Genomic DNA, 50,494 nt, shown 5'->3' with positions numbered 1-50,494 from the left:
CTAATTAAGTTAACATGGATTCTTCCACTATTATCATCATTAACAGAAGAAGCAGTATCAGTAGCCAGAAACCACCATAAACAGTAATAAACCACCAAGTCACACCACTCTTATGTAGGACACTGTGCTAGATGCTGAAGATACAAGGAGCATAACAGGGTTCCTGTCTTCATAGTGCTATTGATGGAGTTGGAGGAAAAGGAAATAAACCAAAAAAGTAGCTGACAAAGTTGACTTTCTCCTGAGCCAGGGGGCCAGTTTGCATATGGTTGGGCAGCTCACTTCCTCTCCTTTCATGTAAGTGGAGGTTCCCTAGCTCTCTTTCAGGGCCATTCCAAGCAAATCATTTCCCCTTTCATGTTTTTTTTTTCAAACCTCAATATTCAAATGTATTCATAAATACATAATATAATGCATAATATATATGTAGCATGTATATATAAAAATATAAATATGCATATATTTTTGGCACAGTTTGGGGTGCTAGCAATCTCAAAATGCAAGGGTATGGGCCAGTCTGCCTGGAAAGAATCCAATCACTCAAGCATTCTTTCAGTTAGAATAGTGAAGCTTATTATATACAGATTGGGCAGGCCAGATTTCTAATTCATCTGTGGCGTTTGTGACACCAATACAAGTGGGGGAGAGTCTAAGAATCTATGCAACTTAATAGGGGTAAGATTGGTACTTTTACACAGAAGAAGACTGTGAGAAAATTTGGTTGGGATTAAAGAATGGCGAATAGCCAGGGCGATCAGGAGATAATAGAGAAAGGGTCTAGATGGGATTAAGGAGTGTCAGTAAGCTAATTAAGTAATCAAGGTGGGCTGGGTGAACCAGATGCCTTGGCTGAAGACACTAGTGATCTGGGCTACTGACATGTATGAGAAAATTCAGGGACTGGGTTACCTTCAAAGATATGATCTTTTCCTTTTAGGGGTTCAAATCCCATGACCACATCATTTTTACATATATGAAAGTAAAAATCATCTATATTTAGCTTCCTTTGCAACTCAAATAGCTTACCAGCTTTAAATTTTATGTGTAGATGTCAAGGTTCTGGACTGTTTGCCAACTTGTCACAATCTAATACCAGCCCCCTCCCCATTTGCCATAAAAACTCTAAAGAATGAGTTCCAAGGCCCCAGCCAAGCTCAGTTCCATAAGACATCTTTAGTTTTTGGGAAAGGCATATCCATATTCTCTCTCTCTCTCTCTCTGTCTCTCTCTTCCCCCACCCCCACCCCCACACACTCTGAATCTGTAGACATTAACAGAAGTCAAAAGTACAACACAAACCTTTGGATTTCTGTCTTTCAATTGTTTTATACATTTATATATTTGCTGACTTAAGAGATGAAGTAAATATTTAGAACAAAAGTTCATACTCCCCAATGCCAAGGGGAAGCAAGAAATTTTCAATGAGAAAGGAAAAGGGAGTGGTTGGGGGATTTTCATTGATCTTTCTCCCTAGCATGAACTGAAGAAGCAATGGAGGTTTCTCCCAGGACATACTTTGCATTTGAATCATCCTTAGTATCCTGGATCAAGACTCATTACAACTAGAGGTGACTTCTACCAAATACTCTCCGTGGCTCCAGACTCCCATTTTAATCTCACAGTGGCATATAACTCCTTTTTCCTAATTGCTTTGCCCACACACAAACTATTCACAAACTCCTTCCACAGGGACAGGTTCAGTGGTAATTTGGAGAGACTACTCCCAAGGCATATCCAAAACTTCCCTGGTGCTTAGGGACTGCTGAAAAGAAAACTATCTGCCAGCAGCCAAGACCACATCTCCATATTCTCTTAGTGCGTGTGGTGCACTAAGACTTTTGGTGTGGTTCAGAAGGTGAGTAACAAAATAATTAAACATAACTCATGCTAAATGCCAGATGAATCACATAGATAATATTTTCTCTGGGAGTTCAGAGAAAGTTCAGTGTAGATGGGATATTTGAGGAAATGTTCAAGGAGCTGGACTGTGAATAAAAGGGAGAGGACTTACACTAAAGAAGAGAGATCACCTCAGGAGGTGGTATGATAATGAAAAAATGACTAACCAACTGACTGACTATCCAACTGGTTGAATGACTGACTGACTGAGTGAATGAATGAATGAATAAATAAGTATTTATGAAGCCAGAGACAATTCTAAGTCCAGGGAATACAAATACAAAAAGTAACAGTCCCTTTTCACAAGGGAGCTTACAATCTAAAAGGGGTGATGACACATATGGGGGAGTGATGGCTAGAGAAGGGGTTTTTGGTCTGGAAAGTCAGAGGAATGATGAGTGGAGCCATATGGCAATTGATTGATGCCCTTTCCAAGAAAGGTGATGCTGACTGGTGTTCCCATAGCATGACCAATCTGTTGTATTGGAAGTAATGACTGACCCTCTGTCCGTAAAGCAATGCTTTCTTCATACCTGTGGTTTGATTAAGTCAAACTCATAGGACAGCAAATTGATATCCCATTGCCTGACATTTTTATTCAATTTAAATTGAGCCCAAAGACTGTCTAGTAGGATTTTGCTGACCTGCCTTTTCTTCCAGTCTCTTTCTTCTTACACCATTTTCACTTTCTCTTTGTACCGCATTCATTCTCATCCTTGTCAGGGGTGTGTGTGGAGTGTTTGGTCAGGTGCATCTCTTGTTGCTCTGGTATGCAGCTATCTGCAAGGGAAGTCAACACAAAGAAAGTTGGAGAGAAATTCAGACATTTTTGAAAAGAAATATTGCAAGAGAAGATAGGCGTAAATGATATAAAAACAGCAAATACTAACCACACTTTCTTCGTTCCACAAAAGACTCTGAAATCTTCTGGGTAAGGTTCATGACTTGCTCCTCCATATCTCTGCCCCATTACTCTTTTCACTCCTTAATGAGATTTGGATGGCTCTCTGCCCTTGAGGATCACAAATCCTAGTAAGACCTGGGATATATTTCCTAAGTGGAGAAAAGGACAAAGTCAGGTGTGGTTCTTTGCTCTGAAGTCACCCCAAACCACATATCCTTTCATGCTTGGGCTTCTGGCTCCCTCCTTAATCACAGAAGAGCTGGGAAACAGCAGCAGAAAAATATGCCCAATATTAATGTTTGGGAGTCCCATCACTTGAATTTCTGGATCAAATCCCAGGTCCATGTCATTCTTCCCTAAGGTCTTTCCTAGGAAAAGGTGTCCAAGATCAAATGGCTAAGTCATTTGATCTTTCCATATTTAAATGGAAAGATCTGATTCTGAAACTTGTCTCTATCCTACACCCTGGTTCACACTTAGGGAACTTGACCCCCTAACACTGTCTACAATGTTTATAATGGGAAGAAACACTGACATGGCTTCCATTCAGTAGAAATGCCTCCCATATCCTTTGTAAGCCTCTGTACCTGATATAGTACTATCCTGTTTGGACTTGACTGGGGGAACTTTAGCACAAGCTAAATATTTCTCCCTTCCTTTATCTCTCAACTTGGCTATTTTGGATTCTCTGTCTAGTTGAGACAACAAATCTATGCCTTTTGAAAAAGTAGACGCTTTGGGATATGAAGTTTCATATCTCTTGTTCTAGAGAACTTGAGAGGATCTGATATTATCTAGGGAGACCTTTGGTGGTTTCTATGAGAATTCCCTACTTTCCTGATTTTCTGGGTTACAAGAAGTTGATAAGGGTTTCCAAAAACTCAAAATCTAGCTCTTACTGAGATGCCCCACTCCAAAAATGTCAATTGAACTTCCTTAATCTCCCTTAATTCCTGGCTCAGACTTACCTTTCTGGGGAGTTTGGTTCTATTTTTTTGATTGAGAGATTTCCAACTGTTCCAATCCACCGTGGGGATAGTAGTTGTATTGAGGGAGACCAGGCAAGAGAATTATATATAATACCCTCTGAAGGGGTGAGACAAAATGGCTAGGGATTGGGTTCACACCATTCAACCTAAGATTCCCACTTAATGTTCTAGGTCTTGCAACAGGTAAACATATGAATGCAGGATCTTTTTTCCACCTAGACAAAAAGCAGGCATTTGTGTGGGGAAAAACAAACAAACAAACAAACAAACAAAAAAAACCCATGATAGACCATGTGGCCAGGACCAGGGGATTATATAGCTAGTATATAGTTTCATGACCAGTCCTAGGAGTTCACACCTGTCCTAGGAATTCACAACCTGTACCAAGAGTTCACATCTTGCTGAGGAATTTATACTTGTCCTACAAATTTACCTGTTTTTCCTTAGGTCAAAAATTTGTCAGATGTAAGAACTGAGAGATGCTTAGTCACTTTCTAGAACCACAGAATGCCTGAAGTGGAAGAGGCCCCTGGGGCTACCTTGTCCAGCTGATGCCTGGAGAAGACCTCTACCACAGCATATCTCCTGAGTGGTTCTCCAGGCTTTGCTTGTTAAACTCCAGTGAGGGAACCTGATATCTACTAATTTCTAACTCTAATTGCTAAATTCTACTTGGTCTCCCTGCCTCCATTTTCTTTCCACTCCACACCATCCTACAACTGGCTTCCAAAGTAATTTTCTTAAACCATAGCTCTGAACGTTTGTATTACTATACCTACTAAATGAATTCCAGGGGCTTCCTGATGCTTCTAGGATCAAAAGAATTTCAAGTTCTTCATAACTTGGACTTCTCATACTTTACTTACCTCCCTACAATCTGTGATTGAGGCTTCAATGGTAGGCTAAGATTGCCTACTTCCTGTTCCTCACTCACAACCTTCTATCCCTTATCTCTGTGCTTTTGCACTGCCTCCCCCCCATGCTCCCTCACCTCTTCCTCTCGACTTCTTTGGCTTCCCTCAAGATTATCTTGAAAAAGGAAAATATTTAAGATGAAAGTAAGCTCATTGCCTATGGAGTGGGCATCACAGAGGGTACAGTGGAAGGGGAGAGTAGCATTTGATGGGGACTTTGGGGGGTGTTGAGGGGAATGGGAATAGGAATTAGTAGAGGAAGAGGAATGGGTTTTTGGATGATGACCTACAAGGGGTTCAGAATCACTGGGATGTGGAGGACATTACCAGTTGAGAGTTTGTTAATTATCGAGTGAAAAATTTAGAGAAATTTTCAAAGTCATTAGTCTTTTGATTGTTAACAAGATTTTTTTTTTAACTGAGCTAGTCTCTAACCTGAGAATGAAGAAACAGCAGGCCAGAGATAAAATGCCAGTAATCAGGTAGTCGTTTAATGAATTAGTTTTATTAGGAACATATTTGCAAATTGGGAATTCTCCTGATCAGAATTCCACCTTGCTGAAGTGAAGGCAGAGATTATATACATATATCACAAACGGGAAGCGAGGGGGAAAGTAGACTACAAACAATTGGTTAGTGGTTTCCCACGAGAAATCCCAAATCCTACAATACAACAATTCTGGAATCCAGTCTTTGGGGGTTGTGACCACCTGTCCTAGGGCACAGAACCAGAGTTCTACAGCCTGATTTGCTTCACTTCAGATACACAGGCACAAAGGTGTGATTGTGAGATTGTGAGAGTTGTCAAAATTTGATTGATTGTTTCAAGATGCATCATATGCTTCTGACTCACAAGCCAAAAGGCAATTCTGAAAAATCGAATCTATTAGTATATTCATGACACACATCATATCAATGAACATAAAAATCATAATTCCACATGATCTAAGGGCTGAATCATTTCAGAACTCTGGGGAATTCTAAGGGAGCAAAAACTTGGAGCAAGAGTGGTGATACTTTCTTTCCCCATGGCAGGAGACCAGCTTGGAATTTGATGGAATAGCACCTTCTTCCAACACCCCAGCAGCAGGAGAGTGATATGAGGGAATGACAGTTTCCCTCTTCCCACAGGAGTTTCACTATACAGGAGCCATGTGGGACATGATAGTAAAAAGCCTACGTCTCCACTTCCTCCTCCCATGAGAGGCTGGAAATCAAGCAGGATGTAGGGATAGATGGAAGGTGCCCACCTCTCCCCTTTCTTATCTTCTTTCCTCTTCTCTTTGGAGGCCAGAGATCAAGCAGGAGATAAAAGCAACAAGATGGAAAGTGCAGCTCTCTTCTCTTCCATTCTGGAAGTCACCTCTCTTCCCTCCAGAAGCTGGAGATCAGGCAGACAGGAGACTTGTTAGTTATCTAATTCTGCTCTGCTTTTTTTCTTTCAGTTAGTTAAATAAAATCTCCCTTCCTTTCCCGCTTCAACTTCTTTTGTTTGCTAAATTTTTTTTCCATTTTCTGTGCTTTTCCAAAAAAAAAAAATTTCCCTTGTTCTCTTTTTTAATTGGTTTTTATTTCTGTCTATTCCAAAATTGTATCCTTTGATTTATATTCTTTATGCTCATTTATTCCTTCTTTACCCTTTGTGCTCTTCATGGAATTGAAACTTCTAAAGTTTCTATTTTGGGAGAAGCTAGATGGTGCCATGCATAGAGCACCAGGCCTGGAGTCAAGAAGACTCATCTTCCTGAGTTCAGATCTGGCCTCAGACACTTAACTAGCTATGTGACTCTGGAAAAGTCACTTAACCCTGATTATCTCAGTGATCTCATCTGTAAAATGAGCTGGAGAAGGAAATGGTAGACCACTTTGATCTCTTTGCCAAAAAACCCCAAATGGGATCACAAAGAGCCAGACACAATTGAAAAATGACTGGATAGATCTTTAATCCTCCCCCTTTTTTTCTGGTTGTATCTCACTGTTAGAAAGTATCAGTTCCCTGTGGGAGATAGAGAAGACAGAAGAATTGTGTTGTAATAGAAATTTGTCTGTTTGTGCTTATGTGATCCATTTCTATTCCTTGCCCTTCTCATGATTGACTCTTCATGACACCATCTGGGTTTGTTTGTTTGTTTGTTTGTTTTTTGGATTTTTTTTGGCAAAGATACTACTGGATGGTTTGCCATTTGAACTCAGGAAATTGAGTCTTCCTGACTCTAGGCCTGGCACTCTACACACAGTGCCACCTAGCTGCCCATTTCCCTCCTAATTCCCTTCTACTGTGTCTTCCAATTTTTTAGCTTAATTCTGCAGAAAACATTGACTGATCTGTAGGTGGGTGAGGTGCTGTGCGGTAAGATGCAGTATGGTTCAGTCCTTGATATTTCAGGTTTGTTTTTTCACCATCACTTCTATTTAATTTCTACTTTCATCATTGTCACCTTGTGTGCTTCGAGAAAAATCTCAATGATTCCACTGTTGTCATTTTGTTATTCTTATTGTAAAGTGGATTTCTAACCTCACAGGTGTATTTCTCTTTCTGTTTTTTTTCCCTTTTTTTCTTTTTTTATTAATTTATTTTGATTTAGCAATAATCACTTCCATATGCTTTTGAGTTTAAAATTTTTCTCCCCCTTCCTCCCCATCACCCTCCCCAAAATGGTGCACAATCTGATATAGGCTATACGTTTACATTGACATTAAACATTTTCACATTAGTGATGTAAGTAAAAATTAAAACCAATGGGAGGAACCATCAGAAAGAGGAAACAAAACTCAACAGAAGAGAAAAAAATAGCAATTCAACTTCCATAGTTCTTTCTTTGGATGTGGATACAATTTTCCATCACAGGGCCTCTGGAGATGTCTTAGATCCTTGTATTATTTGCAAGGGTTGAGTTTTATCAATATTAGTCATCACACAATGTGGCTGTTATTGTGTACAACGTTCTCTTTGTTCTGCTCACTTCACTCAACATCAGACCATACAAGTCTTTCCAGGTTTTTCTGAAGTCAGCCTGTTCATCATTTCTTATAGCACAATAGTATTCCATCACATTCATATACCACAACTTGCTCAGCCATTCCCCAACTGATGGGCATTTTCTCAATTTCCAATTCTTTGCCACCACAAAAAGCGCTGCTATGAATATTTTTGTACATGTGGGTCCTTTTCCCATTTGCATGATCTCTTTGGGATAGAGCCCTAGAAGTGCTATTGTTGGGTCAAAGGGTATACACATTTTTATAGCCCTTTGGGCATAGTTCCAAATTGCTCTCCAAAATGGTCGGATCATTTCACAACTCCACCAACAATGCATTAGTGTTACAAGTTTCCCACATCTTCTCCAACATTTATCACTTTCCTGTTTTGTCATGTTGGCCAATCTGATAGGTGTGATGTGGTACCTCAGACTTGTTTTGATTTGTGTTTCTCTAATCAATAGTGATTTAGATCATTTTTTCATATGGCTATAGATGGTTTTAATTTCATCTGAAAACTGTTTGTTCATATCCTTTGACCATTTATCAATTGGGGAATGACTTATATTCTTATAAATTTGACTTAATTCTCTCTGTATTTTAGAAATGAGGACCTTATCAGAGAGACTGGTTGTAAAAATTCTTTCCCAATTTTCTACCTTCCTTCTAATCTTAGTTGCATTGGCTTTGTTTGTGCAAAAACTTTTCAATTTAATGTAATCAAAATTATCCATTTTGCTTTTTGAAATGTTCTCTATCTCCTGTTTGGTCATGAATTCTTCTGTTCTCCATAGATCTGACAGGTAAACTATTCCTTGTTCTCCCAGTTTGCTTATAGTATCAGCCTCTGTATCTAAATCATGTACCCATTTTGACTTTATTTTGGTATATGGTGTGAGATTTTGGTCTATGCCTAGTTTCTGCCATACTCTCTTCCAGTTTTCCCAGCATTTTTTTTCAAAGAGTGGGTTCTTATCCCAGAAGCTGGAGTCTTTGGGTTTATCAAATAATAGATTACTATAGTCATTGACTTCTGTATCTTGCATATTTAACCTATTCCACTGATCCACCACTCTATTTCTTAGCCAGTACCAAGCAGTTTTGATGATTGCTGCTTTATAATACAATTTAAGATCTGGAATGGCTAGGCCACCTTCCCCTGCATTTCTTTTCATTAGTTTCCTTGATATTCTGGACCTTTTGTTCTTCCAAATGAATCTTGTTATTTTTTCTAACTCTATAAAGTAATTTTTTGGTAGTTTGATTGGTATGGCACTGACTAGGTAAATTAGCTTAGGTAGAATTGTCATTTTTATTCTATTAGCTCAGCCTACCCATGAGCAACTGATGTTTTTCCAATTACTTAGATCTGACTTTATTTGCGTGAAAAGCATTTTATAATTGTGTTCGTAGAGTTCCTGGGTTTGTTTCAGCAGGTAGACTCCTACATATTTGATGTCTACAGTAAGTTTAAATGAAATTTCTCTTTCTGTCTCTTGCTGTTGGGCTTTGTTGGTAATATATAGAAATGCTGATGATTTATGTGGGTTTATTTTCTAGCCTGCAACTTTGCTAAAGTTGTTTATTGTTTCAAGTAGTTTTTTACTTGATTCTCTAGGATTCTCTAAGTATAACATCATGTCATCTGCAAAGAGTGATAGCTTTGTTTCTTCTTTGTCTATTCTAGTGCCTTCAATTTCTTTTTCTTCTTATTGCTAAAGCTAAGGTTTCCAGTATGATATTGAATAACAGTGGTGATAATGGACATCCTTGTTTCACCCCCGATCTTATTGGAAATGCTTCTAGCTTGTCCCCATTACATATTATGCTTGCTGAAGGTTTTAGATAGATGCTATTTATTATTTTAAGGAAGAGTCCATTTATACCTATGCTCTCTGGTGTTTTTAATAGGAATGGGTGTTGTATTTTGTCAAAAGCTTTTTCTCCATCTATTGAGATGATCATGTGGTTTCTGTTAGTTTTGGTGTTGATATGATGGATTATGCTGATAGCTTTCCTTATAATGAACCAGCCCTGCATTCCTGGTATAAATCCTACCTGGTCATAGTGTATTGTTTATGTGATAAGTCGCTGTAATCTATTTGCTAATATTTTCTTTAAAATTTTTGCATCTATATTCATTAGAGAAATTGGTCTATAATTTTCTTTCTCTGTTTTGACTCTTCCTGGTTTAGGTATCAGCACCATATTTGTATCATAAAAAGAATTTGGTAAGATTCCTTCTTCACCTATTTTACCAAATAGTCTATATAGTATTGGAATCAATTGTTCTTTAAATGTTTGATAGAATTCACACGTAAATCCATCTGGCCCTGGAGATTTTTTCCTAGGAGTTCATCAATGGCTTGTTCAATTTCTTTTTCTGAGATGGGGTTATTTAAGTATTTTACTTCCTCTTCTGTTAATCTGGGCAATTTATATTTTTAGAAGTATGTATCCATGTCACTAAGATTGTCAAATTTGTTGGCATATAGTTGGGCAAAATAATGCCTAATTGTTGTTTTAATTTCCTCTTCCTTGGTGGTAGTTTCACCCTTTTCATTCTTGATACTAGTAATTTGGTTTTCTTCTTTTTTAAAAATTAGATTAACCAAAGGTTTATCTATTTTATTGGTTTTTTCATAAAACCAGTTCTTAGTTTTATTAGTTCAATAGTTTTCTTAATTTCAATTTTATTAATTTTTTCCTTTGGTTTTCAATATTTCTAATTTGGTGTTTAATTGAGGATTTTTAATTTGTTCTCTTTCTAGTTTTTTTTAGTTGTATGCCCAATGCATTGATCTCCTCTTTTTCTATTTTATTTATGTAAGCATTTAGAGATATAATACTTTCCCTTAGAACTGCTTTTGCTGCATCCCGTAAGTTTTGTTATGTTGTCTCATTATTGTCATTCTCTTGAATGAAACTATTCAGTGTTTCTATGATTTGTTCTTTGACCCAATCATTTTTTAGGATTAGATTATTTAGTTTCCAATTATTTTTTAGTCTATCTTTCTATGGCCCTTTATTACATATAACTTTTATTGCATCATGGTCTGAAAAGGATGCAGTTAATATTTCTGCCTTTCTGCATTGGGTTGTGAGGTTTTTATGCCCTAGTACATGGTCAATTTTTGTGTATGTGACATGTACTGCTGAGAAAAAAGTATATTCCTTTCTATCCCCATTCAGTTTTCTCCAGAGATCTATCATACCTAACTTTTCTAATGTTCTATTCACCTCCTTAACTTCTTTCTTGTTTATTTTGTGGTTAGATTTATCTAGTTCAGAGAGTGGGAGGTTGAGCTCCCACACTAGGATAGTTTTGCTGTCTATTTCTTCCTGTAACTCCCTGAACTTCTCCTCTAAGCATTCAGATGCTATACCATTTGGTGCATATATGTTTAGTAATGATATTACTTCATTTTCTGTGGTGCCTTTTAGCAGGATGCGGCTTCCTTTCTTATCTCTTTTGATAAGATCTGTTTTTGCTTTTCCTTTGTCTGAGATCAGGATTGCTACCCCTGCTTTTTTTACTTCAGCTGAAGCATAATATATTCTGCTCCAATCTTTTACCTTTACCCTGTATGTCTCACTCTTTTTCAAATGTGTTTCCTATAAACATATTGTAGAATTATGGTTTTTAATCCATTCTGCTATCCACTTCCATTTTATGGGAGAGTTCATTCCATTCACATTCACAGTTATGATTACTATCTGTGTCTTTTTCTCCATCCTTTTCCCCTAATTTATGCTTTTCTTTCTCCTTTGTCCTTTTCATCCCCTCACTAGTGTTTTGCTTTTGACCACTGCCTCTTTCAGTCCCACCTCCCTTCTATTATCCCTTTCCCTTTTCTTTCCCCTTTTCCCTCCTACTGCCTACAAGGCGTGTTAGATTTCCATACCTAACTGATTATGTTATTCCCTTCTTGAGCCAAATCTGATGAGAGTAAGGTTCAAACAATGCTCATCCCCCTCCCTTCTTTACCTCTGCTCTAATAGGTTTTTGTGTCTTTTCCTGTAATGTAATTTACCCTTGTCTGCCTCCTCCTTTCTCAGTACATTTTCTTAGATCAGACTAATCCACTTACTTGGATCCATTTAACCCACTTGATTAGATTTTTTTTTTATCATTACATCAAAGTCAACTTATATCCACCCCCTTTATGTATACTCCTTTAACATGGTGTAATAACAATACAGTTCTCAAGAGTTGCAAGTGCCATCTTCCCTTGTAGGGATGTAAACAGTTTGCCCTTATTAACAACATATTGTATCTTTCTGTCCCATTTACCTTTTTATGTCTCTCTTGAATCTTGTACTTGAAGATTAAATTTTTTGTTGAGCTCTGGTCTTTTTATCAGGAAGGTTTGGAATTCCCCTATTTTGTTAAACATCCATCTCCTCCCTTGAAAAATCACGCTCATTTTCTCTGGGTAGTTAATCCTTGGCTGCATTCCATTCTCCTTTGCCTTATGGAATATCATGTTCCTCTCCCTACGGTCTTTTAATGTAGAAGCTGCAAGGTCCTGTGTAATCCTGACTGTGGTTCCATGATATTTAAATTGTTTCTTTCTTGCCGCTTGCAGTATTTTCTCTTTAATCTGGTAATTTTGGAATTTAGCTATTATGTTCCTTGGCATTTTCAATTTGGGATCTCTTTCAGGTGGGGAGCGGTGGATTCTTTCTATAGTTATTTTGTCTTCTGTTTCTAGGACTTCTGGGCAGTTTACCTTTATGATTTCCTGAAAGATACTGTCCAGGCTCTTTTTTTCATCATGATTTTCAGGTAGGCCAGTAATTTTTAAATTGTCTCTCCTGGATCAATTTTCCAGGTCAGTTGTTTTACCCATGAAGTATTTTACGTTTTCATCTATTTTTTCATTTTTTTGTTTCTGTTTCACTTATTCTTGCTCTCTCATAGAGTCATTAGTTTCCATTTGTCCAATTCTAGTTTTTAACATATTGTTTTCTTCTGTTAGATTTTGTATTTTCTTCTCCAATTGGCCAATTGTATTTTTAAGGGATTTTTTTTCTTCAGTGTACTTTTTTTCCAGTTGGTCAATTATGTTTTTTAGGGACTTGTTTTCTTCAGTGTACTTTTTTTCCAATTGGCCAATTGTATTTTTGAAGGACTCCTCTACCTCTCTCATTTGACTTTTAAAATCCTTCTTGAGCTCTTCTAAGAAGGCTTTTTGGGCTTCAGGCCAGTTCATATTCCCTTTTGATGTTGCCCGTGTGGGTTTGTTGACAATGTTGTCCTCTTCAGAATTTCTGTCTTGATCTTCACTCTTCTCATAATATGAATCTATTGTACTTTTCTTTTTACTCATTGTGTTTCTTTATTCCCTGGCCTTTAAAGAGATTAAGCTCTCCTGCTGGGGAGCAGAGGGCACTGACCCAAGCTTCTTGTGTTGGGAGCCTAGGTCTTGGTCACTGGCTTTGTGTGCTGGGGTCTCTTATGTTGGCAATTGGAGGCTGTAGGGTTCTGGCAGCTTAACCTGGTGTTGGGCTGGAATCAAGAAGGCTGGGACTTTCAGACAAATCTAGGTTACCTGCTTTTCCTTTCCTTTAGCTTTCTTCAGCTCCTTTTAGATGGTTGCTGCCGGATGTTTATCTGCCTGGGGCCTCTTGCAGTGCTGCCTCCCTTAGTTCTGTTGAGGCACTGGGAAACTCCTTTGCTGTAGAATGCTGAGGCACCTGGTGGTTTTCTGAGCTGGTTTCCACCAGTTCCCCTGCCCTCACTGAGGCACTCGGAGGTCCAGCTGTTGGTGTTTGCCTGCTCGACCACCTGGGCTTTAGGATCTCCTCCTGCTTGGCAGTTGAAGGCTGTAGGGTTCTGATAGCTTACCTGGTGTTGGGCTGGAATCAGCAAGGCTGGAACTTTCAGGGAACTCTAGGTTGTTTTCTTCAGCTCCTTTCAGATGAATGCTGCAGGGTGCTTATCCTCCTGGGGCCATTTGTAGTGCTACTTCCCTTATTTTTGCTGAGGCACTGAGACCCGTTTGCTGTAGAATGCCGAGGCACTGGGATCTCCTCCTGGTGTGCTAAAGTGGGTCTTTCCACTTTCTGGCTGGGTGTCTCCCGTTCTGTACTTCTCCCCTTCTCCCAGGATAAGAGGGCCCTTTCCCGTTAATACCTCTAGCTACCTGAGCTACTGCATTTCTGCTACCCATCTTTCTTCTGGTTCAGCTGTTCCAGGGTTTTTTTCTGGGGTGATATTTTCTGGGTTTTCAGAGGTTGATAGGGGAGGGTGAGAGTGACTACCTTTTTACTCCGCCATCTTGGCTCCCAGAAGCATGTCCCCTCTTTTTTTCTAGGAGCTGGAATTAAAATTTTTTAATTTTATTACTTGTGTAATCCTTGATAGCTATGTTTAGTTCTTTCCTGTGTTTCTGTTGCCTGTAGTATTTGCAAAGCAAAAAGAGAAAAAACAGAAACAAAAAAACAAACTCTAGAAATTGGAGAAATGTTTCAAATGCCTCTGACTCTTACTGAATGTTTGTTTTCCATTGGTAAGTGGGATTAGGCTTACAGGGTTTGTTGAGCTGGATTGCATCATGAGCTACTTTCCTCTTCAGGACACGATTCCAATCCCTTCTGAGGTTTCGGGTGAGTAGAGAATAATCTTGCTATTTGAGCTTCTTTTCCTTTATAGCTGAACTTATTTCCCCAGTCATTTGCAGAACTTTTTATGTTTGCCATTGGAATTGTTAAATTTAACCACTATGTGTCTTGGAGATTGTAGCACAGGACTTTTTTCCGGAGGTGATTTGTGAATTCTTTCAATTGACACTTTGTTTTCTATGTTCCTCTACTATTTCTTTCATTATGGTGTTCAAGAACCATTGACTTCTCATCCTTAAGTTGTCTCTATACATCCTATCTTTGAGACCAATAGGTTTTCCTTTCATGGAAATCATATTCTTTGAATGTCATTATTTTTTATCTTCTCATCTTCTAGATTATCTTTCCTTTCTGTGTATTCGTATTCCTGATCAGTTCTCTTTTTTGTTTCTTTGTAGAAACTCATCACTGTGGAGTCAGACTTTTTTCTTTTCTGCCAAGTTTCTGTTATGCAGGCTAAAAATTCTGCTTTTACAATTCACCCTCCTGTAATGACTCTTGGAGTGGTCCTATCCTGTCTGAACCCAACTGAATCTCTTAGATGGGTAATTTTTAAGCTTTTTCTGTTTTATTCCCCTACTATGTGCCAGGTACAATGCACAGATGAAGATACAAGGAAAGGCAAGACAGTCCAACATGTTAACAACTATTTACAAACAAGCTACAAATAGGATACATTGGAAGTAATCAATAAAGGGAAGACACTAGATCTCAGGGAGATCAGGAAAGGATGCTTGTGGGATTCTTGTGGGAATACAGAGGACTTGTGAATGGCACATTCACAACGACTTGTGGTGGCACCCAGTCAGAGCCTTGTAACTTGTCACATTCACCACCACACCGGCCACAGGTGTCCAGAAGGGTGGATGCAGTCCATTCCTGAGCCCAATTTGTTTCTGTGAATGTGTGCAAGGCGCTCTGCATTCCAGTGGCACTGGCCGCATTGCTGTTTATTCCACAAAATCAGAGACTGTCCACGCTTCAAATACTCTCCTTTCTCATCTCTCCCTTCTGGCTTCTCTGATTTCCTTCAAGTCACAACTGAAATCTGATCTTGTATAAGAAGCCTTTCACCGGCTCTTAGCACTGTGGTGTAAAAAAGTGAAGAAAAAAGAAGAAAAGAAAGAGAAGGCAAAAGAAACAGGAAAGGAGGAGAAAAGGAAGAAGAAAACATATATTTAAAAAATAAAATACACAGAAGAGAGCTGAAAGAAATTTAGAAGAGGACAGAGACAAGCAGGGCAGCTTTCTTAATATTTTGTTCAATTTAATACTCATTAAAACTTCATAATAAAAGTTCATATTTCATTTAGGATCTTTTTTCTCTCCTTTGCATATTAAAATATTCACATGGTTGATGTTGGTCAAGTTTGATAATAAAGAAAATAAAAAATAAAGCAATTACAGGTTTCTTCAATATGGAAGAAAAGATTTGTAGAGTTCAGAATGCTCTCAATCTACAAAGCTGAGTGGGGTTTGGATAAATTAAGTCTGAACTTACTCCCCTAACTCCCTTACTTACATAATCGTAAACTGCTGGTCTTGTGCCTCAACATGGCAGGATAAGGAGCTTGTTCCTACTGGATCCATTAGGACTGACTTGATCTATTTTGTCATTTCCCAGTTTGGAGATAGAATTTGTCAGACATGGAAATTCTAAAAATTTCTTTGTTCTCTGCAGATATGGATGACTGTGTGATGGGCTCGGATCATTATCCTGATGAAGACAGAGATCATTGCTTCCCCAAAGTAATGTCCTTCCTCCACTTTGAAGACATTTTGGGATTCACTCTGACCTACATAGCTTTTTCCTTTTCACTGCTCGCAACCCTAATTCTCATAGTCTTGGCACAGAATTGAGATACTCCTACTGTCAAAGCCAATAGTCGAGCTCTCAGCTACACTCTCCTTATTCCCCTTACACTCTGCTTCCTCTACTCTTTGATCTTCATTGATCATCCACCCTCAGCAACCTGGGCTATTTCTTCCAATTTGATTAAACCATCACTGTGGTTCTGGCCTTCAAGGCCACAAGACCAGGCGGCAGGATCAGGAGGTGGATGGGTCCTAAAGGGTCCACTTCTGTTATTCTCTTTCACTTTGGGATCCAAGCGATTCCCTGTGACATCTGTTTGGTGACCTTTCCTCCATTTCCAGAAACAGAAGTTCATTCTGAACCCAGTCATATCATCATCGAGTGTAATGTGGGCTCCATCATTGCCCTCTGCTGTGTCCTGGGCTACGTGGGGTTCCTGGCCTCGGGGAGCTTCATAGTGGCTTTTCTTTCCAGGAAACTTCCTGAGCCCTTCAAGGAAGCCAAATTCACCACCGTCAGTATGCTGGTGTTCTTCAGCGTCTGGGAGTTTCCCCATCTGTTAGAGCGTCGAAGGGAAAGTAGTGGTGGTTGTGGGAATTTTCTCCATCTTGGCTTCCAGGGCCAGTTTATTAGTCTGCATCATTAGTCCTCCAGTGCCCTGTGATCTGCTGAGGCCAGAAAGGAACATGTGGGAATAGGTAAAGAACAATGGAAGCCAGAAGATTAACAAGAGAAATGCAAGTCAAACAACTCTGACAGTGTACAAAGATGGAACTATATTGGAAGGTTTATGGGAAGAAAGACAGACCTATACACCATCAGTGGAGTTGAGAATTGGTCCACCCATCTTGGAAAAAGATTATAATTATGCAGGAAAAGTAAAGGAATTGTTCATGTCTTTTTATCTGATTATTTCTGGGCCCATGTCAAAAGGAGGAAGAAAATACAGGGAGAGAGTATATAAAGTCCTGTTTGACTTTTAAAGAAAGTCCTTTAAAGCCTGTCCCCTTCCTGTCTTCCCACTCTTTTCACCCCTTCTCTACTCCAGTTGCATTCTGCAACTCAGTATGTGGATCTGACCTGCGTGCTGTTCTTTTCACAAGACACTGCATCTCATGACTATGCATTTTCACTGACCGTTCTCTATGCCTGGAACTCTATCTCCTTGTCTTTATGTGCTGGATTCCCTGGCATCCTTCGAGTCTCAGCTAAACTCCTACCTTTTGAAAGAAACCATTCCCAATCCCCCTTAATGCAAATGCCTGCCCCCTGAGATTATCCCCAATAAATCCTGGTACTTGTTTGCACATAATTGTTTACATGTTGTCTCCCCTATTAGACTGTGAGCTCCTTGAGGACAAGGACTGTTTTTGCCTTTTTCTTTTTTTTTTTGTATCTCCAGCACTTAGCACAGTGCTTGGCATATAGTGTATGCATAAGAAATGCTTGTTGACTGACTTGACAGCAACACTTTTTGTGGTTAGCAAAATCTGGAAATAAAACAAACGCCCATTGATTGGGGAATGACAAAACATGTGAAATATGAATGGATGTTTATTGTGCTATTAGAAATGACTAACATCAAGAAATGAGAGATATATGGAATGACTGTATGAATTGATGCCATGAAACAATGCAAATCAGCCCAACAATGTGTGTGTGTGTGTGTGTGTGTGTGTGTGTGTGTGTGTGTGTATGAGATACAGATTGTCATAGTGGTCAAGCATGTTCAGGAGCCCAAATCTGGGGGAAAAATTGATCCATGAATGTCTGGACACTCTGTTGCATTTCACAGTGTCCTTTCCCCCCACATTTTTTGTTCCATAAATAGTCTTTCTTACTCCCCCAAAACCATGTTTCCCTGGAATATGACTTGATTCACTGAATCTCTTCATCGTAGTTCCTGCAGTGCAACAGTCACAGACTAGGAAGTTATCTTGGCTGTCCTGTGAAGGGACTTGAGCGTATAATCATATGTCATTTTGGACAATTAAAAAATGAACTAGGCACAAACCAGAAATAGATAAATTGCCCTTGATTAGATTCAGCTCTCCTGGGAGTGAAGCACATCTAAGCGATCAAAGAGTCTTGGGAGAAGAACAGGCCAATGTGGATCTCAAGCAGTGTCACTTTTCTTTATTCCATTCCCAAGGAAGGGTACAATAACAACACACATGACTCGTCATCCTAGTCGCCAGTTCCCTCCAAACTTAGCTGTTTTTTTAGTCCTACCCAGAGAAGCTGAGCTCCACATCGCAATGGTGTTTATCCAAGGGACAGTTTTTCCCAACTTCTATTCAAAAGGTGGTGTCTCTTTCAAGGGCTTGTAGATGTTGACCTAAAAAGAACAAGGAAAATATATTACTATTTCCTCTTTTCAGATTAGGATGTTAGGGTTACAAAAGGGTTAGGACTATAGGTCCCATTATGCATATGGAGAGTTTTCATCATCATCGTCATCATCATTGTCATCATCATCGTCAAAAGTGACAATAACAACAGCTAGCTTTTATATAGTACTTTAAAGTTTGCAAAGTCCTTTAAGCGAAGTTTAAAGCAAAGTGGAAGAAGACTGGAAAGGTTGAAAGGCCCAAGTCATTAAGAGCTTTAAATATTTGACTTTATATCTGACCCTGGAGGTAATACTTCCCTATTATCGGAGTTTATGAAATATGTTGTTGTTGTTATTGTTGTTGTTCAGTCATTTCAGTCATGTCCATCTCTTTGTGACCCCGTTTGGGGTTCTCTTGGCATTGATACTAGACTGGTTTGCCATTTCCTTCTCCAGTTCATTTTACAGATGAGGAAACTCAGGCAAATAGGATTAAGTGACTTGCCTAGGGTTACACAGCTTATAAGCATTTGAGGCTGGATTTGAACTCGGGAAAATGAGGCCTGGAGATCTATCTACTGTGCCAACTAGCCCAACCTCATGAAATATATAGGCTCCAAATGTAAATGTCATACCATAACCACAACCACCACAACCACAACAAAAATAGACAGGAATGAAGGTGGAACCATAGGAGAGGAGGTTTTTTTTTTTTAATGCAGGGAATAAAGAAGGTTACAAAAGGCAAAATAAAAATTTAAAATCTCATGCAGGAACAAAATCAATGCAATTATAATAAAAAGAGAAACTGCCATTAGGAACAAATTTTCACCTAAACATCCGCATAAAATTTAGATATTCAAGATATATAGAAACTATGCTGAATGAGCAAATATTAATTAAGCACCTACTATGTACCAGGCACTGGAGATACAAATACAAAAGTAATCAACAGTCCTTGTTCTCAAGAATCTTAGATTCTAATGGACCCAAATAGGTCATTCTAAGTCTAACCCTAGGCATGACCCTAACCCTGATGTAATGGTGTTATGATTAGAGTGGGTTCAAGCCCTGCCTCTAGCACATAGTGGCTACATGACTATGGACAAGTCATTTAAGCTTTTGGTGTTGGAGGCAACACTCTAACACTCTAAATTGCAGAACAGAGGCCAGTTGCACTCATAGGGGGCATTTTCTCACCAGGAGTGCCTTACAACAATGAACTGACAAGCTGAGACTGAAGAAGATAAAGAAGTCTTTCCTAAAAGGTTAGAGGAACAAACATGCACATAATGAACACCTGTATGGTCAATAGCCTGTGTTGTAGATCTTGAGTAACTCACATTGTAGAGCTGCAGGCTCTGTTATCACACCAAAGTTTTCCTTCTAGATATATTTAGGAAATGATAAAACCTCATGTCTTCCAACTCCAGCTGTGCTTCTCCAGTTGGTCTGGGTAGTACTAGAAAAGGGACTAACTGTTTCTCCAAAGACGTGGACCTGAAAGCCCAGCCAAGTACAGTCTGGACATGAAGCACTTTGTATCTTGTATCTCTATACCAAACTCAGCCCTGACATGGGCTTCCCAATGCCCAGGCATAAACTCTCAGCATGCTTCTCAACCCCTTGACTAGAGCAGCTCTGTAATCTCCCATGCTTGCTCCTGATCACAGAGGTGTCATGGAGCTTTCAAACTGACTCCTAAAGCTACACACAGAACATGAACATTTGCTGCCCACTCACTTGTAGAATTTCTGTTCCTGTTCCTCTCTTCTGGGGTTGCCAAGGCATCCCCTTTGTTAATCCAGAAAATGGGACATGGTTCAGGCTCAGAGACTTCTTCAGCAACTTCAGAACCAGATCCCGGAGCACCACTTAAGCCATTAGGAGTCTCTGAAAGGATTAAAATGTTTAATAAGAATGATGAAAAGCCTCCTTCCCTCCCTGTAGAGTGAATGAACAACTTAGAACAACTAAGGAAATCTCCTATTATAGATCTAATGAGGCTCTGATCCTGTAGACAAAGGTGAATGCAAGGAGGCTCAGTGGTGGGGCTGGGAGAAGTTGGAGTCAGATTATAGAGAGGTGTCTTTAATTAAAAACTTTTCCAAAGACCTGAAAAGGTGCTTGGCAGCTTCATCATCAGTGGCTCCTCAAAGATCTCTATCAAAAATGACATCCTCATTTCCCCCATTTGCATCTTATCTTAGACTAGCCGGCCCAGTTGACTGTGCAATCTCCTCACAGTAGCCTCAGGGATACTCAGGTCATTGCTGAATGTGCAGCCCTGCTCAGGAAGACCAAATTACAGGGTGAAAACAGTAGGCAGGATACTTGGAGAACATGGGGTCAGTTTGATGTCCCAGGTGTGGTGGTAGGTGAAGAAAGAAGAAAACCATTGCCCACTTGGAGGGGAGACCCAGAGAAAAAGGGATGTGAGGGGCTCCTCTCAAGCTTTGCTTGCTGCATAATTCTGAAAAGGACTTTAGATATCATGGGTACAGGAATGTCTATGCTATTAGTTTGGAGAATTTAAATTTTCCTTAGCTCAAAATTCAGCTTTCCAGTTTCCATAAGAAATAGGAAAAACAGGAGGGTGGAGCCAAGATGGTGGAGAGAAGGTGGGACTCACCGGAGGTCTCCCCCAAATCCCTCTAAACAATTTTAAATAATGCCTCAAAACAAATTCTGGAGTGGCAGAACACACAAAAGGATGGAGTGAAAAATTTTCTAGACTAAGATAATTTAGAAGGTTGGCAGGAAAGTTCTGTTGCACCAAGGTGAGAGTGGAGCACAGTCCAGTACAAGCCATACCCCAGCACACTGACCAATAGCCTTTGGGATAACTGAATCAATAGTGGTAGTGGTGGTTTCCACACCTCTCAGCCTGCAGACAATTGGTCAAAAGGAGATTAGCAGCAGGGGCAAGATGCTGTTGCATTGCTCGTATTTGAATCTGGGTCACAGTCCTGGGTCTCAGTCCCAGGGCAAGGAGGAGCACTAGCACACTAGAGCTTGTGTCCACAAGGGAGTGGGGACCATGATCACAGTCCCAGAGTAGAAGAGTGCTTGTGGTCACTCACAGACAAGAGCACAGTCCAGGAGAGTAGTGAACACACTTCTCCCTAGATCATACTACCTTAGAAGAATCAAGAACTTACAGGTGCCCACAATTATCTCTGGAAACAGCTAAAACCTGAAACTTGAAACAGTGTCCACACCACTCCAGAAGTAGAGCCTCACATAAGAATAGAGTTAAAGCAAAGAAGTAGGCTAGAAAATGTCCAAAGGGCTATGAAACTGTGTATACCCTTGATCCAGCAATACCACATTAGGTCTGTATCTCAAAGAGATCATTAAAAAGAGGAAAGAAGGGGGCAGATACGTGGTACAGTGGATAGAGCACCTGCCCTGAAGTCAGGAGGACCTGAGTTCCAATCTGGCCTCAGACTAAACACTTGACACTTACTAGCTGTGTGACCCTGGGCAAGTCACTTAACCCCAATTGCCTAAATAAAAAAAAAAAGACAAACAAAAAAGAAGGGGAAAGGACCCACATGTACAAAAATATTTCTAGCAGTTCTTTTTGTGGTGGCAAAGAATTTGCAATTGAGGGGATGCCCATCAATTGGGGAATGGCTGAACAAGTTGTGGTATATGAATGTAATGGAATATTATTGTGCTATAAGAAATAATGAGAAGGTGAATTTCAGAAAAAAACTTAAGATTTACATGAACTGATGCAGAGTGAAGTGATCAGAACCAGGAGAACACTGTACACAGTAACAGCAACACTGTGTGATGATCACCTACGATAGACTTAGTTCTCAGCAATATAGTGATCCAAGACAATTTCGAAAGACTCAAGATGGAAAATGCTTTCCATATCCAATGAAGGAACTATAGAGTCTGAATGCAGATTGATATAAGTGATATATCACTAAGATTCAGTGAAGAAGAGTGGGAGATATTCTTGAGTGATCTCAAGATCCTTTATAAGGCAAACTTCTCAGCTGAGAAGACAGGGGCAGGAGTTAGGAGGAGCCAGGGAAGGGCTAAGAAGGGATGAAATAACTGACATTTCTCTAACACTTTAAGATGGGCAAAGTGCTTTGCCTACACTGTCATGTGATATATGAATGAGATATTGTATGTAAAGGACTTTGTGAACCTCAAAGCACTATACAAGTATTCCAGCATAGTACAGAAGATAGGACCCTGGGCTTGGAGTAAAAAGACCTGGGTTCAAATCCCACTCTAGACACCTACAAGCTGTGTTACTGTAGGCAAGTCACTTAACCTGTCTGAGCTTCAGTATATTCATTTGTAAAATTCAGGAGTTGGATCTGAGGGTTTTTAAGATCCTTTTAAGCTCTAAATCTATGATACCATGATCCTATAAAGATCAGTTATTAGAAGGAACAAAGGGAGTTTAATTCTATGGCTTCCTATGAGGTCATTGGAGCTTCATCAAAGTCAGAATATGGGGCCAGATGAACTGTGGGCCAGCCCCAGGATGGTTGTTCTTGGGTATGAGTCATTTCAAGTAGATCTTTTCAGGGATTTACTCCTTCCTGTAGATATAGTTTATTCTCTATTGGGCATTTAGAGGCCAATCTCATCATGGGAGGCCCCTCCAACTGAGCAAAAGGCCCCTGAGCCTCACAGACCTGGGTGGTTGAATAGATGTAGGTCTTCATCCTCCTTCTGGTGAACATTCATCTTCTTGTAAATAGCTTCCTGAAGAAGATTTCCTACTTGGGAAAAGCATGAGAACAGAGAGGTCTCAGGCTAAGGGGTCACATCTTGACATCCCAACTCTTGCCATCCTCATCACTACTTCCCCAGATGGATCAATATCCCTCTCATTAAATGAAGACTCCCATTTTCTTAGCTTGACATGTATTCACAACCCTAAGGGTATTTCTTCATCTTCCCCATGGTCTATCTACTTTCCAGATTCTTTTCCCAGATATGATACTTCTTTGGAATTCCACATTTGTTTACAAGACTTCCAGTTGTGTCTTATGTCCTCCTTCTCTTGTATGTCAGCCCTTGGCCACCTGTCCTTCATTAGCCTATCTTAGGATACTCAGGAGAGGTCAACAGGTCATATATTCACGCCAAACCCTGCCAATTATGTATACTGAAACAATTGAGCTGACACATTGGCTCCATCAGGTGCCCTTCCTCAAGTTCTGGGGTAGGGATCCCTTAAAGAGATCAATTCACTCTGTCCTGGTAGGTTTCACCACACTGGAAACTCTCACCCCAAACCTGAGGCCCCACCCTTAGGCCCTGATCATCTGAAGATGAGTGTCCTGTCCTAGAGAACCCAGTGCCACTAGGCCTCCTGAGCCACAGGCTAATGGGGTTCACACCTCTGACTTGGTAAGTCCATCTTCTAGCCTTGGACCGCAGGAAGAGAACAAGCAGGAACAGTACTATCAGGATGACCCCAAGGATCCAGAACAACCTGAAGGCTTTGTGACCTATGAAAGAGATACGCAATGACTTGGTTTCCTGCTGAAATGCCATGGGCTCTCTGTCCCTGATCCTCTTATGATGTCCAATGAGCTAAAGGCCAGTCAATACATCCAGATAAAGACATTGGGATCCTCATGGAATTCCAAATGCACTTGTTGGCTCATTATCGACTACTATCTGGCACCTAAATCCCCTGTCTCTTCAATGCATTAGGTCCTTCAGTAATGTCCAAGCACAGGTGAGGGATTGGAAATGGGTCTATTTCAGGGAAAGCACCAATAGCCTAGTGGTGGGGAATAGAGAGGTCCTGTGCTTCTCCTTACAGAAAGGTTGTCAGAAGAACTAAAGCTGCTCAAACAGTGAGAAGCAGGTCATTGGGGCCATTTCCAGATGGGTGTGTATCTGAGGGATATTCTTGCATCCCCAATACCTGAATAGGATTTATCAGAGATTGGTCTAGGAGAGTGGAACAGTCTCAGAAGATGGCGGGGTGTGTGGGGGGGAGTCACACAGAGGCAGACCTGGCTTGCTCTTCACTGAGCTGCCCCCATACAAGTTATTGGAGCCCCCTCCCTCCTGTTAACTTCATCATAGTGACCTCATGGATAGGGGAGTTGTACCTGAGGATTCCTGAGGTTCTGCAGTCATGGGAACACCTGGAGGAGGAAGGAGGAGGCCAGTTGTATTCTGGGCGCAGGAAACAAGGTTCTAGGCCACTTCCTGCCTGGCTCAGTCCCACTGTCACCTTCCCAAGTCCCCCTTTCTGCACGTATCAGAATCTCCTCATCTCCCTCCATCAGGACTGGGAGGTATTAAGATAATAGGATCGAAGTCAGAGTGTGATCACAGACTTCGGCAGCAGTAACCAATGCCTTTCATTCCTTCTACCAGTTTGTCTCCCCACTACCCCAAGCCATTATGACATAGTCTCCAGTGGCCAGGTTGCTAGCCTCAGCCTAGGTTCTCAGACCCTTACCTGAGCACCTCACACCAGCATCTTCTTTGTGCCCACAATCTGTCTGCCCCCAGGGATCAGCAATACAGTTCCAAAGAGAGGACTCATTTCCTTTGCAATGAATATTATTCAGCCAGATGGGCCCAATTCCTCGGCCGAATGCAGCCTCTCCTGGGGCACCCAAGGCTGAGCCACAGCCCAGTTGTTGACAGGCCACCTCAGCATCAGCCAGATCCCAGGAGTCATCACATACTGTGCCCCAGGAGCCTTCATGCCAGACCTCCACACGTCCTGAGCACTTGTCTCCTCCTTGGACTCTTATCTTGCCTAGAAATGCAAAAGCATTGCTTGTTCCACATTCGACAGGAAAAGAAGTCCCCTAACCCACAAATCCCAAGTGAGAGGAGAAGCCATGGGCTGTCATTGTGACAAAAGACACAATCATCGCCTATGCCTCCTGGCTTTGGACATTTGGAATAAGAATACACGTCAAAGACAAAACCTGTTTTCTTCTTTGGCAGTATATTGGATAAAAAGGAAGGTAGGGATATGTGCCTTCACCACCCAGAAGCTGCTTGGCATCTGAGAGGAATCCTATCCACCGCTGGTGTCTGATGCAGGTTCTCTCCGCCTGGTGGGCTTAAGTAGTGATAGAACATTCTTTCTCTCTGTAGCATCTACAGATCCAAACACCTCTTGGCCTCACTCATCTATGACGGAATTAGACAGTTTCTAGAGATTAAGTAGTACTACTTTGGCCAGGAGAAAGCAACCTACACCCTAATTGGGTGGTTTGATTCTCTATGGAGGCAACCACAAAGTAACCTCCAGATTATTATTCCTCTCTGAGCCTCAGTTTCCTCATATGCAAAATGAGGGAGTTATACTGAATGAATTCCAAGACATTTTCATTATTCATTCTCATCCCAGATTCTAATCAAAGTACATATTCTGCTATTAATGACAAATTGTAACATTTCTCTGATTAATTAAACAATTAGCTCTTAACCCCATGAAATGTAGAAACTCTCTGTCTCTGGGCCTCCCTAAATTTAAATAAGCACAAGGTTATTGACTATTTTAGTAACAGTGTAACAAAATGAAAGAAAACCATAAATAATTATTTATAATGTAATCACATATGAAAAAGACCACAGCTGAAGTCACCTTTAAGCATCATTACAACCACTGACTTCTCAATTCTGGAAACACAGTCCCACCACTCATTTCTCTCAGGGTACCAACTGAAGTCTCTTCTCAAGAATTTTCTTCATATTTCCTTCCAAGAAAAGCATTAAACCCAATCCTGTCAGGAAATAAGTTCTCTTAGTCCTTTTACTTATTCCTTTCTTTAGTCATCACATTAATAGTTTAAACTTTCAGTCTTCTCATAGATTCCTCATAGAATGACAGTTAAACTGTCTCTCTAAGATTCTATTCCCTCTTAAAGATACCGTAACAGTTTCTACATTCTTTGTGGAAGAAACTATTGAAGCTGATGTTACATATCATCCTAGATATCTTCCTCTCAGATTCCTTCTAACTTCTTATACTAACTGACATTGAACTTTCTCCTGAAGGCTTCACATCCCTTGGATCACTCTACTTTAAAAAAAATCATTTTAAAAAATGAACATCTATTTTCTCTCCCTTCCACCTCACCTTCCCCACCAGGAAACAAAAAAGAAAGAAGAAAAACTACCTGCTACAAATATGTGTGGTCAAGCAAAATAAATTCTCATCTTGGTTGCATCTGCACCTGCACAAATATACACACGTGTGTTTCAGTCTGTATTCTGAGTACATCCCTTCTCTGTCCAGAGGTTGGTAGATTTTATCATGACTCCTCTGGAATCACGATAAGTCATCTCATTTATTAGAGTTTTTTAAGTCTTTCAAAGTTGACGGTCTTTATAATGTTGTTGTTGTATACATTGTTTTCCTGGTTCTGCTCCATATTCAGCTCAAATTCTTCTGTACCCTGGCTCTCTAAATGCATTGGTCTTCTGTTTTCTCAGCCTCCTCAACTCCTACAATCTCTTTCTCCAATCTACCTCAGTGATGCACAAGAGGAGCCATAACAGACACACACACATCATCATCATCACCATCATCATCATTCCCCACCCCCACCTCATTCAGGTTAATTTGCTCTGGTAGCAGAATTTTGCATTTGGGCTGACAGTTACTATGCTTCAAGTATATTATATGCCATGGAGGCAATGCAGCCTTAAATTGTGCTCAGAGTTGAGGGAAGAGACTTGTACAAATGTTGGAGGGAAAGGAGATTTCTTCTGGGTTTTGTGTTCCTGCCTAAAGACCCCTGGAGCACTAAAGGCCACTTTGACAGTGTCCAGGTATCCCAGAGGTGCCTGATTGTCCAGGAGGCTCCAAAGAACAAGGAGAGAAGACATTGAAATTGTGGTTTGGATGCAGAGACTGACAGCAGAGATATAAGCCCTATTTGGTTGAAGTTTTTGCCCTTCAATTCAGTTTCAGAAGGATTTTAAAAATGTATTCCCTCCAGGGACACTGAATTTGTAGGCTCTCACTTCCCAAACCTCCCAGGAAGAAGGAGGATGCCACATTTAGGCTTGTGTGTCACAGTGACTTTATGAATTTTTTTCTGTTCTAATGATATGTTTTACTGTTCCTTTTGTCATTCTTTGCCCAGGTCAGTTAGTATGGTGAATGACAAACTATCCAGGCCTGTGTTTACTTTCAAGGTTCCTGGTTGTGAACTCGGAGGGAGCTAAAAGAGATTATTGAACTTTAAAAGTCCCCACAAGTTTTCCTGGAGTCTGAATGAGATGATATGGGTGATATTTGCCGGGACTTCCCTGAGGTCCACTGAGGTCCTCAGGACACTTTCCTTATCCTGGTGCCCTTGTTCTAATAGTTAGAGTTATCTGTATTATTTACAGTATTGGGGGGTTCAGGGTATGAGTTGTACAGAGGAAACCTGGGTTTAAATCCCAGCTCAGCTGCTTACTAGATATAGTCACTTCCACCTCTGTGGTCCTTAGTTTCTTCCCTTGTAAAGTGGGGAGGTTGGACCAGCTCTAAATCTCTGGTCCTCTGATCCTGTAAGGCTTAGCTGCCAGAAGAACAGAGATTCATTTAGCACAGACCATGCCAAGATACTAGGCAAGCTTCACTTTATGAACATCTTGTTGGCCAGATGGATATACATATCAATGTAGAGAAAGACCTAGAGATAGATTGAGATGATAGATAAGCAAGAGATATAAATAGAGGTGATATATGTAAATAGATATTGACCTATATATCTATTCATCTATCACCTTTCTATGTCTCTATCTGTTTGTCTGTCTGTCTATATCCTGTCCATATCTGTCTATTTGAACCAGTTTTCCTTTCCTGGAAGTATAGAAGCCATTTCCAGGCCCAAACCAATGCTAATTGACACAGCTAATTTGCCCTGCTCTGTTTCAATGTGGGAGAGGCTGCTCCTCCCTAGGCAACCTGGGAAAGTTGATCTGCCTTAACTCCATTCTCCCAAGTTCAAACAATCCACCAGCCTTAGCCTCCTCTGCAGGAGAGATTACAGGTGTGTGCCACTAAACCTGGCTGATATATGTAATGAAGGCAGAAATATGGCCAAGAATGTGACTAGGTGGGGAGAGACATTGACCTCACCCCCTGGTTTTAGTTTTTTTCCTCTGCCCTTTCCCCTTCATAGCCATTTACACGAGAGATCAAAAGACTTGAATTTGAAACTGAAGCTTCCCAAATTTGGAAAATTTTTAGAAGTTTTCTTGAAGCTTCCAAATGGATGCTGATTGCCTTTCCAACCTGAACACAGAGATGAACACTTTCTCCCCTCGCCCTAGTTAGGTTATTTGGAACTTCACATTATTTCCATCTGTGTGATCAATACCAATAAACTGATTGCTGAGCATCCATAAGCACTTGATCGATTGCTGAGCTCGTCCTGATCAACAAGGGAGGTTTTAATGACTAACTTAGAACCCCAGCCCCTTTCTAGCACACTCTCTTTCTGGGGACAGATGAAGAGAAATCAGAAGTCAAGGCAGCAGTGACTCTGAAGTGCAGCCCCACATACTACTCATTTAAGTGATCAGATAGCCAGTATAGAATGAAACACAAGGGTCACCTCCTCTGGTGTGTAAACAGCATGGACAGCCCCATCCCCTCTCCCAGTTACTTCCACTTGGAATCTTCCTGAGCTGTAACCACAAGTAGTGGGAAATGCACCTTCTGATTGAATAGCAATGTGTATTCTCACTATAATACAAGAAGCAATTAAAATAAATTCCGTTATTGGGAGAGGAATCAGCTTCTTTAGTGATTTGTATGTAGATAGGTGTTGTTAACAATGCAGGTAGTCTTATTTTCACTTATTTTAACTTGTTCTGGCTAACCAGGAATTAAGCTTAGCTTCTTCTGAAGAAAGAGTTGTTCTGTGCCAATGTCTTGAGCTGGTCATATGTCCTAAGGCCATCAGTGTCAGGTAAAAGGAGAACAGAGTTGAAAAAAATTCAACATTACTCTTTTCTCCTCACTTTTGTTCTAGTATGAAAAATATTAGGTGGCTTGCCTCCCTGCCAAAGCCAGCCTACCTTCTTTGGTCTTTGGTATTATTCCCTTGATGACATCCCCTTTCCTTCTTCACATCACAATAACACTCATATTCAATGTCTCCATCTCTCCTGGCTCCTTCTTTAATACCAACAGACATGCACAGGTCTCCCTTATCCCAAAAGAGAGCTTCTTCATTCACTGTTAATTATGTGAAAAAGTCTGTCAATATTCATTGCCTCCATTTCTTCACCGTCTAGACACTCCATAGCTTCAATCTCCTGCAATCTGGCCTTCATCTCCCCACCGCTAAATGAAGAGTGCTGCCTCCAAAGTCACGTAGAACTCTTGATTGAAAAATTCAAGGGTTGTTTCTTACTTGTCACCTTTCTTAATCGGTAAAGCATGGTGGACAGCACAAGACTTGGAGCCTTCAGTGTTTCTAGGCTGAATTTCAAGCTCTTTTTTTGTCTATAAATGTTTAAAATAAAATTTTACTCATCCTTTTTGTTTTTATGTCACTTTCATTTTCCCATTTGTCCTTCCCTCAAATGCCTTCCCTTTAGAACTTCCTTTTCCAGAGAGCAATTCCACATAACAAGGAATAAAAAAAAAAAAAAGAAGAAAAAATTCAGCAAAACAAACCAACACATTGAAAAAGTTTGACATTACATGTAGGATTCCACATTGATCATTCCCTATATCTGCAAAGAAGGGGCAGGTGACTTCTGTCTCTGTTTTGGGACCAGGTTTGGTCATCCTTGCTTTACCTCTGATCTCATTGGAAATATCACCAGCATTTCTTCATTGTATATAATGTATATAATATTGGTTCTTGGTTTTAGACACTCTTAGTCCTATTTCAAAAAGGTCCATTTCTTCTACTGAGCACTCCTAACACGAAAGAGGCAAATGAATGCACTGTCTGTGTGGCCACAGATCTGTCACCCATCTCCCTCAGGTCATTGGACAGAGGATCCTATAGATATCCTTTTCCCACCTGCTGAATAATCCTAGCATGCCATTATCTCCCAGCTCAGATTCTCATTGTTATAATATACTGACCCCTTAAACATTCACCTTTCTTTCTCACAAGTTTATTGTCTGGCTTGCAATCTTTCTCTTCTTCATTGGTATATTGCCACTCTTTCAAAGACTTTAAGTTTCCAATTCCTCAGTCTGCACAGCTCCCATGACCTACTCTTCTACTCCACCTCAGCCACAATACAAAGATGGTCGTATCCTTGATCTTGCCATCACCAATGAGTGTTTCATTACATGATCAAGAATGATGAATTTCCTTTATCTTTTTTTTTTTAGGCAATTGGGGTTAAGTGACCTGCCCAGGGTCACACAGCTAGTAAGTGTCAAATGTTTGGTCTGAGGCTGGATTTGAACTCAGGTCCTCCTGACTTCAGGGCCAGTGCTCTATCCACTGTACCACCTAGCTGCCCCTCCTTTATCTTTCTATCTTACCCTGTGCATTATTATTTTTTTTATTAAGTCTTCTCTTTGTGCCCACTATAACCTGCAATCTCACCATCCACTAGGATTATCTCAGGTCAGACCATCTCTTACAGCTACTTTCTTTCTTCTTCTTTCCCAGTGTTGACTCTTGGAGACTCAGTCCAACTATGTCCTATCCTCTGCACTTGAATCCCTTGCTCACTTATCATCCATCACATCTTGCCAAATACCAACCTTGGATGACTCCCACCATTCACCTTCTCAACTTTTACTCATGTGCAGCTTAGTGGAACTGGAGGAATCATGACACTGGTCTCACTACAAATTTATGCCATCTTAATAACATAAATCTCAACTGGACCCGTACTGCAACAAGATGATCCTACTACTACTCTCTAACCTTAACCCTTTCCTGTTCACTTCGGTAGCTAGGCCAAACCTTTTTTCCCCTTCCAGATTACCATACCACCCTCTCCCCACCTTCTCTACTGGTCTCATACTTTACTTAAAAAAAAAATTGAGGCTATTCACTGAGAGCTTCTTCTTTCACCTTCCTCCTCATCATTCAAATATCTTCCAACTGTCTCCTTCTTCAATTTCTTCTCTGATGATATGGGACCCCTTCCACTTGCCATAGAAAATCCCTCCACATGCACCTTGAGCCCATCATGTCTTTCCTGTCTTCTCCAGCAGGTTGCCCCCATTATTATCCTTCTGCTAATATCCACTCTCTTCCTATCTTCTGGCTCCTTCTCTTCTCCCCTCAAACATGCCCACATCTCCCCCATCCAAAAAACCCCTCACTTGTTCATACAATGCCTGCCAGCTATTGTCCTAATGTTATCCTCCCCTTTGCAGTTCATCTCTTTGAAAAAGCTGGCCACAGTTGTTGCCTTGAATGATTCTCTTCTCATTCTCTTCTAAAACCCTGTAATCTGACCTCATTCCCCTGAAACTGTTCTCTGCATAGTTTCCAGGTAGCTCTTAATTGCTAAATTGAATAGCCTCCTTTACCAGTCTTCATCATCTGACACTTTTGACAACTTTCTCTCCTCTCTGGGTTTGTGTGACTGCTCCCTCTTGATTCTCTATTCCGATAATTCTTCAGGCTCTTTTGCTATATCTTCATCCATGATGTATTCACTTACTGTGGGTGTTTCCCCAAGACCCTCAGCCCTCTTCTTTTTCCCCACATACTCTCTCACTTGATGATCTCATCAACTTCCATGGGTTTGATGACTTTCTTTATGCAAATGATTCTCAGATCTATTTATACAGACCCAGTCTCTCTCCTGAGCTACTGGATGTCATCCTTGCTATGATCCTCTCTCTCTCTCTCTCTCCCTCTCTCTCTCTTTCTCTCTCTCTCTGTCACACACACACACACACACACACACACACACACACACAAACGCACATATATATACCACATAGCCAATCAGTTACCAAATCTTGTAATTTCTGTGTTTTTCACTTATGCCTTTTCCACCAACATAACTAGTATCTTAATTTGGGCCCTCATCACATATCCCTTGGGCTATTATAATTACCTTCTAATTGCTCTCACATCCCAATTCATCCTGCAATCAGCTGCCAAAGTGATTTTCCCACACTGTAGGTCTCATCATGTCAATCCACCCCCTCCCCCCACTGCTCAATAAAGTAGTGTGACTCCCTATTATCTCTAGGGTCAAACATAAGGTCCTTTGATATTTAAAGAAATTCCCTTCCTGGCACTTTTCTGCCTTCCTTGTCTTTTTATACTCTACTCTTCTCTACTCATTCTATGATCTGGCCAAACTGGCCTATTCACCATTCCTCCTTCATGCACTCCCATCTCTCATCTCCCACCTTTGCACTGATTGTTCCCTGTGTCTGGATTGCTTTCCCTCCCAGACTTTGACTCTTGAAATCCCCGAATTCTTTGAAGATTCAGCTCAAGTTCCTGGCTGCTAGTACCATCTCCCATATGACTGCCTTTCATCTACTCTATCATTAGTTTGCATTATCTGATTTATATGTGCTGTCTCCCCAAACAGAATGTGAGTTCCTTAAGGACAGGGACTGTTTTTAATCTTCCTTTGTGTGCCAAGTTACAAGTTAGCACTGTGTCTGGCCCATAGTAGGCTCTTGATACATACTTTTTGATTGGGTGACTGATAATGCATGTTCACTGTTTGTTGAATTAAAGGATATCAAATGAGATTAGCAATAGGATAGATTCCTTGAAATCTGTGTACAGACTAAGGGTCACTCACCAACACATGAGATCCAGGCCTCCTCTCTTGCATTGGATGGTCTCTTCTCCCATGGATCTGATGGACACTGCCAGAAGGAGGTAGATCCCTTAGGACACTGAACACTATTGACCCACATGGTTCTGGAACTTGCCTTGTTTGTAGGAGCAGGGTCAAGAATCCCATTGTCCCCACAGTCTAAATGCCTACAGATCACTCCCACAGTGACTGCAGTCATGTTATATCGGCCAACACTGCCCCAGGTCCCATTGTAGAAGACTTCCAGTCGTCCTGCACAGGCCTGGGTGTTGGTCTCACTCAGCAGCCTCAGAGACATGACCTCTACAAAGAAATGCAGTTAAAGTTTCTTGGAGAATGAAATATTAGGAGATTCCCTCCCTCCACTTCAATGGGGTCCACAGGATAGGTTCCTCCCAGACTCCTTTGGGGTATACTCATCCTGGGATTGCAGAAGAAGTCACCAAGGCCATAACAGTACCAGATCCAAATCCTTCTCCCCAGGGTCCTCAGTGTCTATGTGGCCTGGGGTTAATGTTCAGACAGAAGTTCCTAGATATTGGCTACCCTTGTGTTTGTCATGGGAACCAAAGTCAGCAAGGCTCAGGGTGGGACAGCAATAAGCCACAGGTGTAAGAAAAATAAAACAGATTTCACCTTTTCATTTGCTACTATCATGGCAAAAACTTGTTTGCATATACACAAGGTCAGGAGACGCTTTCATCACAAACATAGAAAATGCATGCAGCATGAGGAGTCTCCTTTACAAAATAGAGTCCACAACTCCTCTACTTACACACACACACCCACACACCCACACACACACAGAGGAGAGGAGAAAGAGGAGGGAGAGAGAGAGAGACAGAGAGAGAAACAGAGACAGAGACGAGAGGAGAGAGAGGGGGGAGAGAGAGAGAGTGCTTGGAGGGCTCTGTTATACCCTGAGCTGCCCCTGCCCCTCACACTCTAGTTTCTATTTGCATTAACCTTGCTGGTAGACCTGCTGCAGAACTTTATCATTGATTAGCCATCAATAATTCTGTGCATTAACCCTAATAGCAAAGATGGGGATTGGAAGAGTGCCCAGAAAGCAGATCCAAGATGTATAATACCTGGACTCTTCACTTTGAGTAGAAGGAAGGCCATTTTTAAGACGGAGTTACTCATGCCAGGGCCCTCTGCATGCCTCCCCACCAACGTATCACCAACTTGACACAGGCATTTCCTAAGGAAACCATCCCTTTTCAGGAACTTGTTACAAGGTTGCACAGATCATTAATGACATTAATGGGAACAGACTTCCTGGTTCTTACTTCAGTATTCTTTGTATTACAGCAGAAAACCCTAAGTGGCCAAGGAGGAGGGAGATAAAGGTGGGAGGCAAATTGATGAAATGCCTCTCGCTACAATGACCATGTGTCAAATGGCCTTTGAATGTGCTTATTTCCTTCTTATATGTTAGCCATATCTACATGTTAATACGTAGGCTATATATGTGTATTCTTACATGTGGGTGTGTTCAACAGATAGATAGATAGATAGATAGTTACAGATATATAGAGAGACACACATGTATACTTGTCTGTCACATGTGTTTATGTGGCTGTGTGTAAAGCCATATTCAGTATTATGAAGAAAAGACCACCAAGAAAATGGCCCAACCCTTCTACACATACCTCTGCTGACATCTCTTCCCATCTTCTCCCTATAATCATCTCCTCTCTCTCCTTTATACCCTCTCAACTACTCAGTATAGAGGCATATGAGGTGGTATGGGTGATAGACTGCTGAGCTTGGTGTCAGGAAGACCTAAGTTCAAGTCTGACCTCAGCTACATACTAGCTGGGTGATGCTGGGCCAGTCACTTGACCTCTGTTTGACTCAATTTTCTCAGCTGTAAAATGAGGGTAATAATAGCACCTAGCTCACAAGGCTGTTGTAAGGATCAAATGAAAAGGTGTTAGTAAAAAGAAAAAAAAGTGCTTAGAATAGTTTCTGACACATAGTAGGTGCTATCTAAATGTTTATTCCCTTCCCCCAATATCTCCTTTATCTCTAGTTCCATTCCTATTGCCTACAATCTTACCCACGTCTACTTCATCTTTTAAAAAGAATTCTCTTTAGACCCTAAAATGCCTTTCAGGTGTCATCCTGTATCTCATCTCACTTTCCTTTGTCAGTCACATTCCTGGAGAAGCCTATCATCTACACTTGTTATCTCTGCTTCCTCCCTTCTTAGCACTTTGCAGTCTGGCTTGGACCTCATCAGTCCCTGAAGTGGTCACTGAGCTCTTCACCACCAGACATGGCAGCCTCTTCTTAACCCTCTTTCTTCCCACACTTCTCTACCTCAGTTGGTGCTGTTGACCCAGATACTTCTTTCTTTCTGGGTTTTTGTGACACTCCCTTCACTTGGTTTTTCTTCTATCTGTCCAACCCCTCATTCTCAGTGTCCTTTGACAGAAAATCATCCATCATATGACTCCTAATTTATTAATCACTTGTGATGCAGACTAACTCTTCTTTCTTTTTTTTTCCTTTTAATTTACTGCTTTATATACTTGCAGGAAATTGCTCACAAAGAGACCTAATTTGCCCCACAAAAATTTTCTCTGTGAGGTAACTGGTGCTGTTATTTTCCCAACAACTACCAAATATCTCTGAATTCAGTCTTCCCCAGTTTTCGGATTCTAAGTTCTTTTCATATAGATGAATGGGAAGTCATCAAGAAAAGGACACTGAGAACCATTATTTGGACAGATAGGAGAAAATTCAAGAGGGAAAGGAGTGTTGCACAAACCCAGAAAGAAGCAGCATTGGCAAAGCTCATTCCTGTTCTATTCATTTGCCTGAGAGGGGATTGTCAGTACTCACTTACCAAAATTTGAGTCAGTCCACCCACTCTGCCCCTTGCTCATATAGGTATTTAAGTGGTAGAGCCCGTATGTGGTAGTTCCATTGCAATGATAAAAATAGATTGTTATTGAAAAACTGAAAAATCTGTTTCATTTCAAATGTAGTTGTTGCTCTCCACTTATGAATAGGCATGGGAGGTTCTGTTCTCCCCTCTACTTCCCTTCTTTGTCCACTGTAGTATATTTTGCTTGCTTTTTTAAACCTAAACATTTCCTTTATCCCAATTTTGGTCTCAACCACAAAGACAGCAGAGGTTAGCTAAAGATAAACATAAAATTATATAAGTATGTATTATTATATATAAGTATAAATATATATATATATGGTGATTAAAGTAAAGGATTTATTGTAATCTGCTTACAGTCATTTGCAAAGACAGACATAAGTTTTTGCATAAAGATATAAATTGATTTTTTAAAACTAATTTAGTGTGTTTTTAATTTAGTTTTAATTTAATTCAGTTATTAACTGAAACAAGAAGTTTCAGTGAATTATGAATTATACCAAACCAAGATTTTTAAGAGCAATATGGTACAAAAATAAGAGCCAGAATGCCAAACCTCAGTCTTGATGGTAGGAATTTTCCTAACTAGGAACCAATAGCTATTGAAGTAATACTCCTAAGTTTTCATCTGCTGTTAAGTCATTTTTCAGCTGTGTCTGACTCTCCATGACCCCATTTGGGGTTTTCTAGGCAGAAATACTAGAGTGGTTTGCCATTTCCTTCTCCATCTCACTGTACAGATGAGGAAACTGAAGCAAACAGGGTTAAGTGTTTTGCCCAGGGTCACACAGCTAATAAGGTCTGGGGCTACATTTGAACTCTTGAAGGTGAATCTTTCTGGTTCCAAGCCCAGTGCTCTATCCATTGTGCCACCCAGATGCTGCACTTTCATCTGATATGAACAGTCAGCAGAAAAGGGCACCTCCTGGACCTGAGGAGCTGTTGTAGTAAGCTATATACCCCAAAGACAGCTAATTGTAACAGGATCTGGTTGATCACATCTCCACAGAGAAGAGAGGACAGGGAGGAGAGCCCTGTGTTGCCATTGCAGTGACACCTGCCCCCACAAATGTCATGTTCTAATATCATGTTACTTCCGGGTCACCTATAAACAATTGTTGCATTGCATTTTAAAAATGCAGGACCTCACTTTCTGACAAAGCTTTTGAGGCTCAGCCCTTTGTCTACCTTTACAATAAAATTATAGAATATTCAGGTTTACATTGACATGGTTTGGAGGATTTGGTATTTTGTCAGATGATTTTTCTACTTCATCCTCCGCAATTGATTTCAGAGTGGAGAGCTGTGAGTGTCTTCATGATGGTCAGTTTGCTTGCACTTTGAAGCCCTGCATATTTGCCTGAGAACCAAGGGTCCCATGACATTATGGCTCTTCTCACCTCATGGCCCTGGATAAAGTTCATTCTGGACATTCCTTAAGTGTGAGTGGACCTTCTATGTCACTACAGCTTCTTTTGTGTCTTCTGATTGAATTCCCAGTGAGAATGTCAATGTGGATGGAGTCTAGATGCTCTGGGAGTGTTTGGAGTCTTTGGCTATCAGACAAAGATCTTACACTTGGCTAAATCAATGATCATGATATAGTTGAGATAGATAGTCCAAAGTCTGTGTGATTCTTAGTCCCCTATGGTCCCTTTCCTATAATTCTGCACCATCGCTGCAGAACCTAAGTGGTACTTGAACAGACTGAAATCCATCAACTGGAAAAGAAAATTTCAATATGTAAATATCTCTGGTTTCCTCTGTTGAAAAAACAGAAGATCTTTCCTTTTCCTAACTTTGTTGGATCACCATAACCATCCCATGGTTACATTTACATTTTAGCTCATTCTTTGAAGATTTTATATTTGCACAAAAAGTTTTGGTGTAATTGTTAAATGGTCAAAGACATGAACCAGAAGTTTTCAAATGAAGAAATCAAAGCTATATATAGTCAGATGAAAAAATGCTCTAAATCACTATTGATTAGAGAAATGCAAATTAAAACAACTCTGAGGTACCACATCACACCTATCAGATTGGCTAATATGACAAAGGAAAATGATAAATGTTGGAGGGGATGTGGGAAAATTGGGATACTAATGCACTGTTGTAGTTGTGAACTGATCCAACAATTCTGGAGAGCAGTTTGGAACTATGCCCAAAGGGCTATAAAACTGTGCATACCCTTTGACCCAGCAATACCACTGCTAGGTCTGTATCCCAAAGAGATAAGAAAAGCTGGGGGGAGAGGATCTATTTGAACAAAAATATCTATAGTGACTCTTTTTGTGGTCACAAAGAATTGGAAATTGAGGGGATGCCCATCAACTGGGGAATGGCTGAACAAGTTGTGGTATGTGATTGTAATGGAAAATTATTGTGCTATAAGAAATGACAAGCAGAATGATTTCAGAAAAACCTGGAAAAATGTACATGAACTGATGAAAGTGAAGAGAGCAGAACTAGGAAAACATTGTAGCAGACAGTTACAATGTACTGTTAGATAATAACTGTACTGTTAAACAGTAATAGAAATATTGTATGATGATCAGAGGTGAATGACTTAGATATTCTTAGCAACATAGTGATCCAAGACAATCCCAAAGGATTCATGATGAAAAATGCTATCTACCTCCAGAGAAAGAATGGATGTTGTCTGAATACAGACTCAAGGATACTATTTTTCTCTTTCTTTTTCCTTCCTTCTTTCCTGTCTGTTTTCTTGCACAAAATGACTAATATGGAAATGTTTTACATAATTGCACATGTATAACTTACATCAGATTGCTTACCATTTCAGAGAGGGGGATAGGAGAGGGAAGGAGGGATAGAATTTGGAACTCAAAACTTTAAAACAATTGTTTTTACATGTAATTGGGGGAAAACAAAACATTATTTTAAAAAATGCTTTGGTGTCTCATATCTTTTATAAAGCACATTTCTTGAATTTGATCCTGCTACCTAAAAAAGTCAGTGACCCTGAGCCACTAAACAATTTAGTACAGGCAAGGCAAACCTATATTCCAAGGACTCTTTGTGCCACTCAGGACACCCCTGTCTGGACAGCCCTATGTTGACCTCACCCAAGACCTTCTCTCAGGTGATTCTCACTCACTTGCCTTCATCCTCCCTCAGTCCCTTCCCCTTTAATAGGATATTTAATAGGTAAATTCAGAACAGACCTGAGCAGAGCACCCCTGCATCTTCCTTGTGCCTGCATTCATGCTGTCCCCAGTTTCTTGAGGGACATTGCCACACACTGGATTCATTCCCGGAGCAGTTCATATCATCCAACCAGATGGGCCCAGTTCCTGCTCCAAAATGAGCACAGATGGTGGCATTGAGGGCCACTCCACAGTTAAGCTGTCTGCATACCACCTGGGCATCATTTAGGTCCCAGGAGTCATCACAGATGGTGCCCCAGGCACCCTCATGGTAGACCTCAACTCTTCCAGCACAGCGATCTCCACCATTCACAAGGTTGATCTGCCTCAGCCCTACGGGGAGAAATGTCTGTTGAGAAGCAGTCCGGTCCAAGCCTTTTGTAAGTGGTGACAGTGCACAAGGCATTAGGATTTGTGCTGATAATAACAAGTTAAAAAACAAAGCTGCCTTGAAGGAGTTTCTCTTCTACTGAGGGAAATACAGCAGGCCACCCGATAATAAGTCAGATACTGGGGGTCAAAATTAGGGGTTCTGTCCAAGGTAGTATGAGACATCTGCTTCAAGAGAAGCTTAGAGATTGTAAGAGGTGAAGGTGATAAAGTAGAACATTCCAGGTTTGGGCCAGCTTGGGAAAAGGCGTGAAGGCCTGAAGATGTAGGACCCATGAAGGGAAGTGAGAAATGGTAGGCAGGACCTGGCAGCTTCAGAAAGGCTTGACCTTAAGTCTAGCTGAGGAGGTTGTTTTTTATCCTGATGGCTCCACTGGGAACCATGCAGGATTTTTGAGCAGGGAAGTGAAAGGGTCAAGTCTGTGCCTTAGGAAGATGATTTTGGCAGCTGGGTGGAGGATGTGCTGGGGAGGGGAAAGACAGGAAGCGACTTGAATCCAAGTGAGAAGTGACGAATGAGCCTGAGCTAAGGAAGTTGCCATCATGAATGGAAAGAAGAGGACAGAAGTGAGTGAATGGAAAGCCTGCCAAACTCAGCAACTGTTTGGCTATGAAGAGGACTAGGGCCAGGAGCAGCCTGAGGAGACAGAGGGGGAGTTGGAGGTTGTGCAACTGGGTGCTTAGCAACCTAGGCTGCACTAGCAAAAACTGAAGTTTCCTGGTGCTGCTTGAAATTCTCACCTGAGCATGAAGGTGACTGAGCCTGGGCACCTTGGCACTGGAACTGAGCATCCCAATGATTTCCTGCAAACACAAATCCTTTCAGCTCCATTTGCACATACAGGGGAGGAGAAGGCAGATGATCGTGTGTGTGTGTGTGTGTGTGTGTGTGTGTGTGTGTGTGTGTGTGTGTAGGGCTAGATGGGGTGGCTGCATTAGATATAGAGGAAGGTCCAGCCCCAAAGGCAAGTCCTTGTCCTCTGGGGTCCCTCTACTTGTTCTTGAGACTCCTTCCCATGGAATTCCTTGACTACATAGACTCTTCTCAGATTTGCCTGCTCTCAGGGACAGGTCTCTCAGGAAGGATACCTGGTGTCCCTCTGCTCCTGGACCCCAAATGGAAGGTTCTCTTCTCTTACCTGAGCAGTTCACAGAAGCAATATTTGCAGGGGAACAAAGTGGGGCTCCCAAGGCAGTCATTGGACAAGTCTCCAGGTGAGGCTCAGTCCCTGAGCAATGAAATGTGTGCCTCCATACAGGACCTCTTGCTTTTCCAAAATACTCTCCTGTGGGGACTGAGACAGCGACTCCACAGTCAAGCTGCTTGCAGAGAACATTGGCATTGGCCAGATCCCAGTGGGAGCTGCAGAGGGCTCCCCAGACTCCCTGGACCTGGACCTCGACACGCCCCTCACACCTGGAGCCACCATCCACCAGCTGGAAGTCTCTGTACCCTGGGGAGAAGATGGAACTTTAGAGAAGAGCCCATGGCCCTGGAAGCCAGGGTAGAGAGCAGGCAATTTGTTCTCTGACTCTCACTTGAACAGATGATGCCAATGGTCCCATCAGAACTGCATTTCCTACTGTGAATGGGCACTGTAGGGCACAAGGTGACATGGGACTCATTGCCTTGACACTGTAGCTCCTCAGGCAGGACCTGGCCACCTCCTTCTCCAAAGTGAGCCCCGTCCAGGACGGAGACAAGGGTGCCACACTGCAGCTCCCGGCACAACACACTGCCCGTCTGCAGAGGAAAGTCAGGACTGCAGACAGACACCCAGCCGCCTTGGTGCTTCACTTCCACTCTCCCAGAGCAGGCAAAGTCTCCTCCTCTCAGTCGTGGCTGCATGTGATCTGTGAGACAAGAAACCTCCAGTAAAGACCTCAGTCCCCCTTAGCCTGCGTTGCTAGGGAAAAGCACACATCTTTTTCTTGCCCCCTGCCCCGATCTTCCAAGCCTGGTGGGCTTGGGCCAGGAACTTCCCTCCCCACTTCTCCCCAGCCCACCCAAGTTGCTGCTACCCTGAGAGCAATGCCTCTGAGAGCCAGTGAAGCCTGTGCTTTTCACTGATGCCTTCCTTGAAAGCCCATTTCTTCTACACGCATTCATCGAGCACCCTCTGCATCCAAGACATTGTGGAGAACACACGACTTGAGACCTCAAGGCTCTGACTATCCTGTAGACTTTGATGCCAATTGTACCAAACACAGGACCCCTAACACAGGAAATCTCTTGGAATGGAAGAATCAATAAAAAAATAGACTAATTTGCTATTGCCAACTAGGTAAATTATGAATTCCTTTTCCCAACTCTGAAGGCACTACACAGGCTGGTTCCCTCCCTCCCGCCATATTTTAATTGTAACAAGTATAGTAATAATAATTGTCAGCATTGGTTTGCATAGGATATCTAACTTGATCCTTACAGCAAACTCTGTGCAGTAGGAGATATTATTACTACTATTTTACAGAGAAGGAAACTGAGATAGAGAGGAATGAAATGACTTGTCAGAGTCACACAGCTATTCAGTATCTGCAGTCAGGTATGAGCATAGCCCACCTTCACTCCATGTCCAGCCTCCCAGCCACCATCTGGTGATGTCTGAATGGATCCATCCACCAATCTTCAGTTGCCAAGGTGATCAGTAGGTTTGAGTGTTTAGGGACTAAACCTAGTTCTTGGTCCAAAGGGGGACTTACTGGCCATCCTGCCCAGTCAGAAGTGCTGGTTAACCCTTGTTAGGCACAATTACAGGCCAGCACATGTGGACTGTCTGTCTTCTGCCTCTTTTCCTTTGGTGACAGGTAGTTTATACTAAGTACACCTTGGTAATAACAGTAGTCACAATAATGGGCATTTAAGTAGCATTAAGTAGCATGATCTAGATATGCACACTCCCATTGGAACCTCAGAACAATCCTGTGGTACTACAGGAATTATTACTTTAATTTTACAGTTGAGAAAATTGAGGCTGAGAGAATTAACATGACTGTATTTCGACCTACTTTATCTATCTGTCTGTCTATCTATCTGTCTGTCTGTCTATCTATCTATCCATCCACCCATCCATCTATCATCTCTCTATCTATCTGTCTGTCTATCTTTCTACCTACCTACCTACCTACCTAGCCATCTCTCTATTCATGGCTTTGAGACATCCTGTACCCAAATAATTTCCATATTTCTTGTGATTTTCTATATACAACTGTATTCTCTCATTGTGTACTAGTATAACTTAATGTTTGATCTCTAACCCTAACCCACTAGGCTGCCCAGAACAAATAGATGAAGGAGTACCATTCCTAATAGTTAAGAGTTTTGTGAACATACTGCAAATAGGCCTTAGCAAGTGACCCTCCCCTCTTAGACAAGAGATGAGGACTAGTTATTGCTGTCTTCATGACCAATCCTTTCTTTAGTGAGATTACAAAAGGATGCACAGCAGAGGGAACCAAGTTATTCATCCTTGTTTTGAAGAGTTGGACATATCTGTGCCCTACATCAGAGTCCAGAGGTCCAGGGTTACCTCAGTAACCTTTTTCTACCATCCCCATTAAATGAGTCAATCCTTGTGATGACTATGCCATGAAGTTCCTGTCCCCCAAAACTCAAAGAACCTGGACCAGTCTCCTGGACCAATACCACTGATGGCTCCTATTCCTCATTGATGGAACTGTTTTGACCAAGGCTCAGGACCAATGGAGGTAGAAGGTATTTTTCTGTGGTCATCAGTTCAGTGTAGCTCCCTCAAGTCTTCATTAAGCACCCAAGCCCCTGTCTTTCCTCTGACTTGCTAGGTACTGTTGACCAGGAATTCTAAAGGTCTGCATCAGTCATAGAGTTGGTCTTCAGGATGCCTAAAAATCAATGATTATTGCACAAAATGAAACTAGTCCTATTCACATATTATTGGAACTTATGGAGTGAGTTTTGAAATATACCTGGAAGAGGTCCATCAGAAGCACTGACCAGAAAATGAAGGCATGTCCTTGTGGAAGGCACTGGCATTGCCACTGAATGCCTACATGCCTGCATTACTGACATTGGGTGTGGAAGTCTGTGAATGGGAGGGGGTGTCTCTGCCAGGGGACCTGATACTTCTCTCTTGGGGGACCTCTCTATAAGTCTCTGTACCTGAGTGCCTCCAGCCTCCCTTTCTGGGGATGGGGGAGGATCTATTTCTCTGGGTGACTGGAAATGGAGCAAGTTGGAGGAAATGAGGCCAAGTGAGGCAAAGGCTGAGGAATGGGCAGGGTTAGTTGTGTCCTGACATATTGGTACTGAATCTTGCTAATTGTGAAGCCATTCCAAAGAGTAGTGCAAACACAACTCCTTCCTCCACATGTGGAGGGCAGGATAGAGGGAAAGAGAAGGTCTGCTTGGCAAAATGGTCTTGCCATGGGAAGAAAAGTCTGGGGTTTGTAATTTGAGCCTGATTGGGTCCCAGGTGCCTAGGACTGTGTTGAGACCAGGAACTCAGAGATAGGATGTTTGCTACACACACACACACACACACACACACACACACACTTCTCTTTTACTAAATGACTTCCTCCAAGCCCTTAACGACTCACAGCCTAGCTAATATCTCTGCGTATGTAAGATTAATGACTCAGGCTTGTTCTGTTGCTAGAGCCATCAAGAAGGTGATGACTATGGGGCAGGGGCTGAAAGACAAGGTACAGGACCAGGGGAAAGATGATCCAGAGATTATTCAGAATTGCTCAGAATCAGGATGATTGGGATAAGCTGAGATCCTGGGAAGAACCTTGCCCCAGTGGCCAATGGAAGCCTCAAATCCTTACTGACTGCATTGTTAGGAGCCAGATTCCTCCTGTGGGAATGGTCTCTGAGATCAATACTCACCTGAGCAAATGACAGCAGCCTTTTCATCCGCATGACAGGAAATCTTTCCCCATTCCCAATTCCCACAATCCCAAAAAGATTCCTCTTTTCCATAGCATTTGATTCCACTGATCCAGATGTGCTCAGGGACGTCTTCAAAATTGTAGTCCAAGGGGATGCTGACTGCAACTCCACAGCCCAGCTGCCTGCAAACCACCGTGGCTTCATCCAGTGACCAACTTCTTCTGCACACAACTCCCACCTCCTCACCGACTCTCACCTCTACTACCCCTGCACATTGGCTGCTTCCCCCAAGAAGCCTCAGCTTCAGGGCAGATGGGTCTGTAAAAGAGACCGGAATTTCAGTCATTGGCTAGCCATGAGACATGCCTTGACCATGAGGGAGCCAGTCCCTGCAGAATATGCAAAACCCTGCCACCCTGACCCTGGGGACCTCAGCTGGTCTGTTGGCCATGTCTACTGCTCCTCCATCACAGTGAGGCATCAGAAACACCACACTCTTCCAACAACTTGGGGTACAGAACTATTTTTGGAGGAAATGATCAGGTGATATTGAGAACTCCTTATTGTCATGGTTGGCATACTGGCTTCTATCACTTGAGGGCTTAGTAGATCCCATATAACTTTTGAGGGAGAGGTTTCTGCTGATGAATGGGAATGAAAATATTTATTCAATATCTTTTTATAATATTGGATTACTTAAAAAATCTATTTCATCTGTTCTCAATCTGTACACTTTATATTTTTGTTAAACATTCATCATTTTCCTCTGAGTTATTAGTTTTGTTAGCATATAGTAGGGAAATAATTTTTCATAATTTCTTTTATTTTTTCTTCAATTATGATGAATTCATCTTTTTATTTTTGTATAAACAATTTGACTTTTACCTCTTTTAAAAATCAGATTACCTAACTATTTATTTATTTTAAAGGTTTTTTTTTAAAAGAACCTCACTTTTATTTATAAACTTAAAGTGGTTTTTTTAAATTTTATTAACTCTTTTCTGGTTTTCAGGATTTCTAAAATTTTTAATTGGAGAATTTGTTTAATTCTGGATTTGTTTTCTCATTTTTTAAAAAAGTGCACGTCCAGTTCATTGATTTGTTCTTCCTCTCTTTTGAGAGGAAGATAAAAACATTGAGAGATTTAAATTTTCTCCTAAGGATTTAGCCTCATACCACAGTTGTCTCATCACACGATTGTTTCATCATTGTCATTTTCTTTAATGCAGTTTTCTATTGTTTCTGTATTATGTTCTTTGTCCCACCAGATTTTTAGAATTATTTAGTCTTCAGCTATTTTAAATGCTTTCTTTGAAAGTCATTCATTGTGAATATTTTTTTTTATTTCATTGTGATTAGTAATATATATCCTTAGTATATCTCCTCTCCCATACATAGTCATTTTTGGTAGCAATGTCATGTACAGTTGAGTGTATTTACATTCATTTCTATTGCCATTCAGTAATCACAATAGATATCTCCTCTCTAAATTTCATAGTTTATTAAGATCCAGAACTTTTCTTTTTTATCTCTTGGTTAAATTTGTCTAGGTTTAAAGGAACTACATTGAAGTTCTTTAATAGACATAGGAGCAGACAAAACATGTTTGTGTTTCACTCTAACCCCAGTTCTAGGGAAGCAAACAGTCCATTTACCAAGGGCATTATTTTATGAGTGTTTGCTAGATTTATAGATGCCACATCACTCAGCCTGAAAAGAAGGAGGAATAAATTTCCTGTTACTTTCCAGAGCAGAAGTTGGTAAACATCATCAAAATAGTCCACAAATAGAATTAACGTTGCAATGCTGTGCATATGATATACTGTATTGAAAAATTAATTGACTGTACTTTATGTCTCTACTGCTGTCTCAGTCTGGAACTTCCTTTGGTACCCAGGACCTCCTTGCCCTGGAATATCCTACTGTCCCCTTTGGCGTGGTCACTCTGGAATCTCTCTCTGCAAGGTCCACCCCTTGTCTCCCATTGGTGAGCTCCACCTGGAGCTTCTGTTTTGTGAAGGACCCCAGGCTTGCCTGCATTCTTTCCCCTCCTGGCCTTTTTCCTGACTTTCTGGATTTCAAAATCATGTTCCTGCAATGGATACATTTATCTCTCTCTTCCTTTTTTTTTTTTTTACTTTCCTTTTGTATGTTGTTTTTTCCCCCCATTAGAATGGAAGCTTCCTGAGGGCAGGGCTCTCTTTCTTTTTTCTTGTAATTATATCTTAAGCACTTAGCACCATGCCTGGCAATTTAATAAATGCTTGTTTCTTCCTTCTTTCCTTTCTTCCTACAATCTGTCCATCCTTCCTTTGTTCCCTTCTTTCTTCTCTTCCTTCTTTCTCTCATTTCCTTGATATGACTGTTTCATTTTTGTCTCTGTGTCACTCACATCTTATTTAACTCAGAAAAACAAAGCACGATTTTAAAGGCAATCGTCCAAGGAGAGGTTTCAGAAATCAGTGACGTGGGTAATTGTCTTGATCCTGGCTTCCAGCTCACCATTGGTTTGCAGGTACAAGTTTTACTGAAGAATTTATGGATAAAGATAGATGTTAACAGTCTCTAAATGACCCCAAGTAGTCATAGTTACTTATCTTCTCTCTCCCTGTCAGTTCTGAGACTTTAGGATTTGACAGTGTGCATGAAGAGAGCTATACACCAATCAAAAATTCCAAGAGCTGAGGGACTCACCCTCTTTGGGGTGGTAGTAGTGGCTTAAATAGGGTCTCTAGACCAAGATATATGTGCAAAGTAAAAGGCAGAATGTTTAAGTGGGCAATGATCCCACAGAGGGTTGTAAGAGTTCCTCATCTCCTGTCTCCATGCCTTTGTACAAATTGTCCTCCATGACCTCAATGCACTTTCTTCTCACCCTCAAGCACTATCTCTTCCACATGGCCTCTCCTTGTCTCTTTGGATGCCACTGCTGCTCCCCTAAATGATTTTGTACCTACATAAACATGTACACATTTTCTGTCAGCCAAATATAAGTTTCTCAGGGTCAGGACTCTTTCGTTTTCATCTTAGCAACCCTGGTACCTCATGCAGCCCATTGCCATATAGAAAGAGCAAGGGATTAGCAGATGGACAGACTCCATGATGTACCCCCAGAAGGTGAGGTGGTTTAGAGGAAGGTCTACATAGAGTGCTGATCTAACAAGAATGTGTACAAGGCCTTGGACAGGAATCACACAGGATGGAAAGGTGTGAATGGATTGGTAACTGCCCTGATGGAGGGACCATCTCTATGGTGGAATTATCCTAGGCACCTACCATAATGTCTTGCACAAAATAGCTGCTTAATATTTGTTAAGTTATTGATATGAATACTGTGATGTCCATTTTGATATTTAAAGACATCTCAATCATATCTTTATACTCTAACCCTTTGTCTCAGCTCATGAATTATGTGTTTCTTTTGATATCTTGAGTCCACAACCTTGGGGCAGGTAAGTGACACAGTGGACAGAACACTGGGTCTTGACTCAGGAAGACCTGAATTCAAATCCAGCCTCAGAAATTTGCTATCTGTGGGACCCTGAGCAAGTCACTGAATCTCTTTATGCTTTAATTAAATCAAGTTTAAAAAAAAAAACAACCTCCCAAGGCAGTTGTGAGGATGGAATAAGATCATATTTGTAAAGTGTTTAATACAGTGCCTTGCACAGAGTAAACACTTGCTAAGAAGGAACAAATCATCTCCCAATGATTTTTCCCCCAAACAGCTCACCTTCCTTCTAGGAGGTGCCCCTGAACTGGGGCCTTACCTGAACACATCACTCCAACATCCTCATTGTGTCCACAGTCATGGTTTTTCCATCCTCTATGTTTGCAGTCCCAGAGAGCTGACTCGTTCCCATTGCAGGAAATGTCATCAAACCAGATGTGTTCAATGTCATCACTAGCATTAACCCTAAGCAAGGCATTCATAGCAGAGGGACACCCTGCTTGTCTGCACACCACAGCCCCAGCATTCTTGTTCCAGTTGTCATCACAGACTGTCCCCCACTGGTTATTTACTCTCATCTCCACTCGCCCTGAACAGGTGCTTGTTCCACTCCCTAGTCTCAGGGCCAGATCTGCTCCCTCTGCAACAGAGATGCACAAACATGTCAATGATGGGGAAAGTTTGGAGGCAGAAGTGAATGGACCAGTTCTATTGAGGAAAAGGACCTAAGATGAAGAGAAGGACCAGGTGAGAAGCATAAGAGAGAGGCAAAGTGAATTAGGCCTTGACTCGTTGGTTTATGGTTTTTCAGAAAAGGAGTAGTCTTTCACCCAAGTATAGTGGGAGGCCACATCATCACATGAGTAAGGTCAAAGGTCAAAGAGAGTTGTCCTGGAGTCTCTGAATATCATACTTCTGTTCTGACTAACTTTCTCCCATGAATCAATCTCCTTGTTCCAGACTGCATTTCATTTTAAGTGCCACAAATCTATTATCTGGAAATTTGTGTTTCGATAAAGCAAAAGTTTCTAACCATGTTTGTGTCATGGGCCCCTGGCCATCAGTCTACTGAAGGCAATGGGACCCTTTTCAGAATCATGTTTTAAATGCATAAAATAAAATAATAGTATCACAAAAGAAGCCCATTATCTTAAATGGTTATCAAAATATTTATATCACCAAGTTCCTGCACCCTGGTAAAGAAGCCCAGTATTAACAGAATCCTGGTATAGAAAAATGTGCCTTGATCAGAAACAAGTGAATTCAGTAGGCCAATAAACAAATATGTAAAATACTTGACAAGAACGGATGGGAAAATAGGAAGAGTTTAAAACAGACAGACAGATAGATAGAAAGAGAGATAGACAGACAGACAGACAGACAGATAGATAGATAGGTAGGTAGATTGAGATCAGCATATAGCATAAGTTTCAAATGTATACATAGCCTAGTCAATCAATTAATAAACATTGAATAGGTTCTTCCAACGTTAAAGGAACTATACTCGTCTCTGGGCTTACAAATAAAATAAGGAGTCATTTCCCTCAAGAAAATGACAGTACATCGATAAAAGACATGTACACATATAAATATGTAGAAGGTAATGTGAGGGGTTGGGATGCACTAGTAGTTTGAAATGATAAAAATTAGAACAAAAAGGAAGAAATTACCTTTTATAGCCTTAGCTAGGGGTAGAATTCTTAGTGAAAAAAGAGATAGAGGAGATTACGAAAGACAGTACATGGATTCAATTATGTGAAATTAAGCTTTTCCATGAACACAATCAATACAGTGCTAATTAGAAGTAAAATATTAATTTGAGGAATTTTATTTTTGTATCTCATCTCTTTGACTAAGGTCTGATGGCCAATAGATAAAGGGAATTAACATATATATGCATACATATATAGATACACACACACACACACATATATATACATATGGATACCTACATATATATTCATATATAGCCAATAAATGGAGAAGGAACATAGAAAAACAATCCTCAAAAGAAGAATTACAAATATGAAAGAATATTCCAAACCACTAATTATAAGAGAAACTCAATCAACAACTCTGAGATTTTACTGCACACCCAGAACACTGGCAAAAATGTCAAAAAATATGATTCATCCATGTTGGAGGGGCTGTGGAAACAGTAATGGACTACTGGAAGATCTGTGAATTGGTCTAACCAGTCTGGAAAACAACACAGAATTACACAAAGAAAGTGACTACCATGCCCATATCCTTTGACTCAAAAGAGTCCACAGTTCAGCATATAAAGGAGGTCAATGACAAAAACAAAAAAGGCTTTCATAAAAACTAAAATATTTATGGCAGCACATTTTGTAGTATTTTGCAGTGAGAGAAGCCCAGAAAGTGATGAATGATTATCAGGTGGGAAGCTAAATGAGTTGTAGTACATCAGAGAAATGTAATCTTACTGTACTGTAAGACCTGTCTGTATACTCAGTTCATGGGGGAAAGTGAGAATGGAAGAATTCAG

The 50,494-nt window shown here is 41.0% G+C and overlaps 1 protein-coding gene across 1 annotated transcript; it reads right to left on the bottom strand.

Moving 5' to 3' along the window:
• Positions 1 to 17,664: 17,664 nt before the first annotated feature.
• Positions 17,665 to 48,710, bottom strand: LOC114037386 (scavenger receptor cysteine-rich type 1 protein M130-like; the record flags this gene model as incomplete). Its single annotated transcript, XM_027854229.1, has 13 exons — positions 17,665 to 18,466; positions 20,204 to 20,353; positions 23,131 to 23,214; positions 23,842 to 23,952; positions 24,568 to 24,603; positions 24,924 to 25,229; positions 33,191 to 33,511; positions 39,293 to 39,607; positions 40,406 to 40,468; positions 40,804 to 41,118; positions 41,204 to 41,518; positions 44,532 to 44,852; positions 48,305 to 48,710. Coding segments are annotated over 13 exons (2,784 nt in total), but the record flags the coding sequence as incomplete, so codon positions are not given.
• Between the last annotated feature and the right edge of the window lie 1,784 nt (positions 48,711 to 50,494).

Source organism: Vombatus ursinus, unplaced genomic scaffold (assembly GCF_900497805.2).
Source record: "Vombatus ursinus unplaced genomic scaffold, bare-nosed wombat genome assembly UNPS02010394.1, whole genome shotgun sequence".
Classification (NCBI taxonomy): Eukaryota; Metazoa; Chordata; class Mammalia; order Diprotodontia; family Vombatidae; genus Vombatus; species Vombatus ursinus.
Note: the sequence above shows the minus strand (reverse complement) of the source record. Positions and strands in the feature narration are given on the sequence as shown.